The following is a 69,720-nucleotide window of genomic DNA, read 5'->3' on the forward strand; positions in this document are numbered from 1 at the left end:
AAAGTTCAGCCAGTTCCCTTGGGAATAGAGGCATCCCAGGTCCTATCATACACCATGAACTCTTTCCCTTCTTCCTCTGGGTTTTTGTTGTAGACTCAGAAGAAGCTGTAGATCAGGTACAAGGGAAGAAGTGAGTTAGTTGAACTCCCACCTTTACAATCACCACAACTAATGGGTGAGGCACTCGAGGGGTTATTTATTATTGAGAAGATCACTTTGTTTTTATTTTTCATGAAACTAGCATCACTATAATTGCTCTGAACTGTATGGAGCTGGCAGGAAGGGAGAGAGAGATTCCACTACTTTGCTTCTGTGCTGCTCATGGCTCATCCACTACTTGGGGATCCCTTTCCTTCCAAACAGTTGGCAACCCACAGGGGTCTCTAGAATTTGACAATTCCACCTAGGAAGTAATTGCTTTCCCAAGCCAGTTTTCAAGGCCTTTGTTTCTGTAACTCCCCCTCAGTTCTTGGTTGGGTTTTCTTGGTGGTTTTTATTTCTCTTTACAACAAAGGCAGTGCTGGGACACAAACAATGGCACCACGTGTTAGAAGCAAAAGAATTGTTTCTTCAAATCTCATCTCTCCTATCATTCCATGCCCAGAGATGGCAAAGGAACAACAACCCTGGCATTGAGGCTTTGAACTTGAAAGCAGGCGCTGACACACATGCACCAGACACCTCATTTGGTCTGGCACAACTCTTCTTGTCAGGGATCAGGCAAGGCAGGGAGGGGGGACAAGGCAGAAGGCATCTCCTCCCCCAGCCTCAGCCTGCAATACTGACACAGGCAGAGAGAGTCGGGGAAGGGATTTGCCATCGTGAACCTGCCATAGGTGGCTTTAGGCTTGTGCTGTCAGAGGATGACAAACTCTGATCCTGCATAGGCTGCATCCATTTGGAAGTCTCCTTCCCCTTAACTGGAACATTCACAAGGACTTTCTGTCTAAGGAGGTTTCCCTATTTCTTCCCGTGCAAAAACAGGCAATGTCCATGAATCTCCTTCAGATCTCAAAGGGTTCAGCACAGGAACTGCCCCAAGGGAAGGTGTTCTCCTTCTTCCTTCAAAGGCAGGAGGAAGGAGTGGGAACATTTCTCCTTTCATGCTAAATGTCTTTTTTTCTCTACTAATTATGACCTTAGAAAGGGTGCAGGGAGATGAAAGGCATGTGCAGGATGGAGAGGAATGTTTTCTTTTCCTGCGGTGCATTTCCCGAGCCCCAAGGTACCAGTGCAGCTCCTGGAGTAATTTTCACTGCACCACCGGAGCATACTCCCAGTGACCAGGCTCTGGGAGAATCCACTGAGCCCATCAAGGAATTGAAAGGAATTTGAAGACATTTAAACCAGGATGGTTTTCAACCAAACTGCCACAATGCCACCCCTGGGTCAGCATTCCAATGGTCATTTTAGGACAGACATGCCCTGTACCTACTTGCATGTTCAGAGTTCTTCTCTTTGCTTCTTCCGCTGGATCTTGGCCTTGAGAAAAGGGAGGACAAAAGAACATATGAGCAGGTAGAAAGAGAAGGGCATGGAATGTGTGTAGCATCACAGGAGGCAAACCTTCTTAGCATGGTCCCCCTGATGAAGGAGGAAATGCAACACATAAACCCAACACGATGCAAAGCTGAGGAATTGTCCTTAAGCTTTCAGGTGCTGGAGTCCCACAGAGCTTGCCAAGCTCCGGCTGAAACACAGCAGTCATTCTTCAACTTGCATCAGACCTGCCCAGTTCTCTCCTTTTGCAGCCAAGTGGCTCCTACAGCCTCTGTGAAGCAGCAAGAGCTGCTGAGCTGAGACACAAGTCTGTATGGAGGGCAGCTACTTTTGTTCTCCTGCCCAAGCTTGACGTTGCCTGCTCATGCCTTACATTGGTGACAGTCTCGGGCTACATGGCGTCATAGCACTGCTCTCTCCTGAGAATGACAGTACACCTCCTTGCTCTTTCAAGGACAAAAAGGCCTTTTCCAACTCAGCTGCTAGGTAAGGATATTCCGATTGCACTTTAAAAGCCCTACGGACGCTTTTCAATTGGAATGATACTTCTGGGACTCCTGCTTTATCCTTGTCACTAGGATAAGCTTGACAGCTACATTTTCTCACACATATATCCAAGCCAATATCTTTGCATCAGGTACAGTCCTATAACTCTTCTCTAGCACCTTGCCCTCTTTGATCTTAAGCCCAGATCGAAATACTAAACATCGATCAGATTATACATCTGTACCCCAAGTTTTATCTGGGCTCTGGTTTCACGGTGGAGGCCCAGGCACAGAGAAGTCACACCTGACATTTACAGGAGCAGCACCTGAATTTGCAGACACCTCCTCAGTAGCCAATATTTGCCCTGACATATCCTCATGGCTGCAGAAGTTGACAGGCAAGGATCACAGTATTCAAAGAACCACAGTATCCAGATCCATGCAATACAGTTCCCAAATGACAGCACAAACACCACAGAGGGAATCAGTAGCCAAGTCCAGCAGAGGACCTGTTCTGAGGTGCTCTTAAGCCCTGCCTCCTCTTCCCCACAACCACCTCTGCTCTTAGGGCATATGGTGTTGGCTTTGCCATTGTGCTGGATCACCACAGATGGGCAAAATGGGGAATACACTGAGGTTTGCCTAAATACAAGGGAGAGATGACTGTGGAAAATAACCTCATGAGATGGGAAGCGTGAGGGGAACAGCACACTGGAGCAGCAGACACCTTGGCTTACCTCATCTCCTGGGACTCCTGGAAATCCAGCTGCGGAGAGCTTGGGACAGACGCTGCCGCACTGCTCACAGGGGGACTCACTGCCTTGCGTATTGGGGGGATCAAAGGTGGTCCCAATGATCCCTTCTTCATATCCCCACCACTGGAACACAGCAAGGAAGCCTGCAAAGAGTAGAACACAGTACTCCTCAGATCAAGCATCCAGCCTTGCCCCCATTCATGCCTGAAGACATTTAGCCATGCTCTTAGCTGAGACCTGGCAGAGATGTCAATGGAGCAGCTTGGTCTAGGACAGGGAATGGAAAGGGAAGTGGTGAGGGAGAGGCCATGTCCCACATTTGCCATCGCTATCCCTGTGCTCACTTCTCTGGAAATGTGGCTACATTCCCAGATGGCATCCACATGTTTGGCACCAAGATGTTCTGCGGTGCCACTGCTTCCACTGGCCTTTTGGATCGTATGGGAATGGCCTTGGATCCCTAGTCTCTCCCTGTCCCTATAGCACCTAACAGCCAGTGCGGATCTCCAGCCAAGTCCCCACAAAGCCATTCTGCAGGATGTCCAAACCTGCTTTTCTCAAGCCTCTCATTTCTGCTGCTGCTTCCCTTCCCTCGTACAGTTCCCCAGCAGCCTTTGAGCCCTGATGCTGCTGAGTTCTGGGCATGCTCGGTGCTCTCCAGCTCCCACACATCCATCATCTCTGGCTCCCTGGCATTTAGGAAGTTCTGCTGAGCTCCCTGCCCTGCTGCTCTCTGGAAGGCCTCTGCCTGCCCAAGTTGCTCCAGGGCCCCCATGCCATGTCCAGCAAGCAGGGTGGAGGGAGCGGGGGCAGATGCACACCCTTCCTTAGGATCCCATTGTCCCTGGCACAGCTAAAGAGCCAAATCAGGCCCTGTTCAAACTTCAGTGGAAGGATCAGTTCCTCTCAGGGATACGCTGGGCCATTTCTCAGCAAGGCTGGAATCAAGTACACAAGCCTTGGGTTGGACATTCTGTTTACCAAAGCTGTTGTTCATCTGCCTCCTCCTGCACCCCACGGCAAACCCAAAACAACTGCAGGTCCTGGCCCTGCTGCAAAGGCAATCGTGGGGGTGGGCTCTGGGCTGCTCTCCCCATGGCCACCTGCCATCCCTTCCCTCTGGACAAAGCCGTGCCAGAATGCACAAAGCTGCCCAGAAGCTGATGAAGTCTAGAAATAGCATCAGAGACAACTGGGCACAAGGGCATGGCTGTACAACTCAAAAGCTGACACAACCTGGAACTGACTTTGCAGGACTGCCTGTTCCAGCAAACACCTTTCTCCGTCCAAACCGGACACAGCTGACAGAAAACAGCACCAAGACACAGAGATGGTTCACACATACCCGTAGTTTACTAAATGTAGAAGGATTGGTTCACAAGATTGGCCAACTTCAGCTGCTCTGACTGCCTGTTGGTGTTTTCTCAGCCATAAGACAGAGCAGGAGCCACAAGAGAGCCAGAAACCATTCAAAGACCTCCCCTGCTATTGATACCCGCTGAGGACATGAAGCCTTCACTACACACCCACTGCAAAGGCAGCCTGAAGTGCAGTGTCCTGCTGAGCTCTCCCTTTGCTCAGCTGCTTCCCTGGCCTCACACCACAGCAAAAGGTCTCCGAGCTCTGCCTACAGCACATAAACTGAAAACCTTTCACACAGGACTCTAGCTTCATTTCCTTACCTTCCATCCTTTTCCCTCTGTACTCAGCTCCTGGTTTGCTCTACAGTCTTCGTCGTAGCTAGTGCCATTTTTCCCCTTCTCCTGCTCTCTGCTACTTATTTTCTTTGCATTTGAAGAAGGAGAGCTCTTCTGGATGGGAGGCAATGGCTTGGAGGGAAGGGGCATAAAGGGAGATGGCCGGAAAGACTTGGCAAAAATGAACCTAGTCACACCTGCAAAGTGGAGACACAAAATATAACAGAGGCCACAATGACAACGTAAAGCCTCTGAAGCTACAATATTTCATGTGAGAGATTCCCTGGAAACTTCTAAAGAGCTGCACAGGGAAACATGCTCCTGCCAGCAGCCACTTGAGGCAGGCCAGGGAGACACCCTGACCCACTTGCACAGAGCCAGCACAGGAACAGCCTGGCCTCTGGGCTGCCCTGGGACAGCAGGGAGCCCAGAGGCCTGTGCTTTCCAGGAATGGCTCAGCTGCACACGCACCCTCCTGCTCCTCTCCCGGCCCCACAGCTGAGCAGCCCTACAGCTCCACGGGGCACTGGGAGCAGCACAGCTCAGTGCAGGGGGCACATGCAGGGCAGAACTGTTCCCTGGCAATGTGCCCAGGCTCTCTAGGCTGGCACAAGAGCCTTCCTCCCGCCAGAGAGCGGCCCAGCTCCCGCCTTACCTCTTTGTGAGGCTGAGCCATGCTCAGCCTTCACCTTGTCCTCAATTGGAAGTTGCTTCAGGCACCCCATGCCACGACTAGGAAGGGGGGTGGAGAGAGCGGGGGCAGGTGCACACCCTTCCTTTGCATTCTGTCCTTTTTGGCACAGCTAAGAAGTCACGTCCGGAGGTGTCCAACTCAGCACTTTGTCATCTTCCTGCAGGTCATTGAGCCTTCACCAGCCCAAAATGTCGGAGAGGTTTTCCCGCACATGCGGAGGCTGGCTGGCAGCATGCTTCCTCAGCTTGGCACCCATCACCTTGTAGAGGGCGCAGGCAAGCTTGGTGACCACAGTGCGGACATTGGCGCTTCGGACAGGCAGCGCCTTGTTCCCCAGGAAGGACCAGAGCACGGGCAGGGCGTAGCGCTGGACGACTTCGGGGCTCCTGGGATAAACCCATGCCACAAGCGCTGCCGGAAGAGAGACGCAAACTTCTTAACCACCAGCCTTAATGCAAACAAGGATCTACCTCTAGTTGTGATTTTGGGAGTCTCTCTGGCTAAGATCAGTGAAATAACAGTGAGAGCCCCATGATCCAGAAATGGGCAAAGCAGCTGAACATCCCCAAAACAGAACCACCAAGCCCTCAGGACTAATTTCTCCAGATCCGAGCCTTGTACCTGTGGCAGACTTCATAGCTTTACTAAATCATTCCACAATCTGTTTCTGGCATGATGAATGACCAAAATGTCAAATTGCTGTTTATTTCCATTTAGAAGTTGTCTAAACCCACTGCTGAAGGTTTGAAAGGCACTTTAGAGAGGAAATTGAGAGATTTCTAATAAAAAGGATGACTCCGTTTTTGTGACCTGGCTTAATTAGCAGTGGATTTAGACCCCGCTAAAGCAAGGCTATAAATAAAGCAAGGCTATACACTGTCTTCTCTAGTATATATTGAGGTTATCATTTTCCCATCCCTTGGCTATTGCTGACATAGCAAGCTCCTCTGAGCAATCAATTATCAGCTGCATTTGGAGCATTTTGGGCAGCGCTGACATAGGAAGACCCTGACTGCACACCCTGAAATGCTCAGTCCAATGGCACTTCCACAGCACAGGCAGGGAGCCTCAGCACTCTGCTTCTGCCCCTCTGCCCCCAAAGGCTGCCTTGCACAAAATCCGTGCCTCTAACACGTGTGCTGAGTTTTGACCTAAGCTGTGACCCCCAGGCACTGCAGGCTTCCGCCTCAAAACTTTCCAAGAGCAAAGCAAGAATTCTGTGAGGACAAAACAAACCGATCCCCTGAAACAGCATTTGCCACCATTTTCCCTAAAGGATCAGAGCTGTCCTTGAGCTTCCAAGAGAGGAGCCAGCTTGGGAATTTTTAGCCCCTCCCTTTCCTGGAGGCAGCTTCTGAGATGCCCCAGTGAGAGCTCAGCCCCGAGGCCGAGTGCCGCCCCCATCTCAGATGCTGCACACCTCTGCAGCAGCCAGGGAAAACCTGCCCAATACACCTTCCATGGGTATTGGGCAGGAGGGACAAGCTCAGCACCTCCTGATTTGGAGGAGCCACTCTAGTGTCTATTCACTGGCATTCCCTGTAAATTCTGCCTCGGAAGACCTCTTGCCTTAGAAGGGGAGGCCATACCTGAGAGATGCTCCGTGACATCCAGCAGAGCTTGGCCCTTCAGTTCACTCCTGCGGTGGCTGAACTCTTTCATCAGGGATACTTTATCTACAAGGGAAACACACATTTCTGCTCTCTCTTCTGAGGTCATAAGAGAAAGGACAGTGGGGAGGGAAAGGGCAGGGGCAACTACATTTTGTAAAAGAAAGGAAATTCCTGCCGATTTTTGAATCCTTTTCTTCTTTCCTTCCAGCCTACTTGGGAGGATTTTAAATTCCAAAAGAAAAGCTCTCCTTTCACATTTTAAATCCAAAGTTGTCTGCTGTACCAGGAGCTATGTTAAACATTTCACATCAGGGACCTCAAGAGTTCAATCACACGTAAGCAGTGAAAAGGTTTTGCATCCCAGAGCTTTGCAGAGGTGATCTTCTCTCTCCCCTATGGAAAAGGGTGAGAAGGCTCCAAAATGCACACCTCCGCTCCCACCTGAAGGATAAGCTGTTTTTAAATTGTCAGGTTACCTGTGTGGATCTAGGGACAAGACTCCAAGTTACTCATACAAGAGCTATTAGTGCTCAGTGCCTCAGTAGCCTGTGGGTTTCTGTAACATCTGTGAAATCAGATCTTGGCAGAGAGACTGGAAAATGAACTGATTTCCCAATACTTGACCGGCGTATGTATTTTGGTTTTCCTTGTGCCTATCTGTCGCGGTTTTGGGGGTCATGTTTGAATTTACTGTTGCCTGCATTGGCCTGCAAGCCTCGAGTCCTACCACTCTAATAAGCCAAGGCAAGCTTTTCCTGGAGACAGAACGTGTGTGGGATGAAGTTTGGTCCCTCACAGGGTCACCAGGGCTGGCAGTGACAAAGCAGGCAATCTGCTTCATTGGGAACCACTACAGAGCTACACCCCAGTGTGGGTTTCAGTAGCAGGGTATTATTAAGAGCTCCTTTCCTGCATGAGATACAAAAAGGAGGTCCCAAATGATCTTCATGCAAGCATGCAGTAAAGAACTGATCCTGCTGTCCTAATGAAGCTAATGCCTATGATGTGGAGCCTTCCAGGAGGCTGCTCTGCAGAGGTTCTGATGCGCCGCTGTCCCTTCATGCCAACAGCAAAGCTATTCATTTGGGAAGTCAACTGGGGCCCAGGCAAACTCCAAAAATCCCTTTGGCCCTGAATTCCAGCAAAGCTGTAGTCCAGCACTTCCTCTTCAGACAAGCAGCACAGAGCCAAGGGCTCCTGGGACTTTTGGGAAATGCTGATGCACATTCAAGCCTGGTGGGGGACTGGTGCGTAAGGACTGCACCTGCACAGCTTCTGGTGGATGTCAGCTGGAGGTTTCCACAGACAACAACAGCTGTCAAGGCACTCAGCGTTCTCTTGACTCGCAGAGGCAGAGACACACTTGAGGAGAGTCCATGCCAGGGCTCAGCCTTACCTAAGTGAGCCATGGATTCTTCCAGCGCTTTCACAGCTGCGGCATAAACCCCGGGGTCCTTTGAGTTTAGGTTGTTTGTTATTCCTTCAACCAGACAGATGATCACCGGGTTTAAGCCATCTTTCAGGATGCCTATGATTTCAGCCAGCACGTCCAGCGCCTTCTGCTTCACTTTCTTGTGCGTATCACCAAGTCTTGGGACAAAATAATCAAAAATCTGTGAAGAGAACAAACAACATGAAAGCTGGATTAAAATGTCCTTGTTTGAGGAAGGGACGCAGAAGTGAGCACTCAGCAATGTAAAAGATGAAAGTGATCCTTCCTGTCAGGTCAGCACTTGCTTGCACAATTTCCCTGTTTTCCTGTGGGCCGCTCACTGGAATGGTTGCGCAACCTCATGCTGGTTGAAAGATTTTCATATATTTTGAAGAGCTTTGGGTGGGGACAGAATAGTTCCTATGGTGTTTCTCTCCACATTTCAGTCATTAAATTCATCCCATTTATTGATGCAAAACGGTATCTTTGCTTTCGAAGTATGGAACCAGATATTTACAATGCCCCTTTTTCTACGCAGTTGTCTCAAGTTCTGAGGGCAGTTACGATTTTGCCAAAACTATGGCTGGAGGAGATCCAGGTTTTGTTCCATCTGTCTCAGAACCTGTGTCTGGAGAAGTGCAGGGCTCTGATCAACTCTTCCAGGATCCAGACCAATTGTCTACCCAGCAGGTAGACTTCTGAAATTTAATGTGCTGGACCGCTCTCATTAGAGCAGGTTCAGTCCCTTGACAGCCACATTATCAGGCACCATTTTCTGGACAAAGGGAAAAAGCAGCTACTGGGAGGAGAAGGAAGAGATCTGTCCCTAGCCATTTCCCTCCTTTTCCAAATAGAAAAAAGACCCCCCAAGAATGGTGAACACCGTCTTTACCAAGAGGACTAGGGATGCCGATGGAAACGAGTAACCAGAGTTGTGCCTGTGCAAGACAAGTCGGAGTTTACAGAAGTATCCTTTTAAAAAAAATTGGTTTAAACCTGTCCAGCCTGATACTTCTCTTCCCCATCCAAACCCATTTTTTTGTCTAGAGAATAATTGCCACGCTTTCAGTGGCTGGATTCCCTTCACTTAACCCAAGTGGGAGTAGGAGACAGCAGAAGTTACACCAGCAGAAAACTCTGTCCTCATCTGATGAACAGCATCAATAGGCACCTGCCAGACAAATACATCTGGACTGAAAGAACTTGTCCTGAAGCGTGGACCTGAATTAAATATTTCAGGGTAAGAGGCACCAGCCTGTCCCACACAGCCAGGATGTAGTGCCAAGACACACTGAATTAACTTGCCTGCTACAGGCTTGGGAAAGGAGCTAAAGGAAAGGAACAATGAAGACACCCTACATACTTGGACAGTGTTAGTGGAGACGAGCTGGGGGCTGCTTTTGCACAGGTCTAGGAGGAGTGCCACTCCTTCCATCCGTGTCTTAAACTCCTTGGCTTCCAGGAGATTGTACAGCTTCTGGAGCGACTCCGTTTCTTCCACAGCCGGAGGTAACGTGACCTGGGCTTTTGGGCGGCGTAGGCGGCGTCCATCAGAGGTAGACTTCACCCTGTTGAATAAAACCAAATGAGGACCTGTTGGTGATCATACCTTCAGTTAATTGTGAGCAGAACATCTTGGAGAGGTTTCCTAATGATGTGATTTCAAGCTAGAAAATCCTGATCTGAAAAACAACGGGAGACCTCATGACAATCTGTCATGGGTTAGCAAGCATAGTCCCGGAAGTGATGTTCTTGCAAAGGAGTGCTTACAGCTCCTTCTGTGACCTGACAGAACCTATCAGCTGGCCACTTTGAATATGGACAATTCTTTAAGCCACTTAAAGTTGTGACCGCCTCTGTGATCCACACTTAAGAACAGGAAACCCCGAGGCAGACTCTCTCTGTCTTGTTTCCGGTGCTGGGACAGGTGGCTGCGGGCCCCGTGTGGGGGCCAGCGGGCCCGGCCCAGGCCCTGCTCAGGCCAGGCCGGGTCGGGCCACGGCCATCCTGGAGCCGACGGGCCCTGTTCCACCCGCGGAACCCCCCCCACAGCAGGGCTGTGGGCAGCCGGAGCGGCTCGGCTCCCCCTCTCCAGAGCTGCCAAGATTCAGCTAAAGCTGCACGGCTGTCTGGCAGAGGTCATGTGACCAACAGCGATAAGCCACATTCCAGCTGCAAGGCCTAGGTGAGATTAACCCTTTTAGCGCTATGAAGAGCTGAAAACCGGAGGGAAGTGAAAGAGGAGATGCTTAAAGCTGAAATTCTGTTGTGAAGCTATGATCGATCAGAGTACCTGCTGTAATTTCATGAAGGCATGGGGGGTGGAGCATTCAACTTGTACTTGTGAGCAAAAGCACCTGCGCTGAGATAAGCAGATGCTGACGCAGCTGTAATTTCATGAGAAGTTTGAACAGGGAGAGATGGAAGTGATGAGGACTTTTGCTCCAAATGGAAAAGGAGAAAACCTCAGGTCCTAGAGATGCTCCCAGAGATAGTTCTAAAGAGGAAGATGAGGAAGACCCTTTGCTTCCAGGGAAGGAGAAGGGCCTCTATTCTTAGAAATGAAATGCTCCCAGAGATGGGTGAAGAGAACTTTTGTTTCTGAACGGCTCAACCTTAAAATTTTACCCCAGCAATTCAAGAGTGGACCCTCGAAAGCAGTTGTGGGAAAAGCTGCAAGACGGGGGAAGGGACTCACATGCAAGCAGAGAACCAACCCGGGTGGCTGGCTCCTTGCGATAATGTTTTCATAGCATGGGCAAGAGACTCCTCTTCCTAAATGGACTGAACAAGGTTATTATGGAAGTGGTAAACAGACTGAACATCTCAAGGGCTGTCTTTTTACATTATCACTGCGAGAAGGGAGAAAGGCAGGGGGGAGGAGAAGTGTTCTGAAGGCGTGGTATGACTTTTTTTTTCTTCTTTTAGGTCTGTTAATAAACTTCTTTCTATTCTTTCAAGTTTGGTGACTGCTTTGCGTTTCTCCTAATTCTTATCTCACAGAAGGTAAATAGTAATGAGTATTTTGGACCAAACCACTACACTAAATTGGTGTTTCTGCCTGGTTACAAACCAAACCCGCTACACAATCATTACAGGAGACAATCTGCAAGCAACATTCTCACCAGTGCTTACTCAGGAAAACCAAGGATGAGATGCATCTCACTTCTCTCCAGACGGCTTCCCAGGTACACATGTCGCACTGCTTTGTGAGGAAAGAGAGACGCTACTTCCATGTTTAAATGCCTCATCATGAGGGAGGTGTGCGTCTTATAATAAGGAAACTCATCCCTCTGGAGAAGTGTCTCTACAGCAGGCATGACAATCTGGAAAAGTAGCTCAGATGCATCTGAACAGATGGATAGGGGCATATCTGAAGGATCCAGAAAATCCGTAAGAGGGATAAAAACAGAAGCCAGACATCCCAGCACTACGCTCACATGATTGCTTCCCTAGAGACTAGATCCACAGCTTAACAAACCCACTGGGAACAACTCTCTTGAGCATGGGAAGATCCTGACTACGCTACTGAGGCATGTGGTCACTCTCCTGCCAGCGCTGAGCATGACAGAGCTAAATAAATCCCCTCTGTTATCAGAGGACAACAGGTACAAGTAGCTCTCCCACTGGCAGGAAGAGACAGCAAGGACCAAATTCCTGTCTCAAATGCTGATTGCAGCACAGGGGGAAATAAACCAAACATGCTGTCCATCAAGCAAACAGTATGAAGGACAGGAATGTCAAGACAAAACGTCCACATTGAGACACCTGTTGACCAAAGTTGCTCAGGAACTGGCTTGCTACTTACTACTCATCTTGGTACTGTCTGAGGGTAAGAAAACCATGACTCAGGAAGGCCAAACCACATGCATGGGAAGTGCTATTTTGGGGAACGGCATCTTGCTTCTAGACTGGGACTTCTCATCAAAACACCCATCTGAAAAAGACTGCTCTCAGAGGAAAAAAACCCTGCTTGAATTTACTTGTCCCAAGTGAGGCAGCGGAGACATGGCCCTCTCACAGCCTCCACAGCACTGTCCTTGCCACTGCACTGGATCTTCTGAGCTGCAACCAATGGGTGTCTTTTTGTCGCCCATTTTTTGTGGAAACCCTTCCAGAGAAGTTGTGTTCAGCGTAATGCAGAAGGAGACATTTTTTATGATAGAGCATTTGTAGGGAAAGGAAACAATCTCTGGCACAGGTCATCTCCACCAGAAAGATTTTCCTGAGGAAGAGACATGTAAAGCTTGCCACGTGCTTTGTCACATCTAACTAAAGTGCTCAGTACCGTTTACTAGAAGGCAATGTGGCCTGGGGCTTCTTCGAGCCATCGCTCCTCTTCTTCACAGGCTTCTCGACAGATGGGTGTTCATCCTTCTGCGTTTCCATCCCCTACAAAGGCATAAAGAAACCCCATGGATCTTTAGAATGTAAAATAGGAAATTACCTGTTTAAAACACAACTTATAACCAGGATCACTGCAACCAAGGCTTGGGCAAACCTTTCCGAACTTACAGAAGGAAACAGGCCAGAGGTTCAGTGATGCCAACTCTTTGTTTTCAATAGCCCAAGGCAGGTTATGGCTGCTACCATACTGAGCAGCAGTCTAAAATCCCAAATGCATTCCTCTTGAGCATAAATGGGAATAATGCAAACTGGTAGGGAACTAATGCTCTTAAAGGAAGCTGCAGAAAAATTTGGACTCTTTGGAGGTTGGCCCATTGTGTTGGAAGTTGATTTGGTTCCACACTCACTCTCCCTGGTGCTGCACAAAGGCACACTCCCTTCTATAACGTAGGTAAAAAGAATAAAAAAATAACCCAGGCAAACAAATGATTTTCCTCTGGATGCTGCTGAATTCACCAAGCTTCTTCCAGCTGCACAGGGCATGACAGCAGGGCAGTATTCCCAGAAGACAGATAGTAATTGTAGGAATTGGGATTGACTGGGACATCTTTTGAATATTTGGAAATTTTCTTGGCACTACTGCTTCCTGTGTCTTTTGCAAAGACTCTGTTATCTCCAGAAGCACTGTTCTCACTTAATTGCGTCACTGGGGGCAGAGTAGGGATAGTGGGGTGGGGGGTTATGCTTAAATGTAAACACATTTCCTCCTCTTTCCCTTCCCTGTTTGTGGCCAATATTCAAAATATCCAATACCCCACTTTTCCCCTGATATTATCAATTCCTTTGTGCTCTGCAGATGAACAGGCTACGGATCAACAGTTCATTCCCAGGAGCAAAATGATTTGGCAGGAAAGGAATGAGATAAGATTAGGTATGTTTGATCTCATATCAGCAGTGGCAATACTTGCACAAAGGAGACATTTCTCCTACCAAGCACTTACTTTCTTCTTCATTCTTGTCAGAATATCTTCCAGGTCACGGGTGGAAAGAGATTGTTCCAAAAGCCTTTTAAATTTTTGGTGATTCAGCATCATTTTCACCATCTCCTGTCCATAATGCCTAAAACAAGAAAGAAAGAAAGAAAGAAAGAAAGAAAGAAAGAAAGAAGGAAAGAAAGAATAGAAGGTGAACAAACAAAGGAGGAGCGTTAACAGAATAAGCTGATACCTTAAACTCAGCAGCTGCCATACCTGCATGAGAAGGCATTACCTACTCAGCAAAGAGAGAGGTTTACCTCCACTTGTCACTGCACAGTGCTGTCAGCTGAACACAAGAGGCAAGAGGAGAACGTGGGGCAACAGAAAAATACAATCTCACTCTGAAACTGTGGGTGCACTTCTGTGGCATCGAAGGATCCCAGGGAACAAGCAAAACACCTCTGCTTTGAGTCAGAGCTTATTAGCAGTGTCTTGCTGCCATTGCACAGTAATTTGCCTTTCTTTAACTGGCAGGGAAGCCAGGACCAAATGCCTCATGCTTGCTTTTGATTATTCTATACCATATGTATGCACAGGGACAGCTAGTTGCTCATGCGTTCTTGGCAGCTATTAATGGGAATTGAATCCTCAAAGTGAGGGGATTTGGGTGGTTTGGGTTGATTTTGCCACTAGGAAACCACAGTTTTCTTCAGGAAGCAATTTGGAGGTCATTCAGCCACAGATAAGAGCAATATAGAAATCTGCAGAAGAGGTTTAGAAAGACTGAATACATTGGCTAAAGACCCCTGGAATATTTCTAGGAAAGTCTTAAGTTAATGAGAAATAGATGTATGCGATCCTTCAGTGATGAACATTAGCCAACATTTTGGCTTTGTCTTGTGCACCTAAGGCCAAGCAAAACTGTTTGACTGGCTCATCTGATGGCTCTTTTGATCTCAGGAAAGAATCATTCAAGTCCCAGGAAGTTGGCAATGCTCCCTCTTGCGGGACAACCTCAGGTTCCCCAGCACAGTCATTTCCCCAGACAAGCCAGGGCAGTGGTCACAGCACCAAGCCTGACAGAGCTCAAGAAGCCTTTGGACAATGCTCTCGGGCACATGGAGTGACTCTTAGGGGGCCCTGCACACGGGCAGGAGCTGGACTCGATGACCCTGATGGGTCCCTTCCAATTCAGCGTATTCCGTGACTCTGTGAACCTCATCCACACAGTGAGGGAACTTAATATTTCCTTTAGCTTCCACTCTTTTGTGGTTTTGCCCTTTACAGCCAGACACCCAACAGTTTTCCTGTTTTAGGAGGTGAAATGAAGATCATTACCTTGTGTCCTCGTGACAGTCCTGAGCAAGCGTCCCTGCCGCGTGCGCCAGCCTCTCAGCCCTGGGCGTTCCTGCGAGCTTCGTGACTCCAGTTTTCTCCATCAAGGACAGGAGGAGTTGGGCCGCGCACTTCCGCACCTGGACGTGGCGGCTCCTGGGAAGAAGAGAGCGGACACTGGGACACAGGGAGCAGAGGGACACAGCGCAGGCCTTGGCCAGAGCATGCTCCCTGTCATTGCTGGGGGAAGGAGGCCTGGGTTCTCCCTGACACTTGGGACACCTGTAGAAGGTTCTGTCCGCAGAGAAACACAAAGTTAGCACTCTACAGAAGGACTGCCTGCAAGCAAGAGTGAGGAATTCAGTCTCCCTGCACTATCTGATACTCAACGTCTTTCCCCAAATTCACTCTGAGAAAGAGGGAAATTAAAGACAACCCAGGCTGACCCATCAGAAGCCAGCCACTACACAGACAGCCGCAGCAGGATTGAGGATATTTGCACCCATTTACCCCAAATCTGCAGACCTTGGGAAAGAAACAAATGCAGGGAAAACACGCTGTGGGACATGAAGTTGCAGAATATTCTGCAATGCAGCCAGTTTCTTCTGTGAGGCTTGGCGAGAGATACATCTGAACGTTTCCCCCTTTTCCAAAGCTGAGGAAAGGGTGGCAGTCAGTTTAGCCAGCTTGTCCTGTTCTAGACAGTGTCTCTTGGGGACTATCAGGCCCAGCACCAACACTTAAGGCAGCACCTGCTTCAGCTGTCCCATGGCAGTCGGCCTGTGAAGGTGCCTGTACAGTGATTCATCATCTCAAGGCTAACATGAGACATCAGTTTGAATAGCAAGTGGGCCTCTAAGGCCAGGACAGTCCTACAAGACTCCTCTTGGCAGGAGCTGCACCTGCTGTGCAGGCTGTGCCACACCCAGCACGTTCTCCCCCATGTGCTCCATGCCCCAGCAAGAACCCTCCTTACTTCTCAAGTAATGGCATAATGAGGATGCATGGTTTTTCCCAAGGCCTCTGTGGTTAGGGCTGTGAAATATCAAAGAGCGCTCACAGCTGCAGTTGCAATTGTCCCTCTTCCCACAAAACCACAGGGCTCTATCCTTAGCCTTTGCAGGCACTTTCACTTGCCCACCATTCACCACATCTAGGCAACTCGGACAGACTGGGAGAACTCCAGGAAGCAGCAGCAAGCTGAGTCAGGGGAGGTTGAGCTTGGATATCAGGAAAAAGTTTTTCACCCAGAGGGTGGCTGGGCACTGGAACAGGCTCCCCAGGGCACTGGTCACAGCACCAAGCCTGAGAAAGTTCAGGAAGCCTTTGGACAACGCTCTCAGGCACATGGTGTGACCCTTGGCGTGTTTGTTCTGTGCAAGGGCAGGAGCTGGACTCGATGAGCCTGATGGGCCCCTTCCAACTCAGCATATTCTACAGCTCTGTGATTCTGTCAACTAAAGGGCTGCACGAGGGCAGAAATAGGTGACAAGAGGAAAGAAGTGAGGTTGATTGGAGAATCAAGTCACTGAGTTCACAGAAGATGCAGGATACAGGACCCTTCCCTCCCACCGTTCCCATTCTCTCTCTCAGCCCTTCTCCCCCCCACACAATAGAAGGTGAAGAATATCACTAAGAGAAGAAGAACCTACTGGACTCCACTGTCCATGAGAGCAGTCATTGCTCGTGCAGGAGTCACATGCTCCACCATGACTCCCAGGGTGTGACTGGCTGCTTTCTGAACAAACTCTGGGGAGTTCCACACCATCTGGAGAAGGACCCGAGCAACCTCATCCACCTCCGAGTCCATGTCCTTCTGCAAGGTCACAAAGAGCTCTCCAAGAGTGACGATTGCAGAGTAAGACACCTTTGAGCGAAGGTTGGTCACCTGGGGAAGTCATGCGGGGAAACATAAGAATCACCTTGAAAAGAAAACCAGTTGCCTTAGACAAAAGTCCCAGGAAATGACAACACTTCCCGCTGTGTCCAGGGGAACACAAAAGCACAGGCAGAGCAGAAGAGCACAAGCACAGAAAGGCACTTAACTCTGGCACCTACTTGTGCTAGGCCTCAGGCCTGCTTCCTGCAGGCCTAAAACATATTATTTCACTTAAAGTGTTCTACTTAATTCTTCTGGAATGTCCATTGCTTTGGTTTTAGGCCCTTTTATTCAAAAAACAAAGAAACAAATTAAAGCAAGGGCTGCTCTCAAGCCATAAAGGCACAAGTCATAAAGACAAAAGAGTCATTTGCTCCTGTTTGAAAAAGTAACAGCAGCAGTTGAAGCCCTCAGCCAGGAAACAGAAAACACAGGCTCAAGTCTACAGACTAATTGGCAGTGTTGAATTACAGCTTGGGCAGAGATTTGGACTGCAGCAAATAACATAATTAGTGTCTCCGCTTCTGCATTTGCACGTTGCATTGTAATGGCAGCTCGCTCCAAGAGGAGAGTGTCAGATGCCCGACCTACCAGTAAATAGAGCTACATGTGCACACAGATCCTATAGAGAGCTGACAGACATGAGAAAGATAAGGTCTAGAAACAGAAATGAAGGCAGTTCCTGAGCACACAGGGAGATGAACAAGCACATATCTACTCTACACACCGTGTAAGAAGCACGGAGGACGATTCAGAACAATGTTCTTACCTCGTTGGTAAGTGCCAAGCAAACCTCACGAAGTCTACAAAGAAGGACTTCTGAGTGGGACTCAGCCAGGTGTTTGATGCTGAAGAGTCCCTTCTCCTTCAGCTCCCTGAAAGGCAAGTACCAAAAAGATTGACTCTCTCCACCCAAGAACTAGGCAGCACCCTCTGAATTTACCAGGCTGGCGGCTCAGTCAAACAAAGGGAGGTGCTTTTCAAGCAGTACTTGATGAAATCGTGGAACTCGCTGCCACAGGTTGCTGTGGCTGTCAAAAGCATACACAAATCCAAGAGGCAAATAGAGGGCTTTCAGAGTCTTCATTTGTGGCCGTTTAACAAGACAGCCTTTCTGAAGTCTCTGGCACATGAAGTCCCTATGTCAGTGCTTCCTGGAGGCTGTGAGACCGTGCCATGCTGCTGTTTCTTGTCACCTCCCTGTACCTGTCCCTGAGACACAGTCCCATTGGGCTGTGTCTGGGGCATTTGCCTTCTTTGCCAGCCCCAGCAGGCAGTTCAGCAGTGAGAGTCTGCACTGGCACTCTGTAGCTGAGTTTCCACTCTGCAATCTAGGCCTGTCTGTCACCCACTCCACTCCACCTCACACATTCTCCAGGAAAGCAGCAGGATGCCCCAGAAGATTCCACACCAGGGCAAGAACAGCTGAAAGTCTAGCTTTTCCCAAAAGCCCCTACCTAAAACAGCAGCAACATGTTATTTACAAGGTGCAAACAACTCCCTCTCTCAGCACTTGCTATGTGCAGGACCTGAGCTACAGGAAGGCGCATGATGCATCGGGGCTGCAGCGCAGGGCTGGCGGCCGATGCCACGGGCATCCCTGAGTGTCACCCGGACCCCCCCACAGCTGCAGAAGCTCTCTGCACCTCACAGGGCACCAAACAGAAATGGGGAAGAGAAAGCAGAAGAGACAGGGCAGAGCAAAGGCGACTGCACAAGGAGATGCATCGCGGCAGATTTTTCATGCTTATCCCAGGGTGAATGGAGTCCTTATCCCAGGGTGAATGAAGCAGTGAGTAGATGATAACCCAGACATCAAAAAGACAACCAATATCACCTAACATTTGTGGGGTTATCACCTCTGGGCCTCTACAGGCCTCCTTCTGTCTGTGTCTAAGTTTGGGACACATTGTGAGTATTGACAAAACATCTCAGGCCCATATGAAGCAGTGAGAAGGAAACAGTTGACTTGCAAAAGTGCAAGATTCCTAGAGGATTTTATTTCTTTTTCCTTCTCTTCTGCCATGAGCCCCTCAGGACTAATGACAGGCTGAGTGACTCTATAGCACAACTCAGTGCATTTCTCAGAAAGAAGAACTCCCTGTAGCTGCTCCTGGGACTCACATGCGGAAGGTCACAGGCAGACCCTGACTCCTGCATCTGCTGCCAGCAGTGGGGCCAGAGACAAATCTTACTCAGTCCCACTGGGCCCCGAGGCACCCAAATCTCTACACTCCAAACTGCTGCCATCCTGCTTCTGGCTTCAGCCAGCAAATCATCTTGTCCCACAGCTTTCTCTCTTCCCTCAAGATTTCCTTTGCAGCTCCACAGAGCAGCAGGCAAAGCAAGGAAACAGCACGGACCTGCTGCAGCTGGAGCACTGCTGCAGACCAAGGCCAAGAAAAGGCTGCTCTCAAATCTTTATCCTCTCTCTGCTCTGGAGTGGTTTCACTGGTGCCCCTCGGCTCTCTGGGCTGTTGGGGCTCAGAGGCACTAGCAAGATGCTCTCCTAACCTACCTTAACGCTAAGAGGGAGACAGAGTGAACGGGGCCTTTCTTACCAGTCATCGCTGCTGAGCAAGGAGAGTGCCTCGAGCAAGGACTGCTGTGGCTCCAAAGAGGCTCCGTCCTTCTGCCCCTTCCCACGGAGCGGCTCCTCTCGGCGCTCGGCACCAGTGGCCGTCTGCGGGGTCACTGTAAGGAGAGGGTCAGCCATGAGCGCTGCAGCCCCGGGCAAGGCACCCCGCCATGGAGCGGCCTGCAGCCCCATCTCCCAGCCAGGCTTCCATGAGGTACAAACTGGCACTGGCTCAGAGAATTCCCTGCTCTCTGGCTCCTTGCTTTCTCCCAGCCCCCCCAGCTGGGCACAGCTCCTTGGCTCAACCTGACAATTGCCCACACAGCGCCAGCTCCCAAGTGCCACAGGTACCACAGCCAGCGGCACGTTCCTGAGGCCGCAGAGCTCCCACTCCCTGTGAGACAGTGCCCACCAGCAGGACTTGCTCCCCACGAGGGACCCCTCAGCTGCCTCTCCTGTCTCAGCGCCCTGATTTCCCCGAGCCCTGAGGACAGAGGCACTCTGCAACTCCCTGAGGAAAGACCTGCAGCTGCCTCGTGACAGCACCAAGCCGAGCCTGAACAAGCGAGTCCTGCTGGGCCCGGCTGAATCCCCTCAGAGCAGCTACCAGGGAACAGCGATACCTGACCCTTCACACCTCACAGTGCCTCTGTTCCCATTGGCTTCAAATATTCTAGACAGAGGGCAGCTGAGTGCACTTACATTTCAGCCTGCTCTTGGGAAGGGAGTAGTTCATGGATTTTGTTCTTTCCAAGCATCATGAATCTTTACTATTTCAATAAAGTACACGCTGGCTGTATTTGAAAGATGCTGAGGTGAAATTTGTTTGTCCTCAAATGGACTTGTGTGCACACTGTGCAAGCCTAAGCTTTCTCTTGTGGAAAAATGGAATCTCTAGCCCAGATGGTTGATAAAAAAGCCTTCCAAATGCAAATTGATGATAAGAATACGTAAATACAGATGCAAATTGTTGGCAGACACAATCTCTTGATAGTCAGTTTACAAGGTATGAGAAAATTCAGATGATAAATGCATTTCTTAAGAAACCCACTTGTCATCCAAAGGACTCTTGATCATCAATTTCATGTCATGCACTCAACAGGTCGTTTTCTAATGTGTACAAGGAAACATCTGAGCTGTCTCAAATGATGGAGTTTAAATATTGCACAGAATCTAGAATATTCAGATGGGAGCTATCTGGCTGTCACTGATGTACCCCTGTCACTGCCATCAGTGGTGTCACTGCAGAAGGATGTGGATGTACACATCTATATTCAATAGGAATGGGGAGCCACGTCAGGCTAGTTCTGGTCAATTGTGACCATGGAAGTAGCATCACTAGAAAAGAGCACTCAAAGTATCATTCCTAGCTCCCTTCTTCTTCTCTCACCCTACTCAGGATCATAGCACAGGCAGGCTGCCCTCACAGGAGAGGCAAGAGCCACTAGGGACTATGTGCTGTGTATTCACTGCAGGCAGCAAACAGCCTGGGAGCACCAGGCAGCCCCTCCTGGCTGTCACCTGCTACACAGGCCGCTGTATTTGGGTGGGGTGACACAGGAGGCGCTGCTTGTTCCCTCTTGGCATTGCAGGCCGTGGGATGGCAGCGGCGAGAAGCCATTGGGCACTTCTGGGAGCAGCAGCACGGCTGCACCAAGTGGCTGACTGCCATGCAGAGACAACCCTTGCTGGGAGAGCAGGAAAGCTGGCTGCAGAGCTGGACAGCAGCACAGGCAGAGGGCCAAGATGGAGAGTGGACAATTGATCGTGGTGGTACTCGTAGGTGCACAGTGAGCACACCCTGCCAGACTGCCCCGAGCTCATCCCTGCAGTTACAGCTGCCTCCTGGCACCAGTGCTGTAGTTTGCTCTATCAGGATGGGCAAAAGCCAGAGCTTAGGTCTTTACCACTACTTTATGCAGCTCAGCTTTCCAATGGATCAATAAGAACCAACTGCTCCAGTACTGCCGAGCTGGAGTAACTCAAGAGTAGATTTGCTGTTCATTCTCAGCACAGGCTATGAACCCAAGATCCCAGCTGTGGTGGCTGAATCAGGAGGCAGTTTGTGCTCCTTGTGCAAGGAAAACCGGTGCAGGAAAAAGCTGCTGTGGAGCAGGCTTACCTGAGGAGCTGCGTGGGAAGCTGCCGTCTCCATGGATGATGGGCTTCTTGGACAGTAAGGGCACGTTGTCCTGCTTCCTCAAGACCTTCTTCTTCAAGGCACTACCAGGGTGTTTCCTCTGCACACTGGAAGCTGTGCCATTGACAGGCAGTAGGCTAAAGCCTGCAGGGACCAAAGAGGAGCTTGGAAGTGGAGGGTGGCAATGGAAAGGCCCAGAAAACTTGCTGGAGCTGGGTAACATCTCTTTGTTATCCCAAAGAACTTCAAGTATAACAGTGGCACAGCACCATGGGAAAGTGATCACAGAATCCTAGAAGAGTTTATGTGGGAAGGCACCTTTAACCACCATCTAGTCCAGCCCCCATGAGCAGGGACATCTTCAGCACGAGCAGCTTCCTCAGGGCCCCATCTAACATGGCCTTGAACACCTTCAAGGATCGATCAACAACAGCTTCTCAGGGCAAACTCTTCCAGTGTTTCATCCCCTTCATTATAAAGAAATTCTTCCTAATATCTAATCAAAATCTACCCTCTTCTGGTTTAGAACCAAATTGCAGTGATGCTTCCCCGAAGAAACAAGGAAACCCCAGTATTGCTTTGCTTTTGTTTTCCTGTTTCAGAGGCTGGCTGGGGAAGTTACCAAAAGAAAGCGCAGATAACCTTGCGTGATGCCCTCGGGCTGAGTGCTGCCTCCTGAGGTCCCTGCTGCTGCCCTGGGGCAGCGCACACAGCACTGCAGTCAGAGCCCCTCAGCCCGGATTCAGTCGGCAACGCTGCTTGCTCCTGGGGCTACAACAGAAGCACTGGCTCGGGGCTTCAGCACAGCTCTACAGCACCAGCTCCTCAGCAGGGAGTGGTGGGAGAAGGGTCTCTGGGGTTTTCATTAGAAGGAGTTGAATTTTGTTTCTTCCAGGTTGCACCTTGGTTGAAAAGCATTCTTTTGGACCCACTTTTCCTGGAGGCTGCTATCCAGGAGAGAGTCTGAAGCCCCAGTGTACTTTGCAAGACAGAATTTTACACTCTGAAGGACTTCAGAGGGGAAGGTGGGAAGCTGATATTCTGTTACGGACTCAGTGAGGCCATGGGCAAGACACTTCATGCCTCTCCATTTTTCTTTGGGGACCGGAAATACATCCTATGCAAACTCCCACTCAGATGCAAATGTAACAGCCCCCCAGTCTGAGGGCAACACTGTGCAGAGGGCAAGCAAGTGATCAGAAAGGACCACAGGTGTAGCAACCACTTACTTGCCGCAGCTGCATCCCCGGGGTCAACTCTCTGTGGAGGCAGCTGCAAGGACGTTTCCTTTTCTCTCTCTGTCTTGATCTCTTTCTCCAAAAGCTCCATTGGCATCCGCTCTAAGTTCCTTTGAGCCAACTTGCCCAATGCAGCACGGACCTACATGCAATGGGAATGCATCACAGACTGTAAGCAGAGACACACAAACCAGACACAACATCTCATCAGGAGCACAGAGTCCATAGATTTCCACAGTCCTTGATGCAGCTCCATGTACATTCCAATGGTTTCTGAAGAATGTCTCCTGTCCTCACCTTGGCAATTACACACAGTGAGGTGGAACACTTTATTGCCATAACCTCCCACTGCTCCAAGGTACTGTTTCTCAGCCTGTGTCAGGAGGCCCTGCTTGAAGCAAGAAAATCACAGGAGTGCTCCAAGACAGATGAAGAGCCTACGTGATCAGTGAGCAGGCAGTTCCCTTCCTACAGGCCATGGCAAGAGAATAAAAACCATGTGCAATACGCAGCAAGGAGGGGTCAGTAGCTGTTGCTTAACACTCATGGCCAGGAATTGCAGCTGTTTCTCACTTCTGGCTTCTGAAGGACTCAGCTGCTCTCGGAGACCGTGAGGCCAAAAAGAGGAGTCACGTGAAAACAAGTTGCAGAAACATTGATGGTAATGCATGGAAAAATTGAGAATGAGAGGGCTGTGAGATACAGCAAGAAAGGTAACCAGGAAAAATCAAATTCTCCCATTTTATTTTGCAGCCTTGCTTACACTCAGCATTAGAATCCTTGCTTCTGTGCTTCCCAGGATGCACTTTGCCCACATTCACTGATGTGTAGCTTGCTCTGCCATTCAGAACTTCTCTACAAGGGCCTTTGCACAAAAAGAATGCTTCTGGCATGACCTTAGCACCATCTCCAAACCAGTGACCTTGCCACCACTGGAAATAGCCAAGCAGTTGCTCTGTAGCTGTCAAATATATTCCCAAGAGAATCCCCACCCCCCAAGAGTGGAAGATTATGATTTTCAGGGACAGTTTGGGCCTAGCACTAAACAGTCACTGGAAAGGAAGTCTGCTCATCCCTGTCCTTATCCCTCACCTTTCCAAAGCCATCCTTCAGGGCTTCGGCACTCGTAAGGCCAGCACTGGTGGGGTGATCCGTCTCCTTGGCCTGGCTCACTGGGAGGCCTGTTAATGGAAGCAAAGGTTCCTGTAAATCTCTGGCACACTTCAAGCCCCCAACAGCGCCATGCTGGGCAACAGGCAAGACAGCTTCCAGATTGCAGAGCTCTGATAAGACCCAGAGATTGTGTCTGAGAGCAGCAAGCTACATATGCCTAGAACCTCTCCCAATGGATGGGCTACTGCCACAGTGCACTGGCAGCAGACATGGCATTGCTCTGTGGCCAGCAGAATGAAACCTCCTGCATGATGGAGGCCTCAGCCCTGGATGCTGGAGAGCTGCTGCATTTGATAGAGAAGGGCAGAGACGGAGCTTGCTCTTGACAGAGATTCTTATCTGTCCTAATTCATGCTGATTTTAGTAAACATCTTCTTCCTGGTTCCTAAAAGAACTCCCGGGTTCTAATACCCGTAAGCATTTAGATCAATATTTTCTTCTCTTTGTGGCAATATTTTAGAGGACATGAAAAGAAAAGCTTAGGATTGCAGGAGTGTTAGCAAAACGTGAATTGTGTTCTTGAAATTGGATAATTTGCTTTCCCCGAGGATTTTCATTCTAAACTGTGTGAGATTGGGCCACTTTCAGGCCAGTCTGACCAAAGGCTGATTTTCCTAATGGAAGTGGAACAATGTAGCTCGTTTTGAAATACTCTTCAACAGAGCCGTTAAAACTCAGAGGATGAATCACTCTTTACATGGCTTCACAGAGGATTAAAACACGTGGCAGCAAAGTAGCAGAAAACCAATGTCTTAAATCCGGATTTTTTGCCCTGCAAAATGGTCAGCTTAATAATAAAAAAGAGTCAGATATGGGCTTTGAGGAAGGAGGGCTATTCTGGATTGGGGGCAAGGCCTTGGAAGGTAAGAGCATCTGAGAAGTTGACAGGGAAACTACTGACTCCAGGGTAACCTCCTTGGGACCAGTGCAGTCAGTCCCAAGTGCAAAGTGGAGACACAAAATATAACAGAGGCCACAATGCCAACATAAAGCATCAGAAGCTACAGTCTTTCATGTGAGAGATTCCCTGGAAACTTCTAAAGAGCTGCACAGGGAAACACGCTCCTGCCAGCAGCCACTTGAGGCAGGCCAGGGAGACACCCTGACCCACTTGCACAGAGCCAGCACAGGAACAGCCTGGCCTCTGGGCTGCCCTGGGACAGCAGGGAGCCCAGAGGCCTGTGCTTTCCAGGAATGGCTCAGCTGCACACGCACCCTCCTGCTCCTCTCCCGGCCCCACAGCTGAGCAGCCCTACAGCTCCACGGGGCACTGGGAGCAGCACAGCTCAGTGCAGGGGGCACATGCAGGGCAGAACTGTTCCCTGGCAATGTGCCCAGGCTCTCTAGGCTGGCACAAGAGCCTTCCTCCCGCCAGAGAGCGGCCCAGCTCCCGCCTTACCTCTTTGTGAGGCTGAGCCATGCTCAGCCTTCACCTTGTGCTCCCTGGCAGTGACCCCGGGGGCAGCGCTGCTCAGCTGCCCCTGCCGGGGCTCCTGGGCCAAGGCCCCCTGAGCAGGCTGCGAGCGGAGACCTGCACTGCCAAGGCCGGGCTTCCGCGCATCCGTCTCCAAGCCGAAAAGTTCAGCCAGTTCCCTTGGGAACAGAGGCATCCCACGTCCTATCACACACCATGAACTCTTTCCCTTCTTCCTCTGGGTTTTTGTTGTAGACTCAGAAGCAGCTGTAGATCAGGTACAAGGGAAGAAGTGAGTTAGTTGAACTCCCACCTTTACAATCACCACAACTAATGGGTGAGGCACTCGAGGGGTTATTTATTATTGAGAAGATCACTTTGTTTTTATTTTTCATGAAACTAGCATCACTATAATTGCTCTGAACTGTATGGAGCTGGCAGGAAGGGAGAGAGAGATTCCACTACTTTGCTTCTGTGCTGCTCATGGCTCATCCACTACTTGGGGATCCCTTTCCTTCCAAACAGTTGGCAACCCACAGGGGTCTCTAGAATTTGACAATTCCACCTAGGAAGTAATTGCTTTCCCAAGCCAGTTTTCAAGGCCTTTGTTTCTGTAACTCCCCCTCAGTTCTTGGTTGGGTTTTCTTGGTGGTTTTTATTTCTCTTTACAACAAAGGCAGTGCTGGGACACAAACAATGGCACCACGTGTTAGAAGCAAAAGAAGATTTGCAATCAAATTTAGATGTCCCCACTATTCAAGCAGCCCATATCTGTAGGGAACACATTGTTCATGCAAACGTCCCAGCTTTCTCTGCTTTGTTGCTCCAGGAGTTTATTCCCTGCTTTCCTTCCTGCAGAGACACCCAAACCCAACATAAACATGACCTGCCTCAAAACATTTCTGATCTTCGCTAATCCTGACAATGCAAAATTTTCTTAATGGAAACGGCATGGTGCAGGTTAATCTGAAATGCTCTCCAATGGAGCTTTTGAAACTCAGAGAACTAATCATTCTGTACAGGCCTCCACCAATGATAAATCGTTTTTCTGCATCAGCAAAATTGTTTCTTCAAATCTCATCTCTCCTATCATTCCATGCCCAGAGATGGCAAAGGAACAACAACCCTGGCATTGAGGCTTTGAACTTGAAAGCAGGCGCTGACACACATGCACCAGACACCTCATTTGGTCTGGCACAACTCTTCTTGTCAGGGATCAGGCAAGGCAGGGACGGGGGACAAGGCAGAAGGCATCTCCTCCCCCAGCCTCAGCCTGCAATACTGACATGGGCAGAGAGAGTCGGGGAAGAGATTTGCCATCGTGAACCTGCCATAGGTGGCTTTAGGCTTGTGCTGTCAGAGGATGACAAACTCTGATCCTGCATAGGCTGCATCCATTTGGAAGTCTCCTTCCCCTTAACTGGAACATTCACAAGGCCTTTCTGTCTAAGGAGGTTTCCCTATTTCTCCCCATGCAAAACCAGGCAATGTCCATGAATCTCCTTCAGATCTCAAAGGGTTCAGCGCAGAAACTGCCCCAAGGGAAGGTGTTCTCCTTCTTCCTTCAAAGGCAGGAGGAAGGAGTGGGAACATTTCTCCTTTCATGCTAAATGTCTTTTTTTCTCTACTAATTATGACCTTAGAAAGGGTGCAGGGAGATGAAAGGCATGTGCAGGATGGAGAGGAATGTTTTCTTTTCCTGTGGCGCATTTCCCGAGCCCCAAGGTACCAGTGCAGCTCCTGGAGTAATTTTCACTGCACCACTGGAGCACACTCCCAGTGACCAGGCTCTGGGAGAATCCACTGAGCCCATCAGGGAATTGAAAGGAATTTGAAGACATTTAAACCAGGATGGTTTTCAACCAAACTGCCACAATGCCACCCCTGGGTCAGCATTCCAATGGTCATTTTAGGACAGACATGCCCTGTACCTACCTGCATGTTCAGAGTTCTTCTCTTTGCTTCTTCCGCTGGATCTTGGCCTTGAGAAAATGGAGGACAAAAGAACATATGAGCAGGTAGAAAGAGAAGGGCATGGAATGTGTGTAGCATCAAAGGAGGCAAACCTTCTTAGCATGGTCCCCCTGATGAAGGAGGAAATGCAACACATAAACCCAACACGATGCAAAGCTGAGGAATTGTCCTTAAGCTTTCAGGTGCTGGAGTCCCACAGAGCTTGCCAAGCTCCAGCTGAAACACAGCAGTCATTCTTCAACTTGCATCAGACCTGCCCAGTTCTCTCCTTTTGCAGCCAAGTGGCTCCTACAGCCTCTGTGAAGCAGCAAGAGCTGCTGAGCTGAGACACAAGTCTGTATGGAGGGCAGCTACTTTTGTTCTCCTGCCCAAGCTTGACTTTGCCTGCTCATGCCTTACACTGGTGACAGTCTCGGGCTACATGGGGCCATAGCACTGCTCTCTCCTGAGAATGACAGTACACCTCCTTGCTCTTTCAAGGACAAAAAGGCCTTTTCCAACTCAGCTGCTAGGTAAGGATATTCCGATTGCACTTTAAAAGCCCTACGGACGCTTTTCAATTGGAATGATACTTCTGGGACTCCTGCTTTATCCTTGTCACTAGGATAAGCTTGACAGCTACATTTTCTCACACATATATCCAAGCCAATATCTTTGCATCAGGTACAGTCCTATAACTCTTCTCTAGCACCTTGCCCTCTTTGATCTTAAGCCCAGATCGAAATACTAAACATCGATCAGATGATACATCTGTACCCCAAGTTTTATCTGGGCTCTGGTTTCACGGTGGAGGCCCAGGCACAGAGAAGTCACACCTGACATTTACAGGAGCAGCACCTGAATTTGCAGACACCTCCTCAGTAGCCAATATTTGCCCTGACATATCCTCATGGCTGCAGAAGTTGACAGGCAAGGATCACAGTATTCAAAGAACCACAGTATCCAGATCCATGCAATACAGTTCCCAAATGACAGCACAAACACCACAGAGGGAATCAGTAGCCAAGTCCAGCAGAGGACCTGTTCTGAGGTGCTCTTAAGCCCTGCCTCCTCTTCCCCACAACCACCTCTGCTCTTAGGGCATATGGTGTTGGCTTTGCCATTGTGCTGGATCACCACAGATGGGCAAAATGGGGAATACACTGAGGTTTGCCTAAATACAAGGGAGAGATGACTGTGGAAAATAACCTCATGAGATGGGAAGCGTGAGGGGAACAGCACACTGGAGCAGCAGACACCTTGGCTTACCTCATCTCCTGGGACTCCTGGAAATCCAGCTGCGGAGAGCTTGGGACAGACGCTGCCGCACTGCTCACAGGGGGACTCACTGCCTTGCGTATTGGGGGGATCAAAGGTGGTCCCAATGATCCCTTCTTCATATCCCCACCACTGGAACACAGCAAGGAAGCCTGCAAAGAGTAGAACACAGTACTCCTCAGATCAAGCATCCAGCCTTGCCCCCATTCATGCCTGAAGACATTTAGCCATGCTCTTAGCTGAGACCTGGCAGAGATGTCAAACTGATGGAGCAGCTTGGTCTAGGACAGGGAATGGAAAGGGAAGTGGTCAGGGAGAGGCCATGTCCCACATTTGCCATTGCTATCCCTGTGCTCACTTCTCTGGAAATGTGGCTACATTCCCAGATGGCATCCACATGTTTGGCACCAAAATGTTCTGCGGTGCCACTGCCTCCACTGGCCTTTTGGATCGTATGGGAATGGCCTTGGATCCCTATTCTCTCCCTGTCCCTAAAGCACCTAACAGCCAGTGCGGATCTCCAGCCAAGTCCCCACAAAGCCATCCTGCAGGATGTCCAAACCTGCTTTTCTCAAGCCCCTCATTTCTGCTGCTGCTTCCCTTCCCTCGTACAGTTCCCCAGCAGCCTTTGAGCCCCGATGCTGCTGAGTTCTGGGCATGCTCGGTGCTCTCCAGCTCCCACACATCCATCATCTCAGGCTCCCTGGCATTTAGGAAGTTCTGCTGAGCTCCCTGCCCTGCTGCTCTCTGGAAGGCCTCTGCCTGCCCAAGTTGCTCCAGGGCCCCCATGCCATGTCCAGCAAGCGGGGTGGAGGCAGCGGGGGCAGATGCACACCCTTCCTTAGTATCCCATTGTCCCTGGCACAGCTAAAGAGCCAAATCAGGCCCTGTTCAAACTTCAGTGGAAGGATCGGTTCCTCTCAGGGATACACTGGGCCCTTTCTCAGCAAGGCTGGAATCAAGTACACAAGCTTTGGGTTGGACATTCTGTTTACCAAAGCTGTTGTTCATCTGCCTCCTCCTGCACCCCACGGCAAACCCAAAACAACTGCAGGTCCTGGCCCTGCTGCAAAGGCAATCGTGGGGGTGGGCTCTGGGCTGCTCTCCCCATGGCCACCTGCCATCCCTTCCCTCTGGACAAAGCCGTGCCAGAATGCACAAAGCTGCCCAGAAGCTGATGAAGTCTAGAAATAGCATCAGAGACAACTGGGCACAAGGGCATGGCTGTACAACTCAAAAGCTGACACAACCTGGAACTGACTTTGCAGGACTGCCTGTTCCAGCAAACACCTTTCTCCGTCCAAACCGGACACAGCTGACAGAAAACAGCACCAAGACACAGAGATGGTTCACACATACCCGTAGTTTACTAAATGTAGAAGGATTGGTTCACAAGATTGGCCAACTTCAGCTGCTCTGACTGCCTGTTGGTGTTTTCTCAGCCATAAGACAGAGCAGGAGCCACAAGAGAGCCAGAAACCATTCAAAGACCTCCCCTGCTATTGATACCCGCTGAGGACATGAAGCCTGCACTACACACCCACTGCAAAGACAGCCTGAAGTGCAGTGTCCTGCTGAGCTCTCCCTTTGCTCAGCTGCTTCCCTGGCCTCACACCACAGCAAAAGGTCTCCGAGCTCTGCCTACAGCACATAAACTGAAAACCTTCCACACAGGACTCTAGCTTCATTTCCTTACCTTCCATCCTTTTCCCTCTGTACTCAACTCCTGGTTTGCTCTACTGTCTTCGTCGTAGCTAGTGCCATTTTCCCCATTCTCCTGCTCTCCACTACATATTTTCTTTGCATTTGAAGAAGGAGAGCTCTTCTGGATGGGAGGCAATGGCTTGGAGAGAAGGAGCATAGAGGGAGATTCCACGGTAAATTTCTTGGCAAGAGTAGCCAAGTCAGTCAGTCCTGTAAAATGGAAACACAAAATATAACAGAGGCCACAATGCCAACATAAAGCATCAGAAGCTACAGTACTTCATGTGAGAGATTCCCGGGAAACTTCTAAAGAGCTGCACAGGGAAACATGCTCCTGCCAGCAGCCACTTGAGGCAGACCAGGGAGACACCCTGACCCACTTGCACAGAGCCAGCACAGGAACAGCCTGGCCTCTGGGCTGCCCTGGGACAGCAGGGAGCCCAGAGGCCTGTGCTTTCCAGGAATGGCTCAGCTGCACACGCACCCTCCTGCTCCTCTCCCGGCCCCACAGCTGAGCAGCCCTACAGCTCCACGGGGCACTGGGAGCAGCACAGCTCAGTGCAGGGGGCACATGCAGGGCAGAACTGTTCCCTGGCAATGTGCCCAGGCTCTCTAGGCTGGCACAAGAGCCTTCCTCCCGCCAGAGAGCGGCCCAGCTCCCGCCTTACCTCTTTGTGAGGCTGAGCCATGCTCAGCCTTCACCTTGTGCTCCCTGGCAGTGACCCCGGGGGCAGCGCTGCTCAGCTGCCCCTGCCGGGGCTCCTGGGCCAAGGCCCCCTGAGCAGGCTGCGAGCGGAGACCTGCACTGCCAAGCCTGGGGGTCTGCACAGCATCCTTGCAGCCAGCCAGGGGCGGGAGGGCACCAGGGTGGGGAGGCCGCACAGGGCCCTCCTTAGGCATGGTCTCCATCCACTTCTTCCTTGAGGTTTTGTCTACTGAAGAAGCTGTAGATCAGGTACAAGGGAAGAAGTGAGTTAGTTGAACTCCCATCTTTACAATCACCACAACTAATGGGTGAGGCACTCGAGGGGTTATTTATTATTGAGAAGATCACTTTGTTTTTATTTTTCATGAAACTAGCATCACTATAATTGCTCTGAACTGTATGGAGCTGGCAGGAAGGGAGAGAGAGATTCCACTACTTTGCTTCTGTGCTGCTCATGGCTCATCCACTACTTGGGAATCCCTTTCCTTCCAAACAGTTGGCAACCCACAGGGGTCTCTAGAATTTGACAATTCCACCTAGGAAGTAATTGCTTTCCAAAGCCAGTTTTCAAGGCCTTTGTTTCTGTAACTCCCCCTCAGTTCTTGGTTGGGTTTTCTTGGTGGTTTTTATTTCTCTTTACAACAAAGGCAGTGCTGGGACACAAACAGTGGCACCCCATGTTAGAAGCTGCAGAAGCTTTGCACTCCCCATGAGATGTCCCCAATACTCAAGTAGCCTGTATCTGTAGGGAACAAATGGGTCATCCAAATATCCCACTTTTGCTCTAATTCATGGTTCCAGGGATTTATTGCCTGCTTTCTTCTCTGCAAAGAAACTGAAACCCAACACAAACATGACCTGCCTCAAAACATTTCTGATCATGGCAGTTCCTGACAATTCAAAATTTTCTCAATGGAAGTTGCATAGGGTAATCATAAAAAGAAGACCTGTCTTAAATCTGGAATTTTTTCCCCCTGTAGAAAGGCCAGGTCAATATTAAAAGAGATAGCTCATTTCTACTCCAAAATTAATCCAGAAATGCCACCTTACTTAGTCAGCAATACTTCTCCCCAGATGCATTCAGCATTCCAGCTGCATATCAGCAATTAAGGAATCATTCCAAAGGGGCCGTGCCCAGGATTTGGCAGAACTAACCCTGAGGCAAGGGACCAGTGGATCTGATCCCTTTTTCTGCATCAGCAAAATTGTTTCTTCAAATCTCATCTCTCCTATCATTCCATGCCCAGAGATGGCAAAGGAACAACAACCCTGGCATTGAGGCTTTGAACTTGAAAGCAGGGACTGACACACATGCACCAGACACCTCATTTGACCTGGCACAACTCTTCTTGTCAGGGATCAGGCAAGGCAGGGACGGGGGACAAGGCAGAAGGCATCTCCTCCCCCAGCCTCAGCCTGCAATACTGACATGGGCAGAGAGAGTCGGGGAAGAGATTTGCCATCGTGAACCTGCCATAGGTGGCTTTAGGCTTGTGCTGTCAGAGGATGACAAACTCTGATCCTGCATAGGCTGCATCCATTTGGAAGTCTCCTTCCCCTTAACGGGAACATTCACAAGGCCTTTCTGTCTAAGGAGGTTTCCCTATTTCTCCCCATGCAAAACCAGGCAATGTCCATGAATCTCCTTCAGATCTCAAAGGGTTCAGCACAGGAACTGCCCCAAGGGAAGGTGTTCTCCTTCTTCCTTCAAAGGCAGGAGGAAGGAGTGGGAACATTTCTCCTTTCATGCTAAATGTCTTTTTTTCTCTACTAATTATGACCTTAGAAAGGGTGCAGGGAGATGAAAGGCATGTGCAGGATGGAGAGGAATGTTTTCTTTTCCTGTGGCGCATTTCCTGAGCCCCAAGGTACCAGTGCAGCTCCTGGAGTAATTTTCACTGCACCACCGGAGCACACTCCCAGTGACCAGGCTCTGGGAGAGCCCATCAGGGAATTGAAAGGAATTTGAAGACATTTAAACCAGGATGGTTTTCAACCAAACTGCCACAATGCCACCCCTGGGTCAGCATTCCAATGGTCATTTTAGGACAGACATGCCCTGTACCTACCTGCATGTTCAGAGTTCTTCTCTTTGCTTCTTCCGCTGGATCTTGGCCTTGAGAAAAGGGAGGACAAAAGAACATATGAGCAGGTAGAAAGGGAAGGGCATGGAATGTGTGTAGCATCAAAGGAGGCAAACCTTCTTAGCATGGTCCCCCTGATGAAGGAGGAAATGCAACACATAAACCCAACACGATGCAAAGCTGAGGAATTGTCCTTAAGCTTTCAGGTGCTGGAGTCCCACAGAGCTTGCCAAGCTCCGGCTGAAACACAGCAGTCATTCTTCAACTTGCATCAGACCTGCCCAGTTCTCTCCTTTTGCAGCCAAGTGGCTCCTACAGCCTCTGTGAAGCAGCAAGAGCTGCTGAGCTGAGACACAAGTCTGTATGGAGGGCAGCTACTTTTGTTCTCCTGCCCAAGCTTGACTTTGCCTGCTCATGCCTTACACTGGTGACAGTCTCGGGCTACATGGCGTCATAGCACTGCTCTCTCCTGAGAATGACAGTACACCTCCTTGCTCTTTCAAGGACAAAAAGGCCTTTTCCAACTCAGCTGCTAGGTAAGGATATTCCGATTGCACTTTAAAAGCCCTACGGACGCTTTTCAATTGGAATGATACTTCTGGGACTCCTGCTTTATCCTTGTCACTAGGATAAGCTTGACAGCTACATTTTCTCACACATATATCCAAGCCAATGTCTTTGCATCAGGTACAGTCCTATAACTCTTCTCTAGCACCTTGCCCTCTTTGATCTTAAGCCCAGATCGAAATACTAAACTTCGATCAGATTATACATCTGTACCCCAAGTTTTATCTGGGCTCTGGTTTCACGGTGGAGGCCCAGGCACAGAGAAGTCACACCTGACATTTACAGGAGCAGCACCTGAATTTGCAGACACCTCCTCAGTAGCCAATATTTGCCCTGACATATCCTCATGGCTGCAGAAGTTGACAGGCAAGGATCACAGTATTCAAAGAACCACAGTATCCAGATCCATGCAATACAGTTCCCAAATGACAGCACAAACACCACAGAGGGAATCAGTAGCCAAGTCCAGCAGAGGACCTGTTCTGAGGTGCTCTTAAGCCCTGCCTCCTCTTCCCCACAACCACCTCTGCTCTTAGGGCATATGGTGTTGGCTTTGCCATTGTGCTGGATCACCACAGATGGGCAAAATGGGGAATACACTGAGGTTTGCCTAAATACAAGGGAGAGATGACTGTGGAAAATAACCTCACGAGATGGGAAGCGTGAGGGGAACAGCACACTGGAGCAGCAGACACCTTGGCTTACCTCATCTCCTGGGACTCCTGGAAATCCAGCTGCGGAGAGCTTGGGACAGACGCTGCCGCACTGCTCACAGGGGGACTCACTGCCTTGCGTATTGGGGGGATCAAAGGTGGTCCCAATGATCCCTTCTTCATATCCCCACCACTGGAACACAGCAAGGAAGCCTGCAAAGAGTAGAACACCGTACTCCTCAGATCAAGCATCCAGCCTTGCCCCCATTCATGCCTGAAGACATTTAGCCATGCTCTTAGCTGAGACCTGGCAGAGATGTCAAACTGATGGAGCAGCTTGGTCTAGGACAGGGAATGGAAAGGGAAGTGGTCAGGGAGAGGCCATGTCCCACATTTGCCATTGCTATCCCTGTGCTCACTTCTCTGGAAATGTGGCTACATTCCCAGATGGCATCCACATGTTTGGCACCAAGATGTTCTGCGGTGCCACTGCCTCCACTGGCCTTCTGGATTGTATGGGAATGGCCTTGGATCCCTATTCTCTCCCTGTCCCTAAAGCACCTAACAGCCAGTGCGGATCTCCAGCCAAGTCCCCACAAAGCCATTCTGCAGGATGTCCAAACCTGCTTTTCTCAAGCCCCTCATTTCTGCTGCTGCTTCCCTTCCCTCGTACAGTTCCCCAGCAGCCTTTGAGCCCCGATGCTGCTGAGCTCTGGGCATGCTCGGTGCTCTCCAGCTCCCACACATCCATCATCTCAGGCTCACTGGCATTTAGGAAGTTCTGCTGAGCTCCCTGCCCTGCTGCTCTCTGGAAGGCCTCTGCCTGCCCAAGTTGCTCCAGGGCCCCCATGCCATGTCCAGCAAGCGGGGTGGAGGCAGCGGGGGCAGATGCACACCCTTCCTTAGGATCCCATTGTCCCTGGCACAGCTAAAGAGCCAAATTAGGCCCTGTTCAAACTTCAGTGGAAGGATCAGTTCCTCTCAGGGATACGCTGGGCTCTTTCTCAGCAAGGCTGGAATCAAGTACACAAGCCTTGGGTTGGACATTCTGTTTACCAAAGCTGTTGTTCATCTGCCTCCTCCTGCACCCCACGGCAAACCCAAAACAACTGCAGGTCCTGGCCCTGCTGCAAAGGCAATCGTGGGGGTGGGCTCTGGGCTGCTCTCCCCATGGCCACCTGCCATCCCTTCCCTCTGGACAAAGCCGTGCCAGAATGCACAAAGCTGCCCAGAAGCTGATGAAGTCTAGAAATAGCATCAGAGACAACTGGGCACAAGGGCATGGCTGTACAACTCAAAAGCTGACACAACCTGGAACTGACTTTGCAGGACTGCCTGTTCCAGCAAACACCTTTCTCCATCCAAACAGGACACAGCTGACAGAAAACAGCACCAAGACACAGAGATGGTTCACACATACCCGTAGTTTACTAAATGTAGAAGGATTGGTTCACAAGATTGGCCAACTTCAGCTGCTCTGACTGCCTGTTGGTGTTTTCTCAGCCATAAGACAGAGCAGGAGCCACAAGAGAGCCAGAAACCATTCAAAGACCTCCCCTGCTATTGATACCCGCTGAGGACATGAAGCCTTCACTACACACCCACTGCAAAGACAGCCTGAAGTGCAGTGTCCTGCTGAGCTCTCCCTTTGCTCAGCTGCTTCCCTGGCCTCACACCACAGCAAAAGGTCTCCGAGCTCTGCCTACAGCACATAAACTGAAAACCTTCCACACAGGACTCTAGCTTCATTTCCTTACCTTCCATCCTTTTCCCTCTGTACTCAACTCCTGGTTTGCTCTACTGTCTTCGTCGTAGCTAGTGCCATTTTTCCCATTCTCCTGCTCTCTGCTACATATTTTCTTTGCATTTGAAGAAGGAGAGCTCTTCTGGATGGGAGGCAATGGCTTGGAGGGAAGGGGCATAAAGGGAGATGGCCGGAAAGACTTGGCAAAAATGAACCTAGTCACACCTGCAAAGTGGAGACACAAAATATAACAGAGGCCACAATGCCAACATAAAGCCTCTGAAGCTACAATATTTCATGTGAGAGATTCCCTGGAAACTTCTAAAGAGCTGCACAGGGAAACACTCTCCTGCCAGCAGCCACTTGAGGCAGGCCAGGGAGACACCCTGACCCACTTGCACAGAGCCAGCACAGGAACAGCCTGGCCTCTGGGCTGCCCTGGGACAGCAGGGAGCCCAGAGGCCTGTGCTTTCCAGGAATGGCTCAGCTGCACACGCACCCTCCTGCTCCTCTCCCGGCCCCACAGCTGAGCAGCCCTACAGCTCCACGGGGCACTGGGAGCAGCACAGCTCAGTGCAGGGGGCACATGCAGGGCAGAACTGTTCCCTGGCAATGTGCCCAGGCTCTCTAGGCTGGCACAAGAGCCTTCCTCCCGCCAGAGAGCGGCCCAGCTCCCGCCTTACCTCTTTGTGAGGCTGAGCCATGCTCAGCCTTCACCTTGTGCTCCCTGGCAGTGACCCCGGGGGCAGCGCTGCTCAGCTGCCCCTGCCGGGGCTCCTGGGCCAAGGCCCCCTGAGCAGGCTGCGAGCGGAGACCTGCACTGCCAAGCCTGGGGGTCTGCACAGCATCCTTGCAGCCAGCCAGGGGCGGGAGGGCACCAGGGTGGGGAGGCCGCACAGGGCCCTCCTTAGGCATGGTCTCCATCCACTTCTTCCTTGAGGTTTTGTCTACTGAAGAAGCTGTAGATCAGGTACAAGGGAAGAAGTGAGTTAGTTGAACTCCCACCTTTACAATCACCACAACTAATGGGTGAGGCACTCGAGGGGTTATTTATTATTGAGAAGATCACTTTGTTTTTATTTTTCATGAAACTAGCATCACTATAATTGCTCTGAACTGTATGGAGCTGGCAGGAAGGGAGAGAGAGATTCCACTACTTTGCTTCTGTGCTGCTCATGGCTCATCCACTACTTGGGGATCCCTTTCCTTCCAAACAGTTGGCAACCCACAGGGGTCTCGAGAATTTGACAATTCCACCTAGGAAGTAATTGCTTTCCCAAGCAAGTTTTCAAGGCCTTTGTTTCTGTAACTCCCCCTCAGTTCTGGGTTGGGTTTTCTTGGTGGTTTTTATTTCTCTTTACAACAAAGGCAGTGCTGGGACACAAACAATGGCACCCCATGTTAGAAGCTGCAGAAGCTTTGCACTCCCCATGAGATGTCCCCAATACTCAAGTAGCCTGTATCTGTAGGGAACAAATGGGTCATCCAAATATCCCACTTTTGCTCTAATTCATGGTTCCAGGGATTTATTGCCTGCTTTCTTCTCTGCAAAGAAACTGAAACCCAACACAAACATGACCTGCCTCAAAACATTTCTGATCATGGCAGTTCCTGACAATTCAAAATTTTCCCAATGGAAGTGGCATGGGGCAGATCATAAAACGAAGACCTGTCTTAAATCTGGATTTTTTTCCCCCTGTAGAAAGGCCAGGTCAATATTAAAAGAGATAGCTCATTTCTACTCCAAAATTAATCCAGAAATGCCACCTTACTTAGTCAGCAATACTTCTCCCCAGATGCATTCAGCATTCCAGCTGCATATCAGCAATTAAGGAATCATTCCAAAGGGGCCGTGCCCAGGATTTGGCAGAACTAACCCTGAGGCAAAGGACCAGTGGATCTGATCCCTTTTTCTGCATCAGCAAAATTGTTTCTTCAAATCTCATCTCTCCTATCATTCCATGCCCAGAGATGGCAAGGGAACAACAACCCTGGCATTGAGGCTTTGAACTTGAAAGCAGGCGCTGACACACATGCACCAGACACCTCATTTGGTCTGGCACAACTCTTCTTGTCAGGGATCAGGCAAGGCAGGGACGGGGGACAAGGCAGAAGGCATCTCCTCCCCCAGCCTCAGCCTGCAATACTGACATGGGCAGAGAGAGTCGGGGAAGAGATTTGCCATCGTGAACCTGCCATAGGTGGCTTTAGGCTTGTGCTGTCAGAGGATGACAAACTCTGATCCTGCATAGGCTGCATCCATTTGGAAGTCTCCTTCCCCTTAACGGGAACATTCACAAGGCCTTTCTGTCTAAGGAGGTTTCCCTATTTCTCCCCATGCAAAACCAGGCAATGTCCATGAATCTCCTTCAGATCTCAAAGGGTTCAGCGCAGAAACTGCCCCAAGGGAAGGTGTTCTCCTTCTTCCTTCAAAGGCAGGAGGAAGGAGTGGGAACATTTCTCCTTTCATGCTAAATGTCTTTTTTTCTCTACTAATTATGACCTTAGAAAGGGTGCAGGGAGATGAAAGGCATGTGCAGGATGGAGAGGAATGTTTTCTGTTCCTGCGGTGCATTTCCCGAGCCCCAAGGTACCAATGCAGCTCCTGGAGTAATTTTCACTGCACCACCGGAGCACACTCCCAGTGACCAGGCTCTGGGAGAGCCCATCAAGGAATTGAAAGGAATTTGAAGACATTTAAACCAGGATGGTTTTCAACCAAACTGTCACAATGCCACCCCTGGGTCAGCATTCCAATGGGCATTTTAGGACAGACATGCCCTGTACCTACTTGCATGTTCAGAGTTCTTCTCTTTGCTTCTTCCGCTGGATCTTGGCCTTGAGAAAAGGGAGGACAAAAGAACATATGAGCAGGTAGAAAGAGAAGGGCATGGAATGTGTGTAGCATCAAAGGAGGCAAACCTTCTTAGCCTGGTCCCCCTGATGAAGGAGGAAATGCAACACATAAACCCAGCACGATGCAAAGCTGAGGAATTGTCCTTAAGCTTTCAGGTGCTGGAGTCCCACAGAGCTTGCCAAGCTCCGGCTGAAACACAGCAGTCATTCTTCAACTTGCATCAGACCTGCCCAGTTCTCTCCTTTTGGAGCCAAGTGGCTCCTACAGCCTCTGTGAAGCAGCAAGAGCTGCTGAGCTGAGACACAAGTCTGTATGGAGGGCAGCTACTTTTGTTCTCCTGCCCAAGCTTGACTTTGCCTGCTCATGCCTTACACTGGTGACAGTCTCGGGCTACATGGCGTCATAGCACTGCTCTCTCCTGAGAATGACAGTACACCTCCTTGCTCTTTCAAGGACAAAAAGGCCTTTTCCAACTCAGCTGCTAGGTAAGGATATTCCGATTGCACTTTAAAAGCCCTACGGACGCTTTTCAATTGGAATGATACTTCTGGGACTCCTGCTTTATCCTTGTCACTAGGATAAGCTTGACAGCTACATTTTCTCACACATATATCCAAGCCAATGTCTTTGCATCAGGTACAGTCCTATAACTCTTCTCTAGCACCTTGCCCTCTTTGATCTTAAGCCCAGATCGAAATACTAAACTTCGATCAGATTATACATCTGTACCCCAAGTTTTATCTGGGCTCTGGTTTCACGGTGGAGGCCCAGGCACAGAGAAGTCACACCTGACATTTACAGGAGCAGCACCTGAATTTGCAGACACCTCCTCAGTAGCCAATATTTGCCCTGACATATCCTCATGGCTGCAGAAGTTGACAGGCAAGGATCACAGTATTCAAAGAACCACAGTATCCAGATCCATGCAATACAGTTCCCAAATGACAGCACAAACACCACAGAGGGAATCAGTAGCCAAGTCCAGCAGAGGACCTGTTCTGAGGTGCTCTTAAGCCCTGCCTCCTCTTCCCCACAACCACCTCTGCTCTTAGGGCATATGGTGTTGGCTTTGCCATTGTGCTGGATCACCACAGATGGGCAAAATGGGGAATACACTGAGGTTTGCCTAAATACAAGGGAGAGATGACTGTGGAAAATAACCTCACGAGATGGGAAGAGCGAGGCGAACAGCACACTGGAGCAGCAGACACCTTGGCTTACCTCATCTCCTGGGACTCCTGGAAATCCAGCTGCGGAGAGCTTGGGACAGACGCTGCCGCACTGCTCACAGGGGGACTCACTGCCTTGCGTATTGGGGGGATCAAAGGTGGTCCCAATGATCCCTTCTTCATATCCCCACCACTGGAACACAGCAAGGAAGCCTGCAAAGAGTAGAACACAGTACTCCTCAGATCAAGCATCCAGCCTTGCCCCCATTCATGCCTGAAGACATTTAGCCATGCTCTTAGCTGAGACCTGGCAGAAATGTCAAACTGATGGAGCAACTTGGTCTAGGACAGGGAATGGAAAGGGAAGTGGTCAGGGAGAGATCATGTCCCACATTTGCCACCGCTATCCCTGTGCTCACTTCTCTGGAAATCTACATTCCCAGATGGCATCCACATGTTTGGCACCAAGATGTTCTGCGGTGCCACTGCCTCCACTGGCCTTTTGGGTCGTATGGGAATGGCCTTGGATCCCTATTCTCTCCCTTTCCCTAAAGCACCTAACAGCCAGTGCGGATCTCCAGCCAAGTCCCCACAAAGCCATCCTGCAGGATGTCCAAACCTGCTTTTCTCAAGCCCCTCATTTCTGCTGCTGCTTCCCTTCCCTCGTACAGTTCCCCAGCAGCCTTTGAGCCCCGATGCTGCTGAGCTCTGGGCATGCTCGGTGCTCTCCAGCTCCCACACATCCATCATCTCAGGCTCACTGGCATTTAGGAAGTTCTGCTGAGCTCCCTGCCCTGCTGCTCTCTGGAAGGCCTCTGCCTGCCCAAGTTGCTCCAGGGCCCCCATGCCATGTCCAGCAAGCGGGGTGGAGGCAGCGGGGGCAGATGCACACCCTTCCTTAGGATCCCATTGTCCCTGGCACAGCTAAAGAGCCAAATCAGGCCCTGTTCAAACTTCAGTGGACGGATCGGTTCCTCTCAGGGATACGCTGGGCCCTTTCTCAGCAAGGCTGGAATCAAGTACACAAGCCTTGGGTTGGACATTCTGTTTACCAAAGCTGTTGTTCATCTGCCTCCTCCTGCACCCCACGGCAAACCCAAAACAACTGCAGGTCCTGGCCCTGCTGCAAAGGCAATCGTGGGGGTGGGCTCTGGGCTGCTCTCCCCATGGCCACCTGCCATCCCTTCCCTCTGGACAAAGCCATGCCAGAATGCACAAAGCTGCCCAGAAGCTGATGAAGTCTAGAAATAGCATCAGAGACAACTGGGCACAAGGGCATGGCTGTACAACTCAAAAGCTGACACAACCTGGAACTGACTTTGCAGGACTGCCTGTTCCAGCAAACACCTTTCTCCGTCCAAACCGGACACAGCTGACAGAGAACAACACCAAGACACAGAGATGGTTCACACATACCCGTAGTTTACTAAATGTAGAAGGATTGGTTCACAAGATTGGCCAACTTCAGCTGCTCTGACTGCCTGTTGGTGTTTTCTCAGCCATAAGACAGAGCAGGAGCCACAAGAGAGCCAGAAACCATTCAAAGACCTCCCCTGCTATTGATACCCGCTGAGGACATGAAGCCTTCACTACACACCCACTGCAAAGACAGCCTGAAGTGCAGTGTCCTGCTGAGCTCTCCCTTTGCTCAAGCTGCTTCCCTGGCCTCACACCACAGCAAAAGGTCTCCGAGCTCTGCCTACAGCACATAAACTGAAAACCTTCCACACAGGACTCTAGCTTCATTTCCTTACCTTCCATCCTTTTCCCTCTGTACTCAACTCCTGGTTTGTTCTACCGTCTTCGTCGTAGCTAGTGCCATTTTTCCCATTCTCCTGCTCTCTGCTACTTATTTTCTTTGCGTTTGAAGAAGGAGAGCTCTTCTGGATGGGAGGCAATGGCTTGGAGGGAAGGAGCATAGAGGGAGATTCCACGGTAAACTTCTTGGCAAGAGTGTAGCCAGTCAGTCCTGTAAAATGGAAACACAAAATATAACAGAGGCCACAATGCCAACATAAAGCCTCTGAAGCTACAGTATTTCATGTGAGAGATTCCCTGGAAACTTCTAAAGAGCTGCACAGGGAAACATGCTCCTGCCAGCAGCCACTTGAGGCAGGCCAGGGAGACACCCTGACCCACTTGCACAGAGCCAGCACAGGAACAGCCTGGCCTCTGGGCTGCCCTGGGACAGCAGGGAGCCCAGAGGCCTGTGCTTTCCAGGAATGGCTCAGCTGCACACGCACCCTCCTGCTCCTCTCCCGGCCCCACAGCTGAGCAGCCCTACAGCTCCACGGGGCACTGGGAGCAGCACAGCTCAGTGCAGGGGGCACATGCAGGGCAGAACTGTTCCCTGGCAATGTGCCCAGGCTCTCTAGGCTGGCACAAGAGCCTTCCTCCCGCCAGAGAGCGGCCCAGCTCCCGCCTTACCTCTTTGTGAGGCTGAGCCATGCTCAGCCTTCACCTTGTGCTCCCTGGCAGTGACCCCGGGGGCAGCGCTGCTCAGCTGCCCCTGCCGGGGCTCCTGGGCCAAGGCCCCCTGAGCAGGCTGCGAGCGGAGACCTGCACTGCCAAGCCTGGGGGTCTGCACAGCATCCTTGCAGCCAGCCAGGGGCGGGAGGGCACCAGGGTGGGGAGGCCGCACAGGGCCCTCCTTAGGCATGGTCTCCATCCACTTCTTCCTTGAGGTTTTGTCTACTGAAGAAGCTGTGGATCAGGTACAAGGGAAGAAGTGAGTTAGTCGAACTCCAGCCTTTGATATCTACTCATCGAATGGGTGAGGCACTCAAGGGGTTTTTTAAATATTGAGAAGTTTGCTTTGTTTTGATCTTTCATGAAACTTGCATCGCTGTAATTCTTCTTAACAGTATGGACCTGCCAAGCCTGAAGGGCAACGTGGAAGGCTGCAATGATAAGTGGGGAAAAAACCCATTCCTTCTTGAGACTGGGCTTCTGTGCCTACCAAGTACAGACCCACACAATCCTGACTACTTTTCCTGCAAAGCAGCAAGACCTCTCAGCAAGCAGGCAGGCCTTGCTGGTGTTTTAATAGCACCGTTATAACATCCTCAGGGTTCGAGCTGATCAGCAAGCAGAGGAAGAACGGGAAATTTATTTTTAGTGAGACCTGACATTGATGGCAAAGGTAGAAACAGGCCTTGCATCTTATGACCATGTCCACTTGTGGTCTGCTGTGGCCACAGTCCCTGTCCTGGCTGGCAGTATGAGTGACTTGGCTACTGAGAAAAAGGAGAAAGCAGAGTAAACTAAGGACAGAATGTTGTGATGCCTTGGGCATCCCAACAGGATCATCTGTACCTGTCAGCCACCTACTCTGACACAGAGCCAGCACTGACCACCATCGACCAGTTTTCCCTGAAATCTGCTGGGATTTTTTTCCATTTGGCTGAGGCCTTTCATCTCCATTCTATCCTCACCTTTTTCTTCAGCGGTCTTTCCTTTTCCACTGAAGTCCATGTTGGAACCCGTGCTTCTGCCTCGCAGAAGTATCTGGGTTTGAATTTGGGAACGCTCTCGGCGTAGACAGCGACGGGAGCTTGGTACCCAGCCTTAGAACAAGGTCGGGGGACTCCAATCGCCAGCAGTCGGCACAGAGAGGCAGAGCCAGACGCGTCTCCTGCCGCCGTGTCTGTGACACCCGCCACCTTCACAACCTCAGCGCGGGGCTGCCCCTTTGTGACGCGCTCGCCCGTGGTTCTCTCGTTTCCATGGCCGCAAAACCCCCATCCCAACACCATCCCCTTCCCTTCCCAAGGGCAGCCAGCCCTAAGCCCCAGCAGGCCAGGCCTGTGGGTTTGACACTGTCTAGGAGGAAAGGCACTTTCCAAAGCTACTTTTCAAGGCATTTCTTTTTGTAACTCCCACTCACATCTGGGCTGGGTTTTGCACTTTTTGGATTTGATTTTTTCTGTTCACAACAAACGAAGGGCTGGCACATGAACAATGGCACCTCATGTTAGAAGTTGAAGAAGCTTTGCACTTTCCATTAGATATCCCCAGTATTCAAGCAGCCCATATCTGAAGGGAACAAACTGGCCTATCCAAACAATCCACTTTTGCTCTACTTCATTTTTCCAGGGGTTTATTCCCTGCTTTCCTTCCTGCAGAGACACCCAAACGCAACATAAACATGACCTGCCTCAAAATATTTCTGATCTTGGCTAATCCTAACAATTGAAAATCTTCCTAATGGAAATACCACTGGGCAGGTCATTCTGAAATGCTCTCCAAGAGAGCTCCTAAAACTCAGAGAACTAATCATTCTGTACAGGCCTCCACCAATGATAAAATCATGTGGCAGCCAAGCGGTAAAAAAAAAGGAATAACTTTCTGAAATCAGGATTTTTTGCCCCCTGTAGAACATTACAGTCAATAATAAAAGAGAGAAAGATAAGCTTTAATGAGATAGCTCACTCCTAGTCCAGAATTAATCCAGCAAAAATGCCACCTTACATACTCAGCAATTCTTCTCCCCAGATGCATTCAGCATTCCAGCTGCATATCAGCAATTAAGGAATCATTCCAAAGGGGCCGTGCCAGGATTTGGCAGAACTAACCCTGAGGCAAGGGACCAGTGGATCTGAACCCTTTGTCTGCATCAGCAAAATTATTTGTTCAAATCTCATCTTTCCCATCTATTAAAGGAAGCTTTGCCCCCTGCATTAGATGCTCCCAGTATTCAGTGGGCTGATATGATCAGTGTATCTGTAGGGTGTAAATTGGCCATGCAAATGTTCTCCTTCCTTGTGGCAGGGGTTTATTCCTGCTTTCTTTCCTGCAGACACACCCAAACCCAACATTAACATCACCTGCCTCAAAACAATTCTCATCTTGGCTGTCCCTGAAAATTCAAAACTATACACAGAGCGTTTCCCTGTCCCCAGGGACAGGCTCTAAGGCTGGGCTCTCACTTGCACAGAATGAAGAAGAGCTGCTGCACTTGCCAGCGGCTCCGGGGTCTCGCGATCAGCGCTTTGAGCGCAGCCTTTGTACACACTCCGCCTCCCTGAGCCGAGCAGCATTCCTGGGCATGGGCACCGACGCTGCAGGCCAACATCCTCCGGGCACAGCTGCAGGAAGGAGATTGCAACGAGTCCTGGCTGAAGGAGTCTCCAGTCTGCTGCAGCCCTTCACCTGGGGCGGAATTGTCTTGTGCCGCCATGGGGGGAGCAAAGGGGTGATGGGCTCTGTGCAGATGAGGGTCTCCTCGATGTGCTGCTGGTCACTGGGCCCGATACAGCTGCTGGTGCGTTGCCCCGCAGCATCAGGAGCCTGCATGGAAAAATAATGCTGCCAGTGCGAGTGACAGCCACCCATCCCTGCCATGGCCCTGCCCACAGGGTGTCCTGCCTACCAAACTGCTCGAGTCAGGTCATGTTAGAGCAACAGAAAAAATGTTCAAATGATGCATTTTCCACATGCTGTCAAAATCATGGCCATACAGTCCACATGTTGGAGGCAGACTGCTGTCAGCAGAATGGGGGAAGCCCCAGCAGCTGCTCTCCCCATGGCAGGATGCCCATGGCAGCAGAGGCAAGTCTCTGACCTTGCCCACTGCAGTGGGACCCAGGACAGTGCTTTGGAGTTGTTCCCACTGAACTCAGGCTGCTGCTACAGCAGCAACATCACTTCGCACATTTGATAACAAAGAGTTGGAATGGCACGCAGGACTTGCCCCAAGAGCTACAAATAAAAGGCGGGGTGGTTAGAAGAGTTTGCTCCTTTTTAATACAAGCAGGCCTGGATTTAAGCAGGGACACTGGGCTAATCATACTGGGGACTGCTTTATAAGCCTTGTCTCTAGCAATTCCCACCAGTCTGCAAGATTTTGTCAGTAGAAAGGGGTAGATAAGATTTTACAGCACATCCATGAGCAAGTCTGGGCCAGAACTCAAAGCACAAGACAAATACTCCCAAATCTGCCCCCCATGGGGAAAGGAAGCAGAAAAGCAGATGAAACAAGTGCCATTGCAGCTAAATTGCCTGCATTTATCTTCTGGTCCAACCTTTCTGTACAAAATCTCCTCAATTCAAACACACAGCTTAAGATCAAGGAATAAAAGTGTTTCGAGAGCATTTCAAGCCTGATTCCTCTTACTTGCACGGAAAAGTAGATGCTAAATTCCTTAAAAACACAAATGCAGGTCTGTTTGGGACTGCATCCTTCAAAACAAGGAATGGAGGTTTAGAAGCACAGAACTGTTTCCATTGGGAAAGACCTTTAAGCTCACAGAGTTCCCCCAATAACCTGAGCCCGCTAACACTGCCAAGGCCACCACTAAAGCATATCCCAGGACGGGATGCCATTGGCCTTCTTGGCCACCTGGGCACACGCTGGCTCATGTTCCGCCACTGCCAAGCAGCACCCTCAGGTCCTTCTCTGCTGGGCAGCTTTCCAGCCACTCTGCCCCCGGCCTGTAGCCTTCCGTGGGGTTGTTGTGGCCCAAGTGCAGGACGGGACACTTCACCTTGTTGAACCTCATACAACTGACCTCAGCCCATGATCCAGCCTGGCCAGATCTCTCTGTAGAGACTGCCTACCCTCCAGCAGATCAACACTCCCACCCAGCTTGGCGTCGTCTGCAAACTGGCTGAGATGCCCTTGATCCTCTCCTCCAGATCATTGATAAAGATATGAAACACGACTGGCCCCAGTGCTGAGCCCTGGGGAACACCACTTGTGACCAGCCACCAACTGCATTTAATTCCATTTAATTCCACCACTCCCTGACAGTCTTCACCCAGGGAAGGAAGAGTGCATGAAGTACTTCAGGCTTTTCCTCAGGCTTTGTTCTCTGTTTCCCCCCACATAAAAGGCAGAGATTCTCCTCAGCCCTCCTTTTGTTGCTGTTGTATTTACAGCAATAGTTCTACTCTCTTTTGCAAGTTTCTAGGAAGAAATTCTTTACTGTGAGGCTGCTGAGGCACTGGGAACAAGTTACCCAGAGAAGCTGTGGATGCCCCAAGCCTGGAAGCGTTCAAGGCCAGGTCGGATGGGGCCCTGAGCAACCCGGTATAGTGGAAGGTATCCCTGCCCACAGCCAGAGCTTTGGAAGTAGAGAATCTTTCAGGTCCTTCCCAATCTAAATCATTCTGTGATTCTATGATTTCCCTGCAGGAGTCAGATTAAACTTGGGCTTTGTCCCTTGCAATTTTGTCCCTGCATAACCTCACGACATCCGTAGAGTCCTCCTGAGTTGCCTGCCCCTTTCTCCAAAGATGATAAACTCTCCTGTTCCCCTGAGTTCCAGCCAAAGCTCTCTGTGGGACCCATTGAGAGTGGGGCTAGTACATAAGGCAGGGAGTCAGGTATATCTTCCAAGGTTTCATTTCATAGGAGTAATAGCAAGGAAATAGGTCCATGATGTTCTCCCATTGTTGTGCAGCAAACATACAGTAATGTTATATGAAACATGCTCATGGCAAGCACGCTACAGAGCCCATCAGGACTGGAGCTGCTGTGGAGGTCAAACACAGTTTATCATCAGTCAGAGACTTGATGGGAGGATAAAATTAAATTTGAGTGATGTCAGTTCTTTGAGGCTTTTCTGAGCCCTGAAATTTCAGCTTAGAGATCATGTACCTGAAGCATGAGTTTTATCTAGTGCAACAAGCCCATTGGAACGGGGCAGTTTCCTCAGGCCTGCGGGAAAATCCCACTGCAGATCCTTGTGCCACTGATTCCATCTCTCCCCACCTTTCTCAGTTCTTGGTGGCAAGGTCACTTAGGTTAGACACACAGCTCCCAAGAAGTGCTCCTGTATTTTTCTGCACAATGAATTAAAGTGAGATTACACATCCCAAATCTGTGCTTTCTTTCTGGAAAACTGATAGATTTGGGGAATTTCTGGAGCAGGAAGCTTGCTTCCTCAAATATTTCCTGTGCATGGTAATGAGCACAGAGGAAAGATTTAATATTAAAAGCTTTGCCCAGGCAATGCTCTTTTGACAAGTTCCCTCCTTAGCTCTCCTTGGGAAGATCTGAAAGGTTCAATGTCCCCAGCAAAAGCTCCTGCAATGGCTGCCCGCCAGCAGAGCAGGGCTGTCAGCTGTGAACCAAGTGTTGCCACAGGCAGCAGCTTACCCAGGGCAGCAAATCAGGAGCTAGGAAGGAGCTGATCTGAAGGCCAAACCTCCTTAGCTCCTTCCAAGAGCACTGCAACAATTCCTCATTCCAAGGAGGTGCAGTGCTGGACACCAGAGCTCTGTGTGAGGACTGGACACAAGTTTGCTCCCACCGAGTGCTGTGATGGTTTCTGCAGGAGCTCTGGGCTCCTGTGCCTGCCGGACACCATGAGGAGAGAAGGAGCCGAGTACACTGACACACCTTTGCCTTGAGCATAGCCCGGCCTTGACCAAACACACTGAAAGGTTTCCCCTTTGGCCCATGTCTCGAAACATCAGGCCAGCTGCGTGAGGGATAAAATGATGTTTTCGTTCAGGCATTGCAGGTAGCCATGAGAAGGAGTGCTCATGTCACACAAGCAAAGATGTAACGAGCAGGAGGCCAGGCCTGCTGAGTGTGGGCGGGAGGAAAAGGGGAGGGAACCCACGCTTGTTACCGGCAGAGAAAGGGGAGGGGAAAGGAGCTGTTGCTTGGAGCCTGGTGGGCAGTCGGAAAGAATGTAAGTTCCTGAGCAGCCGGCACGTGGGAAAGGGGACAGGCAGCCCCATGGGCCAGGAAAAGGCATAAAGGTTTGTGGATTTGAGGCAGAGCTGTGCCTCATCAGGGATGTTATAAATAAAATATGTAATTCGTGCTATTCTATCTAAAACTGAAATGTAATGAGACCCTACAGAGACCGAGTTTCTAAATCCCTGCACCAGCGTGGCTGAGAGAAAAATTTCACAACACTAAAAGTATTTCTTTCACAATAAGTGAGGATTCCACCTAGGTGGGGTTGGATCTTATCACCGGGACATTTGCACCATGACGACTTGATCACCACAGTCTGATATCTACAGCGCATCTGATAAGGAATCGGACATTCCGGGAACTAAAAATAACTGTTCCGGGAACCAGAGATGGCCCATCCATCAGCAGAAATGGCCCACTCATCACCCAGGATGGACAATTCATCAGACCCAGGAAAGGCTTTGTGCGGCCCAACTACTCTGGGACAAGAAAACTTCATGAATACGAGAAGAATAGAATTAATTCGGACTCTGCCCAAAAACTGTATAAGAAGGGACCAGCCAAAGCAGCACTCGTGAACTTGGAAGGTCTGATGCGATAGAGATCAGATCTATGCGTGTTCACCCAGCTCCGACCCCGGGCTCGGTGCTGTTTTTCTCGATCGTGGTGTTTGAAAACGATATTTCGGTCGCATAATAAATGTCATTTCTTTATTAATTTTGATTGGGCAACTCTGTTTATGTTAAGGGAGATGCACTCAACTCAGCTGACTTGTTTATACTCATAAAGAGTTTTGCTTAGATGACTTTCTCCTCTTTCAGCCTTATGGCTGAGTGAATATTTCTCACAGCTGTTTGACAACTCAGGTTGGTTTGTTGTCAGAGAATTTCCCTCAGAAATAGGAGGGTTATCTTCCTCTGTGCCTTCCTCTCAGCAGCCTTGGGGCTCTTGCTGTGTGAAGCCATCACAGGGGACTACTAAAATATGATCGCTGGCCAGCATTTTTCTCCTAGGAGAGCCCTGCTGCTGTTCCACAAATCTTTCCTAAAGGCCCAAACCAACTCCAGACACTCTGCCTACAGCAGGTTTCCACAAAGAGCTGCAGAAATCCAGGACAGCTACAAGCGAGTGTGGGAAGGGTTTTGTCCTGGTCCTGACAGGAGAATTCTTAATGATCTGAGGCATTTCATTCAGATGTAGCATAGGATCTGAGTTTTTTCTATTGATATGTTTCAGGATGACTTACAAGCCTTGGGAGAATGAGGTACAAGGCTGACATTGACAGCGTGATCGTATCCAAGTATAATTGTCCATTTTATTATTCTTCTATTTTTTTCCACTCTAATAAGCCAAGGCAAGCTTTTCCTGGAGACAGAACGTGTGTGGGATGAAGTTTGGTCCCTCACAGGGTCACCAGGGCTGGCAGTGACAAAGCAGGCAATCTGCTTCATTGGGAACCACTACAGAGCTACACCCCAGTGTGGGTTTCAGTAGCAGGGTATTATTAAGAGCTCCTTTCCTGCATGAGATACAAAAAGGAGGTCCCAAATGATCTTCATGCAAGCATGCAGTAAAGAACTGATCCTGCTGTCCTAATGAAGCTAATGCCTATGATGTGGAGCCTTCCAGGAGGCTGCTCTGCAGAGGTTCTGATGTGCCAGTGTCTCTTCATTCACACAGCCTGCCTCAAGTGGCTGCTGGCAGGAGCGTGTTTCCCTGTGCAGCTCTTTAGAAGTTTCCAGGGAATCTCTCACATGAAATACTGTAGCTTCTGATGCTTTATGTTGGCATTGTGGCCTCTGTTATATTTTGTGTCTCCACTTTGCACTTGGGACTGACTGCACTGGTCCCAAGGAGGTTACCCTGGAGTCAGTAGTTTCCCTGTCAACTTCTCAGATGCTCTTACCTTCCAAGGCCTTGCCTCCCAATCCAGAATAGCCCTCCTTCCTCAAAGCCCATATCTAACTCTTTTTTATTATTAAGCTGACCATTTTGCAGGGCAAAAAATCCAGATTTAAGACATTGGTTTTCTGCTACTTTGCTGCCACGTGTTTTTATCCTCTGTGAAGCCATGTAAAGAGTGATTCATCCTCTGAGTTTTAACGGCTCTGTTGGAGAGTGTTTCAGAATGAGCTACATTGTTCCACTTCCATTAGGAAAATCAGCCTTTAGTCAGACTGGCCTGAAAGTGGCCCAATCTCACACAGTTTAGAATGAAAATCCTTGGGGAAAGCAAATTATCCAGTTTCAAGAACACAATTCACGTTTTGCTAACACTCCTGCAATCCTAAGCTTTTCTTTTCATGTCCTCTAAAATATTGCCACAAAGACAAGAAAATATTGATCCAAATGCTTACGGGCATTGAAACCCAGGAGTTCTTTTAGGAACCAGGAAGAAGATGTTTACTAAAATCAGCATGAATTAGGACAGATAAGAATCTCTGTCAAGAGCAAGCTCCGTCTCTGCCCTTCTCTATCAAACGCAGCGGCTCTCCAGCATCCAGGGCTGAGGCCTCCATCCTGCAGGAGGTTTCATTCTGCTGGCCACAGAGCAATGCCATGTCTGCTGCCAGTGCACTGTGGCAGTAGCCCATCCATTGGGAGAGGTTCTAGGCATATGTAGCTTGCTGCTCTCAGACACAATCTCTGGGTCTTATCAGAGCTCTGCAATCTGGAAGCTGTCTTGCCTGTTGCCCAGCAAGGCGCTGTTGGGGGCTTGAAGTGTGCCAGAGATTTACAGGAACCTTTGCTTCCATTAACAGGCCTCCCACTGAGCCAGGCCAAGGAGATGGATCACCCCACCAGTGCTGGCCTTACGAGTGCCGAAGCTCTGAAGGATGGCTTTGGAAAGGTGAGGGATAAGGACAGGGATGAGCAGACTTCCTTTCCAGTGACTGTTTAGTGCTAGGCCCAAACTGTCCCTGAAAATCATAATCTTCCACTCTTGGGGGGTGGGGATTCTCTTGGGAATATATTTGACAGCTACAGAGCAATTGCTTGGCTATTTCCAGTGGTGGCAAGGTCACTGGTTTGGAGATGGTGCTAAGGTCATGCCAGAAGCATTCTTTATGTGCAAAGGCCTTTTTAGAGAAGTTCTGAATGGCAGAGCAAACTACACATCAGTGAATGTGGGCAAAGTGCATCCTGGGAAGCACAGAAGCAAGGATTCTAATGCTGAGTGTAAGCAAGGGTGCAAAATAAAATGGGAGAGTTTGATTTTTCCTGGTTACCTTTCTTGCTGTATCTCACAGCCCTCTCATTCTCAATTTTTCCATGCATTAACATCAATGTTTCTGCAACTTGTTTTCATGTGACTCCTCTTTTTGGCCTCACGGTCTCCGAGAGCAGCTGAGTCCTTCAGAAGCCAGAAGTGAGAAACAGCTGCAATTCCTGGCCATGAGTGTTAAGCAACAGCTACTTACCCCTCCTTGCTGCGTATTGCACATGGTTTTTATTCTCTTGCCATGGCCTGTAGGAAGGGAACTGCCTGCTCACTGATCACGTAGGCTCTTCATCTGTCTTGGAGCACTCCTGTGATTTTCTTGCTTCAAGCAGGGCCTCCTGACACAGGCTGAGAAACAGTACCTTGGAGCAGTGGGAGGTTATGGCAATAAAGCATTCCACCTCACTGTGTGTAATTGCCAAGGTGAGGACAGGAGACATTCTTCAGAAACCATTGGTTTCTGTGCCACTGTTATACTTGAAGTTCTTTGGGATAACAAAGAGATGTTACCCAGCTCCAGCAAGTTTTCTGGGCCTTTCCATTGTCACCCTCCACTTCCAAGCTCCTCTTTGGTCCCTGCAGGCTTTAGCCTACCGCCTGTCAATGGCACAGCTTCCAGTGTGCAGAGGAAACACCCTGGTAGTGCCTTGAAGAAGAAGGTCTTGAGGAAGCAGGACAACGTGCCCTTACTGCCCAAGAAGCCCATCATCCATGGAGACGGCAGCTTCCCACGCAGCTCCTCAGGTAAGCCTGCTCCACAGCAGCTTTTTCCTGCACCGGTTTTCCTTGCACAAGGAGCACAAACTGCCTCCTGATTCAGCCACCACAGCTGGGATCTTGGGTTCATAGCCATTGCTGAGAATGAACAGCAAATCTACTCTTGAGTTACTCCAGCTCGGCAGAACTGGAGCAGTTGGTTCTTATTGATCCATTGGAAAGCTGAGCTGCATAAAGTAGTGGTAAAGACCTAAGCTCTGGCTTTTGCCCATCCTGATAGAGCAAACTACAGCACTGGTGCCAGGAGGCAGCTGTAACTGCAGGGATGAGCTCGGGGCAGTCTGGCAGGGTGTGCTCACTGTGCACCTACGAGTACCACCACGATCAATTGTCCACTCTCCATCTTGGCCCTCTGCCTGTGCTGCTGTCTGCCTCTGCAGCCAGCTTTCCTGCTCTCCCAGCAAGGGTTGTCTCTGCATGGCAGTCAGCCACTTGGTGCAGCCGTGCTGCTGCTCCCAGAAGTGCCCAATGGCTTCTCGCCGCTGCCATCCCACGGCCTGCAATGCCAAGAGGGAACAAGCAGCGCCTCCTGTGTCACCCCACCCAAATACAGCGGCCTGTGTAGCAGGTGACAGCCAGGAGGGGCTGCCTGGTGCTCCCAGGCTGTTTGCTGCCTGCAGTGAATACACAGCACATAGTCCCTAGTGGCTCTTGCCTCTCCTGTGAGGGCAGCCTGCCTGTGCTATGATCCTGAGTAGGGTGAGAGAAGAAGAAGGGAGCTAGGAATGATACTTTGAGTGCTCTTTTCTAGTGATGCTACTTCCATGGTCACAATTGACCAGAACTAGCCTGACGTGGCTCCCCATTCCTATTGAATATAGATGTGTACATCCACATCCTTCTGCAGTGACACCACTGATGGCAGTGACAGGGGTACATCAGTGACAGCCAGATAGCTCCCATCTGAATATTCTAGATTCTGTGCAATATTTAAACTCCATCATTTGAGACAGCTCAGATGTTTCCTTGTACACATTAGAAAACGACCTGTTGAGTGCATGACATGAAATTGATGATCAAGAGTCCTTTGGATGACAAGTGGGTTTCTTAAGAAATGCATTTATCATCTGAATTTTCTCATACCTTGTAAACTGACTATCAAGAGATTGTGTCTGCCAACAATTTGCATCTGTATTTACGTATTCTTATCATCAATTTGCATTTGGAAGGCTTTTTTATCAACCATCTGGGCTAGAGATTCCATTTTTCCACAAGAGAAAGCTTAGGCTTGCACAGTGTGCACACAAGTCCATTTGAGGACAAACAAATTTCACCTCAGCATCTTTCAAATACAGCCAGTGTGTACTTTATTGAAATAGTAAAGATTCATGATGCTTGGAAAGAACAAAATCCATGAACTACTCCCTTCCCAAGAGCAGGCTGAAATGTAAGTGCACTCAGCTGCCCTCTGTCTAGAATATTTGAAGCCAATGGGAACAGAGGCGCTGTGAGGTGTGAAGGGTCAGGTATCGCTGTTCCCTGGTAGCTGCTCTGAGGGGATTCAGCCGGGCCCAGCAGGACTCGCTTGTTCAGGCTCGGCTTGGTGCTGTCACGAGGCAGCTGCAGGTCTTTCCTCAGGGAGTTGCAGAGTGCCTCTGTCCTCAGGGCTCGGGGAAATCAGGGCGCTGAGACAGGAGAGGCAGCTGAGGGGTCCCTCGTGGGGAGCAAGTCCTGCTGGTGGGCACTGTCTCACAGGGAGTGGGAGCTCTGCGGCCTCAGGAACGTGCCGCTGGCTGTGGTACCTGTGGCACTTGGGAGCTGGCGCTGTGTGGGCAATTGTCAGGTTGAGCCAAGGAGCTGTGCCCAGCTGGGGGGGCTGGGAGAAAGCAAGGAGCCAGAGAGCAGGGAATTCTCTGAGCCAGTGCCAGTTTGTACCTCATGGAAGCCTGGCTGGGAGATGGGGCTGCAGGCCGCTCCATGGCGGGGTGCCTTGCCCGGGGCTGCAGCGCTCATGGCTGACCCTCTCCTTACAGTGACCCCGCAGACGGCCACTGGTGCCGAGCGCCGAGAGGAGCCGCTCCGTGGGAAGGGGCAGAAGGACGGAGCCTCTTTGGAGCCACAGCAGTCCTTGCTCGAGGCACTCTCCTTGCTCAGCAGCGATGACTGGTAAGAAAGGCCCCGTTCACTCTGTCTCCCTCTTAGCGTTAAGGTAGGTTAGGAGAGCATCTTGCTAGTGCCTCTGAGCCCCAACAGCCCAGAGGGCCGAGGGGCACCAGTGAAACCACTCCAGAGCAGAGAGAGGATAAAGATTTGAGAGCAGCCTTTTCTTGGCCTTGGTCTGCAGCAGTGCTCCAGCTGCAGCAGGTCCGTGCTGTTTCTTTGCTTTGCCTGCTGCTCTGTGGGGCTGCAAAGGAAATCTTGAGGGAAGAGAGAAAGCTGTGGGACAAGATGATTTGCTGGCTGAAGCCAGAAGCAGGATGGCAGCAGTTTGGAGTGTAGAGATTTGGGTGCCTCGGGGCCCAGTGGGACTGAGTAAGATTTGTCTCTGGCCCCACTGCTGGCAGCAGATGCAGGAGTCAGGGTCTGCCTGTGACCTTCCGCATGTGAGTCCCAGGAGCAGCTACAGGGAGTTCTTCTTTCTGAGAAATGCACTGAGTTGTGCTATAGAGTCACTCAGCCTGTCATTAGTCCTGAGGGGCTCATGGCAGAAGAGAAGGAAAAAGAAATAAAATCCTCTAGGAATCTTGCACTTTTGCAAGTCAACTGTTTCCTTCTCACTGCTTCATATGGGCCTGAGATGTTTTGTCAATACTCACAATGTGTCCCAAACTTAGACATAGACAGAAGGAGGCCTGTAGAGGCCCAGAGGTGATAACCCCACAAATGTTAGGTGATATTGGTTGTCTTTTTGATGTCTGGGTTATCATCTACTCACTGCTTCATTCACCCTGGGATAAGGACACCATTCACCCTGGGATAAGCATGAAAAATCTGCAGCGATGCATCTCCTTGTGCAGTCGCCTTTGCTCTGCCCTGTCTCTTCTGCTTTCTCTTCCCCATTTCTGTTTGGTGCCCTGTGAGGTGCAGAGAGCTTCTGCAGCTGTGGGGGGGTCCGGGTGACACTCAGGGATGCCCGTGGCATCGGCCGCCAGCCCTGCGCTGCAGCCCCGATGCATCATGCGCCTTCCTGTAGCTCAGGTCCTGCACAAAGCAAGTGCTGAGAGAGGGAGTTGTTTGCACCTTGTAAATAACATGTTGCTGCTGTTTTAGGTAGGGGCTTTTGGGAAAAGCTAGACTTTCAGCTGTTCTTGCCCGGGTGTGGAATCTTCTGGGGCATCCTGCTGCTTTCCTGGAGAATGTGTGAGGTGGAGTGGAGTGGGTGACAGACAGGCCTAGATTGCAGAGTGGAAACTCAGCTACAGAGTGCCAGTGCAGACTCTCACTGCTGAACTGCCTGCTGGGGCTGGCAAAGAAGGCAAATGCCCCAGACACAGCCCAATGGGACTGTGTCTCAGGGACAGGTACAGGGAGGTGACAAGAAACAGCAGCATGGCATGGTCTCACAGCCTCCAGGAAGCACTGACATAGGGACTTCATGTGCCAGAGACTTCAGAAAGGCTGTCTTGTTAAACGGCCACAAATGAAGACTCTGAAAGCCCTCTATTTGCCTCTTGGATTTGTGTATGCTTTTGACAGCCACAGCAACCTGTGGCAGCGAGTTCCACGATCTCATCAAGTACTGCTTGAAAAGCACCTCCCTTTGTTTGACTGAGCCGCCAGCCTGGTAAATTCAGAGGGTGCTGCCTAGTTCTTGGGTGGAGAGAAAGTCAATCTTTTTGGTACTTGCCTTTCAGGGAGCTGAAGGAGAAGGGACTCTTCAGCATCAAACACCTGGCTGAGTCCCACTCAGAAGTCCTTCTTTGTAGACTTCGTGAGGTTTGCTTGGCACTTACCAACGAGGTAAGAACATTGTTCTGAATCGTCCTCCGTGCTTCTTACACGGTGTGTAGAGTAGATATGTGCTTGTTCATCTCCCTGTGTGCTCAGGGACTGCCTTCATTTCTGTTTCTAGACCTTATCTTTCTCATGTCTGTCAGCTCTCTATAGGATCTGTGTGCACATGTAGCTCTATTTACTGGTAGGTCGGGCATCTGACACTCTCCTCTTGGAGCGAGCTGCCATTACAATGCAACGTGCAAATGCAGAAGCGGAGACACTAATTATGTTATTTGCTGCAGTCCAAATCTCTGCCCAAGCTGTAATTCAACACTGCCAATTAGTCTGTAGACTTGAGCCTGTGTTTTCTGTTTCCTGGCTGAGGGCTTCAACTGCTGCTGTTGCTTTTTCAAACAGGAGCAAATGACTCTTTTGTCTTTATGACTTGTGCCTTTATGGCTTGAGAGCAGCCCTTGCTTTAATTTGTTTCTTTGTTTTTTGAATAAAAGGGCCTAAAACCAAAGCAATGGACATTCCAGAAGAATTAAGTAGAACACTTTAAGTGAAATAATATGTTTTAGGCCTGCAGGAAGCAGGCCTGAGGCCTAGCACAAGTAGGTGCCAGAGTTAAGTGCCTTTCTGTGCTTGTGCTCTTCTGCTCTGCCTGTGCTTTTGTGTTCCCCTGGACACAGCGGGAAGTGTTGTCATTTCCTGGGACTTTTGTCTAAGGCAACTGGTTTTCTTTTCAAGGTGATTCTTATGTTTCCCCTCATGACTTCCCCAGGTGACCAACCTTCGCTCAAAGGTGTCTTACTCTGCAATCGTCACTCTTGGAGAGCTCTTTGTGACCTTGCAGAAGGACATGGACTCGGAGGTGGATGAGGTTGCTCGGGTCCTTCTCCAGATGGTGTGGAACTCCCCAGAGTTTGTCCAGAAAGCAGCCAGTCACACCCTGGGAGTCATGGTGGAGCATGTGACTCCTGCACGAGCAATGACTGCTCTCATGGACAGTGGAGTCCAGTAGGTTCTTCTTCTCTTAGTGATATTCTTCACCTTCTATTGTGTGGGGGGAGAAGGGCTGAGAGAGAGAATGGGAACGGTGGGAGGGAAGGGTCCTGTATCCTGCATCTTCTGTGATCTCAGTGACTTGATTCTCCAATCAACCTCACTTCTTTCCTCTTGTCACCTATTTCTGCCCTCGTGCAGCCCTTTAGTTGACAGAATCACAGAGCTGTAGAATATGCTGAGTTGGAAGGGGCCCATCAGGCTCATCGAGTCCAGCTCCTGCCCTTGCACAGAACAAACACGCCAAGGGTCACACCATGTGCCTGAGAGCGTTGTCCAAAGGCTTCCTGAACTTTCTCAGGCTTGGTGCTGTGACCAGTGCCCTGGGGAGCCTGTTCCAGTGCCCAGCCACCCTCTGGGTGAAAAACTTTTTCCTGATATCCAAGCTCAACCTCCCCTGACTCAGCTTGCTGCTGCTTCCTGGAGTTCTCCCAGTCTGTCCGAGTTGCCTAGATGTGGTGAATGGTGGGCAAGTGAAAGTGCCTGCAAAGGCTAAGGATAGAGCCCTGTGGTTTTGTGGGAAGAGGGACAATTGCAACTGCAGCTGTGAGTGCTCTTTGATATTTCACAGCCCTAACCACAGAGGCCTTGGGAAAAACCATGCATCCTCATTATGCCATTCACTTGAGAAGTAAGGAGGGTTCTTGCTGGGGCATGGAGCACATGGGGGAGAACGTGCTGGGTGTGGCACAGCCTGCACAGCAGGTGCAGCTCCTGCCAAGAGGAGTCTTGTAGGACTGTCCTGGCCTTAGAGGCCCACTTGCTATTCAAACTGATGTCTCATGTTAGCCTTGAGATGATGAATCACTGTACAAGCACCTTCACAGGCCGACTGCCATGGGACAGCTGAAGCAGGTGCTGCCTTAAGTGTTGGTGCTGGGCCTGATAGTCCCCAAGAGACACTGTCTAGAACAGGACAAGCTGGCTAAACTGACTGCCACCCTTTCCTCAGCTTTGGAAAAGGGGGAAACGTTCAGATGTATCTCTTGCCAAGCCTCACAGAAGAAACTGGCTGCATTGCAGAATATTCTGCAACTTCATGTCCCACAGCGTGTTTTCCCTGCATTTGTTTCTTTCCCAAGGTCTGCAGATTTGGGGTAAATGGGTGCAAATATCCTCAATCCTGCTGCGGCTGTCTGTGTAGTGGCTGGCTCCTGATGGGTCAGCCTGGGTTGTCTTTAATTTCCCTCTTTCTCAGAGTGAATTTGGGGAAAGACGTTGAGTATCAGATAGTGCAGGGAGACTGAATTCCTCACTCTTGCTTGCAGGCAGTCCTTCTGTAGAGTGCTAACTTTGTGTTTCTCTGCGGACAGAACCTTCTACAGGTGTCCCAAGTGTCAGGGAGAACCCAGGCCTCCTTCCCCCAGCAATGACAGGGAGCATGCTCTGGCCAAGGCCTGCGCTGTGTCCCTCTGCTCCCTGTGTCCCAGTGTCCGCTCTCTTCTTCCCAGGAGCCGCCACGTCCAGGTGCGGAAGTGCGCGGCCCAACTCCTCCTGTCCTTGATGGAGAAAACTGGAGTCACGAAGCTCGCAGGAACGCCCAGGGCTGAGAGGCTGGCGCACGCGGCAGGGACGCTTGCTCAGGACTGTCACGAGGACACAAGGTAATGATCTTCATTTCACCTCCTAAAACAGGAAAACTGTTGGGTGTCTGGCTGTAAAGGGCAAAACCACAAAAGAGTGGAAGCTAAAGGAAATATTAAGTTCCCTCACTGTGTGGATGAGGTTCACAGAGTCACGGAATACGCTGAATTGGAAGGGACCCATCAGGGTCATCGAGTCCAGCTCCTGCCCGTGTGCAGGGCCCCCCAAGAGTCACTCCATGTGCCCGAGAGCATTGTCCAAAGGCTTCTTGAGCTCTGTCAGGCTTGGTGCTGTGACCACTGCCCTGGCTTGTCTGGGGAAATGACTGTGCTGGGGAACCTGAGGTTGTCCCGCAAGAGGGAGCATTGCCAACTTCCTGGGACTTGAATGATTCTTTCCTGAGATCAAAAGAGCCATCAGATGAGCCAGTCAAACAGTTTTGCTTGGCCTTAGGTGCACAAGACAAAGCCAAAATGTTGGCTAATGTTCATCACTGAAGGATCGCATACATCTATTTCTCATTAACTTAAGACTTTCCTAGAAATATTCCAGGGGTCTTTAGCCAATGTATTCAGTCTTTCTAAACCTCTTCTGCAGATTTCTGTAATGCTCTTATCTGTGGCTGAATGACCTCCAAATTGCTTCTTGAAGAAAACTGTGGTTTCCTAGTGGCAAAATCAACCCAAACCACCCAAATCCCCTCACTTTGAGGATTCAATTCCCATTAATAGCTGCCAAGAACGCATGAGCAACTAGCTGTCCCTGTGCATACATATGGTATAGAATAATCAAAAGCAAGCATGAGGCATTTGGTCCTGGCTTCCCTGCCAGTTAAAGAAAGGCAAATTACTGTGCAATGGCAGCAAGACACTGCTAATAAGCTCTGACTCAAAGCAGAGGTGTTTTGCTTGTTCCCTGGGATCCTTCGATGCCACAGAAGCGCACCCACAGTTTCAGAGTGAGATTGTATTTTTCTGTTGCCCCACGTTCTCCTCTTGCCTCTTGTGTTCAGCTGACAGCACTGTGCAGTGCCAAGTGGAGGTAAATCTCTCTCTTTGCTGAGTAGGTAATGCCTTCTCATGCAGGTATGGCAGCTGCTGAGTTTAAGGTATCAGCTTATTCTGTTAACGCTCCTCCTTTGTTTGTTCACCTTCTATTCTTTCTTTCCTTCTTTCTTTCTTTCTTTCTTTCTTTCTTTCTTTCTTTCTTTCTTTCTTTCTTTCTTTCTTTCTTTCTTTCTTTCTTGTTTTAGGCATTATGGACAGGAGATGGTGAAAATGATGCTGAATCACCAAAAATTTAAAAGGCTTTTGGAACAATCTCTTTCCACCCGTGACCTGGAAGATATTCTGACAAGAATGAAGAAGAAAGTAAGTGCTTGGTCGGAGAAATGTCTCCTTTGTGCAAGTATTGCCACTGCTGATATGAGATCAAACATACCTAATCTTATCTCATTCCTCTTCTGCCAAATCATTTTGCTCCTGGGAATGAACTGTTGATCTGTAGCCTGTTCATCTGCAGAGCACAAAGGAATTGATAATATTAGAGGAAAAGTGGGGTATTGGATATTTTGAATATTGGCCACAAACAGGGAAGGGAAAGAGGAGGAAATGTGTTTACATTTAAGCATAACCCCCCACCCCACTATCCCTACTCTGCCCCCAGTGACGCAATTAAGTGAGAACAGTGCTTCTGGAGATAACAGAGTCTGCAAAAGACACAGGAAGCTGTAGAGTAGTGCCAAGAAAATTTCCAAATATACAAAAGATGTCCCAGTCAATCCCAATTCCTACAATTACTGTCTGTCTTCTGGGAATACTGCCTTGCTGTCATGCCCTGTGCAGCTGGAAGAAGCTTAGTGAATTCAGCAGCATCCAGTGGAAAATCATTTGTTTGCCTGGGGTATTTTTATTCTTTTTACCTACATTATAGAAGGGAGTGTGCCTTTGTGCAGCACCAGGGAGAGTGAGTGTGGAACCAAATCAACTTCCAACACAATGGGCCAACCTCCAAAGAGTCCAAATTTTTCTGCAGCTTCCTTTAAGAGCATTAGTTCCCTACCAGTTTGCATTATTCCCATTTATGCTCAAGAGGAATGAATTGGGGATTTTAGACTGCTGCTCAGTATGGTAGCAGCCATAACCTGCCATGGGCTATTGAAAACAAGGAGTTGGCATCACTGAACCTCTGGCCTGTTTCCTTCTGTAAGTTCGGAAAGGTTTGCCCAAGCCTTGGTTGCAGTGATCCTGGTTATAAGTTGTGTTTTAAACAGGTAATTTCCTATTTTACATTCTAAAGATCCATGGGGTTTCTTTATGCCTTTGTAGGGGATGGAAACGCAGAAGGATGAACACCCATCTGTCGAGAAGCCTGTGAAGAAGAGGAGCGATGGCTCGAAGAAGCCCCAGGCCACATTGCCTTCTAGTAAACGGTACTGAGCACTTTAGTTAGATGTGACAAAGCACGTGGCAAGCTTTACATGTCTCTTCCTCAGGAAAATCTTTCTGGTGGAGATGACCTGTGCCAGAGATTGTTTCCTTTCCCTACAAATGCTCTATCATAAAAAATGTCTCCTTCTGCATTACGCTGAACACAACTTCTCTGGAAGGGTTTCCACAAAAAATGGGCGACAAAAAGACACTCATTGGTTGCAGCTCAGAAGATCCAGTGCAGTGGCAAGGACAGTGCTGTGGAGGCTGTGAGAGGGCCATGTCTCCGCTGCCTCACTTAGGACAAGTAAATTCAAGCAGGGTTTTTTTCCTCTGAGAGCAGTCTTTTTCAGATGGGTGTTTTGATGAGAAGTCCCAGTCTAGAAGCAAGATGCTGTTCCCCAAAATAGCACTTCCCATGCATGTGGTTTGGCCTTCCTGAGTCATGGTTTTCTTACCCTCAGACAGTACCAAGATGAGTAGTAAGTAGCAAGCCAGTTCCTGAGCAACTTTGGTCAACAGGTGTCTCAATGTGGACGTTTTGTCTTGACATTCCTGTCCTTCATACTGTTTGCTTGATGGACAGCATGTTTGGTTTATTTCCCCCTGTGCTGCAATCAGCATTTGAGACAGGAATTTGGTCCTTGCTGTCTCTTCCTGCCAGTGGGAGAGCTACTTGTACCTGTTGTCCTCTGATAACAGAGGGGATTTATTTAGCTCTGTCATGCTCAGCGCTGGCAGGAGAGTGACCACATGCCTCAGTAGCGTAGTCAGGATCTTCCCATGCTCAAGAGAGTTGTTCCCAGTGGGTTTGTTAAGCTGTGGATCTAGTCTCTAGGGAAGCAATCATGTGAGCGTAGTGCTGGGATGTCTGGCTTCTGTTTTTATCCCTCTTACGGATTTTCTGGATCCTTCAGATATGCCCCTATCCATCTGTTCAGATGCATCTGAGCTATTTTTCCAGATTGTCATGCCTGCTGTAGAGACACTTCTCCAGAGGGATGAGTTTCCTTATTATAAGACGCACACCTCCCTTACGATGAGGCATTTAAACATGGAAGTAGCGTCTCTCTTTCCTCACAAAGCAGTGCGACATGTGTACCTGGGAAGCCGTCTGGAGAGAAGTGAGATGCATCTCATCCTTGGTTTTCCTGAGTAAGCACTGGTGAGAATGTTGCTTGCAGATTGTCTCCTGTAATGATTGTCATGAGGTCTCCCGTTGTTTTTCAGATCAGGATTTTCTAGCTTGAAATCACATCATTAGGAAACCTCTCCAAGATGTTCTGCTCACAATTAACTGAAGGTATGATCACCAACAGGTCCGCATTTGGTTTTATTTTCCAGGGTGAAGTCTACCTCTGATGGACGCCTCCTACGCCGCCCAAAAGCCCAGGTCACGTTACCTCCGGCTGTGGAAGAAACGGAGTCGCTCCAGAAGCTGTACAATCTCCTGGAAGCCAAGGAGTTTAAGACACGGATGGAAGGAGTGGCACTCCTCCTAGACCTGTGCAAAAGCAGCCCCCAGCTCGTCTCCACTAACACTGTCCAAGTATGTAGGGTGTCTTCATTGTTCCTTTCCTTTAGCTCCTTTCCCAAGCCTGTAGCAGGCAAGTTAATTCAGTGTGTCTTGGCACTACATCCTGGCTGTGTGGGACAGGCTGGTGCCTCTTACCCTGAAATATTTAATTCAGGTCCACGCTTCAGGACAAGTTCTTTCAGTCCAGATGTATTTGTCTGGCAGGTGCCTATTGATGCTGTTCATCAGATGAGGACAGAGTTTTCTGCTGGTGTAACTTCTGCTGTCTCCTACTCCCACTTGGGTTAAGTGAAGGGAATCCAGCCACTGAAAGCGTGGCAATTATTCTCTAGACAAAAAAATGGGTTTGGATGGGGAAGAGAAATATCAGGCTGGGCAGGTTTAAACCAATTTTTTTTGAAAGGATACTTCTGTAAACTCCGACTTGTCTTGCACAGGCACAACTCTGGTTACTCGTTTCCATCGGCATCCCTAGTCCTCTTGGTAAAGACGGTGCTCACCCTTCTTGGGGGGTCTTTTTTCTCTTTGGAAAAGGAGGGAAATGGCTAGGGACAGATCTCTTCCTTCTCCTCCCAGTAGCTGCTTTTTCCCTTTGTCCAGAAAATGGTGCCTGATAATGTGGCTGTCAAGGGACTGAACCTGCTCTAATGAGAGTGGTCCAGCACATTAAATTTCAGAAGTCTACCTGCTGGGTAGACAATTGGTCTGGATCCTGGAAGAGTTGATCAGAGCCCTGCACTTCTCCAGACACAGGTTCTGAGACAGATGGAACAAAACCTGGATCTCCTCCAGCCATAGTTTTGGCAAAATCGTAACTGCCCTCAGAACTTGAGGCAATTGTGTAGAAAAAGGGGCATTGTAAATATCTGGTTCCATACTTCGAAAGCAAAGATACCATTTTGCATCAATAAATGGGATGAATTTAATGACTGAAATGTGGAGAGAAACACCATAGGAACTATCCTGTCCCCACCCAAAGCTCTTCAAAATATATGAAAATCTTTCAACCAGCATGAGGTTGTGCAACCATTATAGTGAGCGGCCCACAGGAAAACAGGGAAATTGTGCAAGCAAGTGCTGACCTGACAGGAAGGATCACTTTCATCTTTTACATTGCTGAGTGCTCACTTCTGCGTCCCTTCCTCAAACAAGGACATTTTAATCCAGCTTTCATGTTGTTTGTTCTCTTCACAGATTTTTGATTATTTTGTCCCGAGACTTGGTGATACGCACAAGAAAGTGAAGCAGAAGGCGCTGGACGTGCTGGCTGAAATCATAGGCATCCTGAAAGATGGCTTAAACCCGGTGATCATCTGTCTGGTTGAAGGAATAACAAACAACCTAAACTCAAAGGACCCCGGGGTTTATGCCGCAGCTGTGAAAGCGCTGGAAGAATCCATGGCTCACTTAGGTAAGGCTGAGCCCTGGCATGGACTCTCCTCAAGTGTGTCTCTGCCTCTGCGAGTCAAGAGAACGCTGAGTGCCTTGACAGCTGTTGTTGTCTGTGGAAACCTCCAGCTGACATCCACCAGAAGCTGTGCAGGTGCAGTCCTTACGCACCAGTCCTCCACCAGGCTTGAATGTGCATCAGCATTTCCCAAAAGTCCCAGGAGCCCTTGGCTCTGTGCTGCTTGTCTGAAGAGGAAGTGCTGGACTACAGCTTTGCTGGAATTCAGGGCCAAAGGGATTTTTGGAGTTTGCCTGGGCCCCAGTTGACTTCCCAAATGAATAGCTTTGCTGTTGGCATGAAGGGACAGCGGCGCATCAGAACCTCTGCAGAGCAGCCTCCTGGAAGGCTCCACATCATAGGCATTAGCTTCATTAGGACAGCAGGATCAGTTCTTTACTGCATGCTTGCATGAAGATCATTTGGGACCTCCTTTTTGTATCTCATGCAGGAAAGGAGCTCTTAATAATACCCTGCTACTGAAACCCACACTGGGGTGTAGCTCTGTAGTGGTTCCCAATGAAGCAGATTGCCTGCTTTGTCACTGCCAGCCCTGGTGACCCTGTGAGCGACCAAACTTCATCCCACACACGTTCTGTCTCCAGGAAAAGCTTGCCTTGGCTTATTAGAGTGGTAGGACTCGAGGCTTGCAGGCCAGTGCAGGCAACAGTAAATTCAAACATGACCCCCAAAACCGCGACAGATAGGCACAAGGAAAACCAAAATACATACGCCGGTCAAGTATTGGGAAATCAGTTCATTTTCCAGTCTCTCTGCCAAGATCTGATTTCACAGATGTTACAGAAACCCACAGGCTACTGAGGCACTGAGCACTAATAGCTCTTGTATGAGTAACTTGGAGTCTTGTCCCTAGATCCACACAGGTAACCTGACAATTTAAAAACAGCTTATCCTTCAGGTGGGAACGGAGGTGTGCATTTTGGAGCCTTCTCACCCTTTTCCATAGGGGAGAGAGAAGATCACCTCTGCAAAGCTCTGGGATGCAAAACCTTTTCACTGCTTACGTGTGATTGAAGTCTTGAGGTCCCTGATGTGAAATGTTTAACATAGCTCCTGGTACAGCAGACAACTTTGGATTTAAAAAGTGACAGGAGAGCTTTTCTTTTGGAATTTAAAATCCTCCCAGGTAGGCTGGAAGGAAAGAAGAAAAGGATTCAAAAATCGGCAGGAATTTCCTTTCTTTTACAAAATGTAGTTGCCCCTGCCCTTTCCCTCCCCACTGTCCTTTCTCTTATGACCTCAGAAGAGAGAGCAGAAATGTGTGTTTCCCTTGTAGATAAAGTATCCCTGATGAAAGAGTTCAGCCACCGCAGGAGTGAACTGAAGGGCCAAGCTCTGCTGGATGTCACGGAGCATCTCTCAGGTATGGCCTCCCCTTCTAAGGCAAGAGGTCTTCCGAGGCAGAATTTACAGGGAATGCCAGTGAATAGACACTAGAGTGGCTCCTCCAAATCAGGAGGTGCTGAGCTTGTCCCTCCTGCCCAATACCCATGGAAGGTGTATTGGGCAGGTTTTCCCTGGCTGCTGCAGAGGTGTGCAGCATCTGAGATGGGGGCGGCACTCGGCCTCGGGGCTGAGCTCTCACTGGGGCATCTCAGAAGCTGCCTCCAGGAAAGGGAGGGGCTAAAAATTCCCAAGCTGGCTCCTCTCTTGGAAGCTCAGGGACAGCTCTGATCCTTTAGGGAAAATGGTGGCAAATGCTGTTTCAGGGGATCGGTTTGTTTTGTCCTCACAGAATTCTTGCTTTGCTCTTGGAAAGTTTTGAGGCGGAAGCCTGCAGTGCCTGGGGGTCACAGCTTAGGTCAAAACTCAGCACACATGTTAGATGCACGGATTTTGTGCAAGGCAGCCTTTGGGGGCAGAGGGGCAGAAGCAGAGTGCTGAGGCTCCCTGCCTGTGCTGTGGAAGTGCCATTGGACTGAGCATTTCAGGGTGTGCAGTCAGGGTCTTCCTATGTCAGCGCTGCCCAAAATGCTCCAAATGCAGCTGATAATTGATTGCTCAGAGGAGCTTGCTATGTCAGCAATAGCCAAGGGATGGAAAAATGATAACCTCAATATATACTAGAGAAGACAGTGTATAGCCTTGCTTTATTTATAGCCTTGCTTTAGCGGGGTCTAAATCCACTGCTAATTAAGCCAGGTCACAAAAACGGAGTCATCCTTTTTATTAGAAATCTCTCAATTTCCTCTCTAAAGTGCCTTTCAAACCTTCAGCAGTGGGTTTAGACAACTTCTAAATGGAAATAAACAGCAATTTGACATTTTGGTCATTCATCATGCCAGAAACAGATTGTGGAATGATTTAGTAAAGCTGTGAAGTCTGCCACAGGTACAAGGCTCGGATCTGGAGAAATTAGTCCTGAGGGCTTGGTGGTTCTGTTTTGGGGATGTTCAGCTGCTTTGCCCATTTCTGGATCATGGGGCTCTCACTGTTATTTCACTGATCTTAGCCAGAGAGACTCCCAAAATCACAACTAGAGGTAGATCCTTGTTTGCATTAAGGCTGGTGGTTAAGAAGTTTGCGTCTCTCTTCCGGCAGCGCTTGTGGCATGGGTTTATCCCAGGAGCCCCGAAGTCGTCCAGCGCTACGCCCTGCCCGTGCTCTGGTCCTTCCTGGGGAACAAGGCGCTGCCTGTCCGAAGCGTCAATGTCCGCACTGTGGTCACCAAGCTTGCCTGCACCCTCTACAAGGTGATGGGCGCCAAGCTGAGGAAGCATGCTGCCAGCCAGCCTCCGCATGTGCGGGAAAACCTCTCCGACATTTTGGGCTGGTGAAGGCTCAATGACCTGCAGGAAGATGACAAAGTGCTGAGTTGGACACCTCCGGACGTGACTTCTTAGCTGTGCCAAAAAGGACAGAATGCAAAGGAAGGGTGTGCACCTGCCCCCGCTCTCTCCACCCCCCTTCCTAGTCGTGGCATGGGGTGCCTGAAGCAACTTCCAATTGAGGACAAGGTGAAGGCTGAGCATGGCTCAGCCTCACAAAGAGGTAAGGCGGGAGCTGGGCCGCTCTCTGGCGGGAGGAAGGCTCTTGTGCCAGCCTAGAGAGCCTGGGCACATTGCCAGGGAACAGTTCTGCCCTGCATGTGCCCCCTGCACTGAGCTGTGCTGCTCCCAGTGCCCCGTGGAGCTGTAGGGCTGCTCAGCTGTGGGGCCGGGAGAGGAGCAGGAGGGTGCGTGTGCAGCTGAGCCATTCCTGGAAAGCACAGGCCTCTGGGCTCCCTGCTGTCCCAGGGCAGCCCAGAGGCCAGGCTGTTCCTGTGCTGGCTCTGTGCAAGTGGGTCAGGGTGTCTCCCTGGTCTGCCTCAAGTGGCTGCTGGCAGGAGCATGTTTCCCTGTGCAGCTCTTTAGAAGTTTCCAGGGAATCTCTCACATGAAGTACTGTAGCTTCAGATGCTTTATGTTGGCATTGTGGCCTCTGTTATATTTTGTGTTTCCATTTTGCAGGACTGACTGGCTACACTCTTGCGAAGAAGTTTACCGTGGAATCTCCCTCTATGCTCCTTCCCTCCAAGCCATTGCCTCCCATCCAGAAGAGCTCTCCTTCTTCTAACACAAACAAAATAAGTAGCAGAGAGCAGGAGAATGGGAAAAATGTCACCGGCAATGATGATGACAGGAGAAAAAAGCAGGAGCTGAGTTCAGAGAGAAAAGGACATATGGTAAGGACACCAACCTAAGTCCTGTCTGGTGGATTTCCAGTTTATGTGCTGTAGGCAGAGCTCGGAGACCTTTTGCTGTGGTGTGAGGCCAGGGAAGCAGCTGAGCAAAGGGAGAGCTCAGCAGGACACTGCACTTCAGGCTGTCTTTGCAGTGGGTGTGTAGTGCAGGCTTCATGTCCTCAGCGAGTATCAATAGCAGGGGAGGTCTTTGAATGGTTTCTGGCTCTCTTGTGGCTCCTGCTCTGTCTTATGGCTGAGAAAACACCAACAGGCAGTCAGAGCAGCTGAAGTTGGCCAATCTTGTGAACCAATCCTTCTACATTTAGTAAACTACAGGTATGTGTGAACCATCTCTGTGTCTTGGTGCTGTTTTCTGTCAGCTGTGTCCGGTTTGGACGGAGAAAGGTGTTTGTTGTGTCAGCTTTTGAGTTGTACAGCCATGCCCTTGTGCCCAGTTGTCTCTGATGCTATTTCTAGACTTCATCAGCTTCTGGGCAGCTTTGTGCATTCTGGCATGGCTTTGTCCAGAGGGAAGGGATGGCAGGTGGCCATGGGGAGAGCAGCCCAGAGCCCACCCCCACGATTGCCTTTGCAGCAGGGCCAGGACCTGCAGTTGTTTTGGGTTTGCCGTGGGGTGCAGGAGGAGGCAGATGAACAACAGCTTTGGTAAACAGAATGTCCAACCCAAGGCTTGTGTACTTGATTCCAGCCTTGCTGAGAAAGGGCCCAGCGTATCCCTGAGAGGAACTGATCCTTCCACTGAAGTTTGAACAGGGCCTGATTTGGCTCTTTAGCTGTGCCAGGGACAATGGGATACTAAGGAAGGGTGTGCATCTGCCCCCGCTGCCTCCACCCCCCTTGCTGGACATGGCATGGGGGCCCTGGAGCAACTTGGGCAGGCAGAGGCCTTCCAGAGAGCAGCAGGGCAGGGAGCTCAGCAGAACTTCCTAAATGCCAGTGAGCCTGAGATGATGGATGTGTGGGAGCTGGAGAGCACCGAGCACGCCCAGAACTCAGCAGCATCGGGGCTCAAAGGCTGCTGGGGAACTGTACGAGGGAAGGGAAGCAGCAGCAGAAATGAGGGGCTTGAGAAAAGCAGGTTTGGACATCCTGCAGAATGGCTTTGTGGGGACTTGGCTGGAGATCCGCACTGGCTGTTAGGTGCTTTAGGGACAGGGAGAGAATAGGGATCCAAGGCCATTCCCATACGATCCAAAAGGCCAGTGGAGGCAGTGGCACCGCAGAACATCTTGGTGCCAAACATGTGGATGCCATCTGGGAATGTAGCCACATTTCCAGAGAAGTGAGCACAGGGATAGCGATGGCAAATGTGGGACATGGCCTCTCCCTCACCACTTCCCTTTCCATTCCCTGTCCTAGACCAAGCTGCTCCATTGACATCTCTGCCAGGTCTCAGCTAAGAGCATGGCTAAATGTCTTCAGGCATGAATGGGGGCAAGGCTGGATGCTTG

General features: G+C 49.9%; 2 protein-coding genes and 4 long non-coding RNA genes across 6 annotated transcripts; 2 read left to right on the plus strand and 4 right to left on the minus strand.

Moving 5' to 3' along the window:
* Positions 1 to 5,306: 5,306 nt before the first annotated feature.
* Positions 5,307 to 13,556, minus strand: LOC125322362 (TOG array regulator of axonemal microtubules protein 2-like). Its single transcript, XM_048296015.1, has 5 exons — positions 13,525 to 13,556; positions 12,465 to 12,568; positions 9,540 to 9,744; positions 8,141 to 8,357; positions 5,307 to 5,542 (listed from the first exon to the last, which is right to left on the minus strand). The coding sequence occupies exons 1-5, from the start codon at positions 13,534 to 13,536 to the stop codon at positions 5,307 to 5,309; spliced, it is 774 nt and encodes a 257-aa protein (XP_048151972.1). The 5' UTR covers positions 13,537 to 13,556.
* Positions 13,557 to 13,601: 45 nt separating this feature from the next.
* On the minus strand, positions 13,602 to 16,529 carry LOC125322528. Its single transcript, XR_007202056.1, has 3 exons — positions 16,488 to 16,529; positions 14,839 to 14,991; positions 13,602 to 13,642 (listed from the first exon to the last, which is right to left on the minus strand). It is a non-coding gene; the product is annotated as an uncharacterized LOC125322528 (long non-coding RNA).
* A 153-nt stretch (positions 16,530 to 16,682) lies between these two features.
* LOC125324230 lies at positions 16,683 to 21,574 on the minus strand. Its single transcript, XR_007202877.1, has 4 exons — positions 21,415 to 21,574; positions 19,276 to 19,408; positions 17,484 to 17,589; positions 16,683 to 16,723 (listed from the first exon to the last, which is right to left on the minus strand). It is a non-coding gene; the product is annotated as an uncharacterized LOC125324230 (long non-coding RNA).
* Positions 21,575 to 22,703: 1,129 nt separating this feature from the next.
* Positions 22,704 to 25,273, minus strand: LOC125322655. The gene is made up of 3 exons (XR_007202144.1): positions 25,243 to 25,273; positions 23,763 to 23,851; positions 22,704 to 22,812 (listed from the first exon to the last, which is right to left on the minus strand). It is a non-coding gene; the product is annotated as an uncharacterized LOC125322655 (long non-coding RNA).
* A 32,206-nt stretch (positions 25,274 to 57,479) lies between these two features.
* On the plus strand, positions 57,480 to 60,443 carry LOC125322539. Its single transcript, XR_007202065.1, has 3 exons — positions 57,480 to 57,521; positions 59,018 to 59,170; positions 60,403 to 60,443. It is a non-coding gene; the product is annotated as an uncharacterized LOC125322539 (long non-coding RNA).
* Positions 60,444 to 60,488: 45 nt separating this feature from the next.
* On the plus strand, positions 60,489 to 67,361 carry LOC125322363 (TOG array regulator of axonemal microtubules protein 2-like). Its single transcript, XM_048296016.1, has 5 exons — positions 60,489 to 60,520; positions 61,478 to 61,581; positions 62,924 to 63,128; positions 64,311 to 64,527; positions 67,126 to 67,361. The coding sequence occupies exons 1-5, from the start codon at positions 60,509 to 60,511 to the stop codon at positions 67,359 to 67,361; spliced, it is 774 nt and encodes a 257-aa protein (XP_048151973.1). The 5' UTR covers positions 60,489 to 60,508.
* Positions 67,362 to 69,720: the final 2,359 nt, after the last annotated feature.

Source organism: Corvus hawaiiensis, chromosome 3 (genome assembly GCF_020740725.1).
Source record: "Corvus hawaiiensis isolate bCorHaw1 chromosome 3, bCorHaw1.pri.cur, whole genome shotgun sequence".
Taxonomy (NCBI): domain Eukaryota; kingdom Metazoa; phylum Chordata; class Aves; order Passeriformes; family Corvidae; genus Corvus; species Corvus hawaiiensis.

Bases quoted from the DNA above. Each gene is read 5' to 3' on its own strand.
- LOC125322362 (XM_048296015.1), bottom strand. The intron at 9,745-12,464 runs GTACTGAGCACT...TTTATTCAACAG, and splicing joins ACATTGCCTTCTAGTAAACG to GGTGAAGTCTACCTCTGATG. The intron at 8,358-9,539 runs GTATGTAGGGTG...TTCTCTTCACAG, and splicing joins TCTCCACTAACACTGTCCAA to ATTTTTGATTATTTTGTCCC.
- LOC125322363 (XM_048296016.1), top strand. The intron at 61,582-62,923 runs GTACTGAGCACT...TTTATTTTCCAG, and splicing joins ACATTGCCTTCTAGTAAACG to GGTGAAGTCTACCTCTGATG. The intron at 64,528-67,125 runs GTAAGGCTGAGC...CTCTTCCGGCAG, and splicing joins AGAATCCATGGCTCACTTAG to CGCTTGTGGCATGGGTTTAT.